The sequence below is a fragment of the Cupressus sempervirens genome, chromosome 8 (genome assembly GCF_028749045.1).
Source record: "Cupressus sempervirens isolate cs-2001-9-10 chromosome 8, ASM2874904v1, whole genome shotgun sequence".
Taxonomy (NCBI): Eukaryota; Viridiplantae; Streptophyta; class Pinopsida; order Cupressales; family Cupressaceae; genus Cupressus; species Cupressus sempervirens.
The window spans coordinates 467341-539429 of NC_143125.1; the positions used below are offsets into that span (position 1 = coordinate 467341).

The 72089-nt window shown below is 35.8% G+C and overlaps 1 protein-coding gene across 1 annotated transcript; it reads right to left on the bottom strand.

Moving 5' to 3' along the window:
- Window positions 1–7778: 7778 nt before the first annotated feature.
- LOC149541262 (uncharacterized) lies at window positions 7779–33574 on the bottom strand. The gene is made up of 8 exons (XM_089796565.1): window positions 32571–33574; window positions 9845–9928; window positions 9600–9729; window positions 9316–9429; window positions 8915–9113; window positions 8771–8816; window positions 8418–8493; window positions 7779–8291 (listed from the first exon to the last, which is right to left on the bottom strand). The coding sequence occupies exons 2-8, from the start codon at window positions 9899–9901 to the stop codon at window positions 7987–7989; spliced, it is 927 nt and encodes a 308-aa protein (XP_089652691.1). The 5' UTR covers window positions 9902–9928; window positions 32571–33574; the 3' UTR covers window positions 7779–7986.
- Between the last annotated feature and the right edge of the window lie 38515 nt (window positions 33575–72089).

Genomic DNA, 72089 nt, shown 5'->3' on the forward strand with positions numbered 1-72089 from the left:
TAAGTGATGTTTCATCTCATTGTAATTCATTGAATTCTTCTTTTTAACTTCTCTCTACTTTACCATGTGTATGGGTTGAGCCACACTCTCACTAAAGTAGGGGCTAAATGTGTCATCTCAAATTGAAAGCACCTTAATTTAATGATGGTTTAGCACCCATTTAATATGAGAACATTATATCCTTGCATCTCTCTTATTTTCTTCCCCTTTCTTCTCCTTTCTACTAGGTGGAATTAGGTAAGACCTAATTGATCCTATGTAAAGCTCTTATTTTCATGGTGTAAAGATTGAGGTAGGAGATAACCACCTAGGTCCTCCCTCTCCTTCATCCAATCACTCAAAATCTCTTATCCACATTGAAACATCTATATATTGAGTTTTGCACCTATATTTTGGGATTTGCAACCATTTTTGGGACCCTAAGAGAATCCTTAAGGTTTTGGACTCTAGTTGGAAAGGACCCAATGTTAGAAAGGAAAGTTCACCAAGATAATTGAGAGAAGGAGGTGGGGGTGAATCAGTTATGTGCTTAAAATAACTTTTAATAATTTTATCAAATATGAAACATGTAATCAAAAGATGCAACAACCATATAAAGATAACCATAGACAATAATACCAGTTTTGTTATCTAGAGAAACCCTTGATCAAAGGGAAAACCCCAGTGGGGATGGTACCCAAAACATGATGTACTAATATATAAAGTTCCTTGCAAAATGGTGTGACCCTATTAGGTGTCAAATGAACTACAATTAGTAGATATGAGTCCCTATTAGAAGACTTTGAATCCATGTTAAGAGATTCCAACCCTATTAGGAGTTTTGTCAATCCTTTTAGGAGTTGGAAGGAAGAAAATTGATTCCACTATCCAAATTGCTTCAAGATTTTCTTCACTAAACAATATTTAGCGTAAAATATTCAAGTACATGAACTAACTAAACATCTCCTTTATTAATACAGTTTAGGTTTGAATTTCATAATACATCCTTAACATCAACATGATGAACTATCTTCATAGAATGAAAATCTAACTCGAACACATCAACCAAGGCATCGTGAACATGTCTTCTACCATAATTCAATCATGGTGAATGATCTTCATCCTCACCAAAAAGATATAGTACAATTACTTGTACTCGCTTCCTAGAAACTTGCTCTGAGAATAGTCTTCACAAAAGCTTGTGTAACTCATACAAATTTGCATGTCTCTTTCTACGAACATAGACACAACATCATGATATGTTCCTGAATTATCCTCTAAGTATGTAGAACATAAATCTTTGACCATGAACCTCATCAAATGAATCTTCCTCTGCAACTCTAAATGAACTATGAATAGAAAATTGATATGTTGACATTAATGACAAACACAATCATAAATGCAACACATAAGCACTAAATAATCTTTCTGACATACTAAAAATCTCCTCCATACACCAACATCAAACATTCATGCTTAATAGTATCCCACTTTGGTATTGATGGAAACATATGAAAAAATACATCTAAGTACCATAAATACCAAAATATATTTCTTCCTCATCTACCTTTACTCCCCCATTCATGTTTCCCATGAATGTATAAGAATACCTCTCTTTCTTATAAACAAGTTGCAAATATTTTTTCATATTATAATCTCTCCCAAAATTGTATATCTCTCCCACATTATCTCTCAAAGGCATTTTTTATGTTTTGCTCTCCCTCATTGACATCAATGACAAAGGATGTCATTAAGCCAATTCTCTAAATCATCTTTGATCCAATCCACAAAAGATGAGAATACCTTTACCAAGAGTCTTTATGACTCAACTCAAACACAAGTACTCCCTCATAGGAGAAGCATCAAGTATATAGTCTAGACAAAAGAATAGTGCTATGATTTATACTAGACTGATGCAATCTCTGCATCAACTACTCTGAAGAAGGTTGGAGCAGAACCCCAAGAATTCCTCTCAAATATTGAAATGTATCCTTAGCCAATTGTTTTATAAATATGTATGCTATCTTCTCCTTTGTGCTACCATACTCCAATTTGATCTCTTTGTTTGCTAGTTTTTCTCTCGAAATGTGCTTTGTCCCTAAATGTAACACTAGGTTCTTTAACATGCTAATTGTACTAATGTGATAACAATGTATGATAATATTCTTACTAAGCTCAATTCCAATATCCTTCAACATTTTCTTCATCCAAATTATCCAATTACAATTGTTTGTTGTGGCTACATATTCTAGCTCTATTATACTTTGTGAAATATAATCTTGTTTCTTTCTAGTCAAGAAACCAATCTTCCTCCCAAGAAAGATGATCCACCACTGGTGCTCTTTATGTCATCTACACTTCCTATCCAGTCCTCATTAATGCATTCACAAATATCTAAAAATTATATCCACTACTGCAAGATGTGTCTCTTTATGATTTTCTTGAAATCTTGCCACAATTCCAACAGCATTAGCTATATCTGGTCTAGTATGTGCCAAATATTGCAATCTTCCAATCATAGATCTGTAGCTTATTTTTTATGCACTACGATATTCATCTTTTTTTGATAAATTACATCATGTCACCGTAGGTGTTCTAAAAGGTTTACAATTTTCCAATCCAAATCTTTTCAACACATCCTTAAGATAATTAGTTTGTGATAAGAAAATGACATCCTTATCCTAAGCAAGTTGTAATCCCAAGAAATATTTCATCTCACAAATCATACTCATCTCAAGTTATTTCTTCATTTCTTCTGAAAATATCTCACTAGCTTTATTATTACCTCCAAAAAATGATGTCATCTACAAATACTACAATAATGAGTAAGCCATCTTCATTCTTCCATAAATACAAATTATTGTCTGAATTACCTTTCACAAATCCCAAAGAGCTCAAATGTTAGTCAGACCTCACATACCAAGCTCTAGATGCTTATTTTCAATCCATATATTGATTTCTTCAATATGAAAACCATATCCTTTTCTTTTGTCAAAGGAAATTCACCAAGTTGTTCAATGTATACCTCTTCTTCAATTCAATCATTAAGAAAGGTTGAGTTAACATCCATTCGATAAACCTTGAAATTCTTGCTAGTTGTATATGCCAAAAACATTCTAACTTCTTCCAATCTAGCAACAGGTGCAAAAAAATCTTAAAATCAATTCCTTCTTGTTGTGAATAACCTTTTCATGCTAACCTTGCTTTGTTTCTAACTATTCCACCTTTATCATTCATCTTATTTCTTAATAACTCGTTTCCAATAACATTATTGTCTTTAGGTCTAGGAATTGATTCCCAAATTTTGTTCTTTTTTATTTGCCCAAGTTCTTCTTTCATAGCTTTTATCCAAATATCATCATTACAAGATCCATCAACACTCTTAGGTTCAACTAGTGATATTAAACATAATTCTTCACTTACCTTGTTTCTTATTATAAATCATTTGTTTACACTCCCAATTATTTGATTCATGGGGTGATTCTTTGCAATGTTTATGTTAGGTGTTCCCTACTCAATTTTGATTTGTACACTTGGTTCCGATCTTGGTTTAATTCTTGTTTATGTTAGAGTAAATAGTTAATTTACTAATTATTTATTCTATTTACTTAAGCTTACTTAGGTTAATGCATTTTATTTATTAGTTGTAGTCTAGGAGTTTGTCATAAGTTGTTGACAATATGGGAGTTTTTTCTCTTCTATGTCATACTTATCCTCTCACTTTGTTCGAGGACTTTCCACCTAATGTGGATGTATGCTTAGTTGTCACACTTATCTCCTAGCATCTTCTAGCTTGTTCTAGGAGATTCCATGAGGCCTTTATAAGCAGCCTCTCCCTCATTGTATTTTTAACAAGACATTTTAGCACATTGTAAATACATATTTTCTTGTGTTTGCATATTTTCTCTCTCATGTCCGTTTAGGGTTTTTCCCTTGCTCCTCGCTCTTCCTTCCTTGGCTTCCCTTTGACAAGTTTTCGCATGTAGGTGATCTTGGGCATCTTCGGAGTTGGATTTCATCAACTCCAACAGTTTATCCTCTTTGTTCTTCTCTTTGTAATTCAAATGCAAATTAGTGCTAGTTTCATAAATTAGTTCCTACTCAACATTATGATAGTTAATCCTTTGATTAGTTTCTCCTTCAATATCATATTCAAGTATCCTCTCTTGAATTCTAAGTTGTTCGTCAACTTTCACATTAGCACTCTCAATAATAGCCTTCAATCGCTTATTAGAATATCCATATTATTTACTCTTTAATGAATATCCAAAAAAAAATCCTTTATCACTTCTAGAATCGAACTTCTTAATATCATCGTCCATTTTCATGTAGCACTTACTTACAAAGATTCTAAAGTATTTCACAATAGATGTATGTCTAAACCAAAGTTCAAAAGGTGTCTTAGCAATGCCTTGTCTAATCCAAACTTTGTTCATTGTGTATACTTTGGTCTTCACTACCTCTCTCCAAAATATATGTGATAAATTATTCTCAAACATCATTTCTCTAGTTGCTTCAATTAGTGGTCTATTTCTTATTTCTATTATCACATTCTATTGTGGTGTCTTAGGTGTTGAAAGTTATCTCTTTAAACCATTATCCTCACAAAAGAGCTTATATTCATTTGAAATAAATTCTCCACCTATATCTAATCTCAAACACTTAATCTTCAAACTAGACTCATTCTCAACTCTACTCTTAAATATCTTGAATTTATGAAAATTTTCATACTTTTCTCTCATAAATGCTAGCCATGTCATTCTAGTAAAATCATCAAAAAGAAGCATAAAGTACCTTTCACCTTCAAATGCTCTTATTCTTGTAAATCTATGTGCACAATTTCCAACTTTGCTATAGTAGTAAATATTTTCCTTGGGAATGAACTTTTCTTCTGCTTTGCCATCACATATTCTTTGCAAATAATGTTAGAAGGTTTCATAATCTTAGGCAAATCTCTAACCACAAGTTTTGCAATGATCTTCATAATGTTATGAAATTAATGTGACAAAATCTTTTTCCATAACGAACTATCATCCACTTTAACAATCAAACATGTCATCTCAATGGAATTGAACTGAACAACATTACCTTTAGGGCTTGTAACAATCTCTCTCTCTCTCTCTCTCTCTCTCTCTCTCTCTCTCTCTTTGTGTGTGTGTGTGTGCACGTGCACACATGTATGTCAAACAAACTTCACGATCCAATTAATGCTATATCTTTAATACGTAAGATTGAGACTTTACAAAAAACTTGTTGTATCGCACCTTTACACTATAGGTAATATAATTTTTAATATCTTTTAGTTGCATTTTTATTTTTCCATTTGTGTCTCATGTAGTCTTGTGTTTGCAAAATGCTCTATTTATTTCTATCATTATTATTGAATAGATTGGTCAAAACTCTTTTTATCACATGTTTGAGTTATTTTATTCCAACATATCAACAATTTGCAATAAGTATACATAAACCCCAACAACAACAAAAAAGTGTGCACAAGAGTATACATATCTTTTAGAAGACAGTAGCTCTACTAGTTAGAGATATCATGTCAAAGGATATAATGGAATATATGGTTTGTTCTTCAAACATCCAAAAATAGTAAGTACTTGTGGAAAACTTAATCATATTGATGAGGTGTGGTCTCAACCTATGTGTGTAATGCATGGGAAAGCGGTAGCTATATTTCACATAACCATAAATAGAAGAAGCTTACCAAGTTTAAAGCATCAATCTTGAATCATGTAATGAAGTTCACGCTTTAAAAGGGGTTACACACTCTAAGAGGCAAAAGAAAAGTATTGTAATGCAATATTACTATTTGAATACTTATTCAATTTTGTTTATAAAAACAAACCTATTTGAATAGAATATTAAATGTCTTTTAACAATAACATATAGTTTTCTTATTTAGCTATTTCTTTACAAAGGATTCATAACATTTACCATTAGAGCTCTTTCCAAGGCAATATGTGCAAAATTTTCTCAAAATATTATAATAACAAAAATCTGACAAAGTTATATGTGGATGTTGCAAATTTCCATGTGATCATATAGTATAAGAAAATACTTGCATTTGGTTGTAAAATATTTGCATACAATCGCATACTACAACAATAAGCTTGCATTAGGTTACATTTGGTAAGAGAGTATTTGTACATCCACACTATAAGAAAAAAACTTATATTCTTACGGTTGTAGATAAAGTTGTATATGATCGTCCATTATAATAGAAGGCTTATATGTACAAGATTTAAATGTCATCACAAACAGCTTGCATCTTGTAAGAGTAATTTAAAAGCACTCGTAGAACTAATGAAGTTGATTAAGGACGAGCAAATCCATTTACACGATTTCCATAAATTTAAGAGTACTTTGGTTTAATCTTATCTTTGATTAATATGTAAAAGTAGAATATAAAGACTAAATAGGTGCATGACTAGATTTGAATGATAATGTAAAAAGTGATACAAAGCTTTCTATTGGTTAAATTAAAAATATTATGAATTCTTAGAATGTAGTCACAACCCTATACAATATTGTTTACCCAATAGAAAAGCATGTTCTTCTGAAAGAAATTCCTTTATGTTTCAACATAGTGGAATATTATCAGAACTTAGGGAGAAAAAATGGTAAGATTAAAAAATAAGTAGATGACCTTCAATTTAATCTCAAAATTTGAAGATCATAAGTTATTATGTGATGTAAATAAAATATTATAAATCCTAATTTTGTCATATTTTATATAAGTATAGATTTATTTCCATATTTGAAAAACAAAATATGCTTTATTTCCATATTTGGAAAACAAAACATGTGACATAATTTACCAAATATATGATATTATGAAATCCCACTAGTAAATGCTATGAAACCTTATCAACCCTCAAAAACAACAGGCCATATATTGTATATTCTGATTTAACTATTTAAAAACGTATAATTTCTCTATTTCAATTATTTGACCAATATCTTAGAAAAAGGATCATGACAGAATTATTTGATAAAGTAGCGTTCCTCGTTATTCTGTCTTACATGTTAGCATGTCTTTTCCATTATTTCTTTCCTCAATCTGCAAGTTTATCCTCTAAACCGATTCAAATGCTTACTTTCCTTTGTCTTGCTTCATAACTGCCTCGTAAGTTTCCTAGGGCTGATTCAATGAAGTGAAGAGATCCAAAAAAACATTTAAGGTGGGAAAATATGTTAATGCCCCACTACTAAGGATGCTGGAACTTTTACAAGAAATTATACAAAAACTAAAAACTCTTTACTGACAAGAAAAACCTGTATCTTTTACTTATATATTCAACTATGGTCATCCTTCTCGACTATTTCATCATGCTCCAAAACAATTCATCACATGTATGTGCCTCACACAGACCTCACAGACATTCAATTGCTCCAACAAACACAAAAGCTGTCTCATATCACTAATCAATCCAGATACCTACTGCTTAACTAAACTTGACATTTCAAACTGCAACCATGAAGCATTACCAATAGCTAGTAAATAGCTGCAAAAAAGACTTCTACACATCTGTTCCCTATTGAAATTTTAAAAAATCTATTCCAGGTAGGTGGCAAAAGAACACTCGAACAAAGAAAATATGGTAGCGGCAACATTTTTCTCGAATTTTCTCATCTTCTTTAAATATTTGCATCCACTATCTTGTCCAAGAGCTCAAATATTCAGGAGACAAGATTCAATTTCAAACTTTCTAGAACTGACTCTGGCACATGTTACCCTTTTAACCGTAAAACAAATTGAAAAAAGAATGCTAATAAACGTACATGCGGGCTAAAAATGGGGGAACACTGAAAACACTCATGTATACATCATCATATGGTACATGATTGCCTTTAAATTTCTTTAGCAAAGTACATTTAACTCTTGCACCTTTTGCTCATATTTTCTTTACATTTCAACTCCCTTATTTTAGTGTTTTACTATTTTCGAAACTGAGATGAGATTTATTGCATAAAACGAAATCTCCAAATATGACCCTTTTAATCTTCAGACAAGAGCTCATCTAATTCTTGAACAAAATCATCAGCAATTTTCTTTGTTTGTGTTTCATCTAGCCTATTTTCTACATTAAATGGCTGTTGTTCAGACAAGAACTCATCTAGTTCTTGAACAAAATCATCAGAAACATTGTTTGCATGGGTTTCATCCAGCCTATTTTCCACATAAAATGACTCTCGATGTTGATTCCAAATTTCAGCAATCCTCTCTAGATCCTCCCCAACTTTTGCTCCATTTTCTTTTGCAACATCTAATCGTTCATCTACACCTTCCATGGCAGTAGTCTCTGTCAAGTAACAAACATCATGTTAAAAGTCCCTAACAAAAAACTAAGCCCAATAGCTTTTAACTTTCCAAATGAGCTTCAAAATGGCCTATTATCTAAAAAGCAACAATCATTTTGAAAATATACCCTGAATAACTGATTCTTTCGCCTTTGAGTACTCAGAAGCAAGTTTCCTAAGTTCGTCGAGTCTTAGATCCACCCCCTGCCATTGCAAACATAAATCTTGAGCTTCAACATGAATAGTTAAAGACACATAGATCAGTGTCTCTGCTGGAAAAGAGCCTATTCCTGCACAAATTTCAGGCTCCTACCTAATTGTAAAATTAAATTATTTTACACTTTTCCTAAACCTCTGTTCCTTGATATTCGAATTTGGCAAAAGTTTATAATTCTTCCATAACTTTATATAATATAAATTTATAACCATAAAAAATCTTCAGCAATCTTTGACAACGGTCATGAAATCTGATGGCACTTACAAGATTCATGTGAATATGGTTTTGTATTGGAAGGTTTGATAACAGCCTGATTCCGAAAAAGACAGATCAGTCAGCAATTTCCACATTTACGAGCACAAGAAACAAAACCGAGCTATAAAAGAAATAAGCCTCTTCATTTGTTACTTCTTGGAGGCAACTTGGAGATGCGCATGTTGCTGTTTTGCCATAGCATTAACTGTTTTAAAAACCAACTCCTCATCAACTTCAACAAAACCAAAAAGAAACATATTTTTGTTCAGCATCATCTTTATTGTCACAATAGCAACTCCAACACCATTCTGCTTTGCATCAATCACAAGTACATTTAGCTTCTTCAAGTCCTCTGTATTTAAATAAATTCATAAAAAAACATCGCCATTAGATCAGATATGAGGAAAGAAAAGTACAAGACACAGCTAGAAAGTTAAAAATTCTGAGTACAAAGCTCTCTTCAAACAGTAGGTGGATAACTAGTAAATTTTGAATCTACAGAATTAATTCTGAATCCAGATTAAAAAAGAAAAAAAATTCAATCGTGAGCATACTTAGCGATAAATAAATTTTGAATGGTTGTTCAAACAGTTGTGTTTCATAGAGACAATATAAGGTATATAATCCTGCCAGTCTCTTTGAAAGTGATTCTCCAGAGACCATATGACCTGTGTACATTAGTTTCTGTTGGTATCAGTGGGTCCAAAACAATGCTTCCAAACTTGTTGAGCAGATATAAACAGCATTTCAGAATAAATGAAATGACACTAATATGATAGGGAAATGTCTTAACTAAACAGATGTGTATCATTTAATTAGATAATGAATGGCTGCTTACTAATTGCACGGTCATATAATGTCTGCATGAAGAATGCCGAATCCTTATCAGTGGGCCTGGCCTCGTGGATGAATGAAAATTTCCTGTTGCGCCATATAACTTTCATTTGTGCAAGAGTTGTTGCTTCAATCTACAATCCAACAAGACTTTGAGTTTATAAAATTTAAACATATAATAATCAGGTTCTGTCAAAAATAAACTGGAATAGACAAAGTAAAACATTGATCCACAAAGATAAAAACCACCTCTGTAAATTCAGCTACAAGCTCGTCAATATCCAACTTAAAAGGAGTCATATCCATGGCCAAAGTGATGAGTCGTCTGGTTAGCTGACACATGACAAACCAAAGGGTTATGACAAAACATGCTACTCAAAACCACCTTAAAGCAGCTACCAAAGTAATAATATTTCTTGATGAAAAGCACACACACATCAGAACAAAACAAAAGAAAGAAAGAAATTATGCTAATGTCTAGAGAAGAACTTTTGGCTATGGAAGTAAACCAAACCATAGTTCAAGCTAAATATTCACAAGAGAAAATCAGAGTAAAGTTTTCCGTACAATTTGATGCAGGGTTTTTTGAGTCTTTCCAAAAAGTCATAAAGATGTGAAATGTGTTTTCCTCTTCTTGTATGGAAGAGAACTTCAATGGGCTACTAGGTCAGTAGCTAAGGTGTGATTTGAGACTGCTACAAAGGAATTCAAGGATGCAATTGAGTTTTTGTGGTAATATAGTGTGCATGGTTTCGAACTTTCAAACTTACATTCAGCCTTTCCAGAATGTACATTTCAAAATGAGAAATAAAAAAATATAAGTTCAAACTTTGAATTTTCATATTTTTCCCTCATTGTGCTTGTCATTGTTTAATTTTTTTTGGGTATCATATAGTCCATGACAATGAGTTTTTCAAACTTTAGCAACTGTCATGGGCTGTAATGTAATAAAAAAAACTTAAGAGACTGCAAAACTCGGCTGACCCAAGAATTATAAGACGTGGAACTTGACCAAATAAACTAAGTTTAAAAATCCGCACCTCGCCAAATTTATTCAGCATTTTAAAATACATTTTTTCCTAAAATACTCTTCAAAAACACAAATATTACTAAAATTGTTGAGCATATCACTAACTTGCATCATATATAAATCAAAATTAGAGTTTAATGCTAAGTTGGTAGTACAGATATAGGAACAAGTACAAGAATGAGAACCAGGTGTGCTGGTATAGGAAAAAAATTGCCCTTGGGTAAAATATGTTTGGTTATGTTTATATATATGCAAAAGAACTCAAAGAGGAATACACAAATGTAAAACAAAATACATTTGATAGTACAATGCTTCATTAGTGATCAATGACAAAATGGTACTGATAAAGATAAATATTAAATGTCAATTGATAAATAAATATTTAATAGTAAAACAAAATACATTTGATATTACAATACTTCATTATTGATCAATGAAAAAATGGTACTGATAAAGATAAATATTAAATGAAAATTCATAAATAAATATTTAATATTTATCTTTATTAATTGGCATTTAATAGTGATACTTTCAATTGTCTAAGTTCTTGATTCTGGTCTTCACTCGAAGACCCCCTCATTGCAATCAAATTTCTGTTCTGAAAAGAGATTCCAATAACTAGTGGGGATTTGGAGTGGAGACCCTAATGGGTTTGACGGGCAGCAATGATGAGCTGCACTAGGTGTTAGATTCAAAAAAACCCAATGATAGATGAAAATAAGAAAAGAGGGAGTGAAGATCATTACCAATGAAAAATGTGTTTTTTAACTACATGCAAGAAAAACAATATTATATGAATTTGAAAGATTTTTTCAAGGAAAAAACGTGATTTTTTTTGCATTTACTCACGCATTTTTCAAGAAAAAATTGCTGTGAATTTTACAGAAACTTGTCGGTGGGTTATTGGGTGAGTGCCTCATCTAGAGTTTTGGGAGTATATGGCAAGTTTTGCAGGTTTAGTTTTAAGGCAAAAGTTAGCAATGAAAAGGACATTTCACATTACAAATGGTCTCAAAGCAACAATCCTGCCAGCCTGCGGTGCAAAGCTAAAATCATGGATGCAATATAATCAAAGAGATTTGAAAGCCTATGAAAGGAAGAGAGCACGGATCCTATAAAAAATTATTGTACAAACTTGAGGCCCCAAAATTATCAACAAGTACTGAAGGTCGTCAAATGATTTCAATGTAGTGTTCCTCTTGATGAATAAAAGTAGGCACTCGGGAACGATTATACCTAAAAAGAGATATATATGGATACATAAGAAAAAGGGACCAAGAAGGAGGAGCACACTCCAAAAGAATCATTAGAAGATAAGTCAAAATTAGAACCATGGGAAGTTGCTAAACCGAAGGAGAAAAAAAGTCGATACAATGTGTTAAAGACGTATCCATGATGACAGATATAACCAAAGAAAATTCACCCAATTTTCTAGTATGGACAAAGTTGAACCATATAACAATGATTTTCCATATATGGAAACTATTGGGCCATATGATAATATTGTGAAGCTACAATTGACCCCCATGACAAGGAGTTGCAAGATTATGAAAACAACTCCATAATGATACACATTGACTACATGGATGTTGACTAGGGAACATTTGAACTCCCTTGTTCTAATGAGTCTGTTGATGGATTCAATTGTAATCATGAGGAGACCTCTAGTTTGCACACGGCAAATCTAGGAGAAGCCAATACAAACACCATGCAACAATGGATGCATTCACCAAGTTGTCACTTCATCATGCTTAAAGAACATATGGAGATAGTAACCTTGTATTTGAAGCCTGATGAAGAGAAGCATTCCAATCATTCATACCAGTACGATTCAAAGCATGAAAAGGATGATAACTGTGGGGATTTACTTTTTGTTATATAATTTCAACATTTTTGTTATCATAGAAAGTACTCTAGGCATAGAGAAAAAGTGAAAAGTGTGACCCGCAGTAAACCACACCTAGATCCTTTTACACAAAATCAAAATAATGTTTGCAAAAAGGAGTGGGATCTTAATATTTTCATCATGATTAGAGGATACAACATTTTCCTATCATTCTAAATTTTGACAATGGCAATCGAGAGTTTGTATTCATTGTCAACAATAATTGGTAAAAATGAAATGACAGAGCAGAAGATCATGATATTGTAAGGCCTTATTCAACATGATCAAGACAATCTTTCTTATTCTTTTTCAGGTCCAGAATTTTAATGCTAAAAATATATTCAGCATAATTTTTATAGTACTTGGGTCGATCAGAGCATATTGTTTCGTAACAAACACCAATTACAACTGATGAAATTATTGTCATTGATGTCAAATGTATGAAGAAGAAATTGTCATTGATAACAATGTTGTTAGATCTTGTCACAGACATGAGATGATGAGATGCATGGTAAAATATAGTTAAGGCCCAATAACAGTAAGTCTGCGTATGAGTACATTAATAGTGATGTATGTGAGAGATGGTAAGTTAAATAAAGTGTGAAAGAAGTACATGTAGACTAAACAAAAATCTTTGGCACTAGAGAAAGAAAGAGTATAAAGATTCAATAAAAAGAAACTAATAAGAAGAAAAATTTCAAGGAGATTATTTCATACTATTTCTGACTTGTGAAGAGTGTCATATTTTGTAAGATAAATATTAGAGAAACACAAACAAATGACAAGTTCAATCAGCAGTAAGTGACTATTACGATAATAGATAATCATCTATTATTATTTAATGGCAATCTATTGTAAATATCTAGTTAGCTTTAGTTAGCTTTCGCTTTTTGAGCTTTCTCTGTTAGAATAGAATGTTTCTATTCTTTACGATCGTTTCCTAAAGAAACATCATTTTATTCTTTTGTATATAATGACCTTTCAGTCTCTATTAATAACAAGCAAGTATTTTACCATTTACTTTGTAATATGGTATAAGAGACAATACTTCAAATTTTTTTGAAAATTTTATAATTTCTTTCAAAATTATCTACTCTAAATTTTCGAAATTATTTCCAAGTTTTTTTCTTTACAACCTACCAAGGGTTTTCTGCCTTGAGAAATTCCTTTTTGATTGCTGTTTTAGGGTTCCGTTTTTTTGTTGGAAGATCAGAAAATCACAAGCAAGAGAAAAATAGCAATTTTGGGCATGACTGAAAATCGCAGCTCCAAGTCTGCAAACTTGGGTTACTCTCTTCAGGTCATCACAATTTTTGAATATCGGAACACCGATCAACTTGTCATGGGTATCACAAAGCGTTCGACTTTTCCTAGTCCTGATCAAGATACATGGGATCTGAATAATCAAGAGGCAGTGATGCTTCTCAAATTATCTGTGGCTAATGATCAGCTTTCTCAGATGCCATCCGGCAAGATAGCTGCCAAGATCTAGACACATCTCAAAGGTCTTCATGAGACATCTGACAAAAGCAGAGCTTTCTTTCTGAAGAACACTATATTTTCTATTGTCATGGATGAGCACACCTCACTCCAGGTACACCTGAATCAGATTCAGGAAATTCATGATCAATTACTTGCTATCGGCCGCAAGATGGAGGAAGAGGATATTGTGGTTATCACTCTTCAGAGTTTACCAAAGTCCTATGAGCATTTTATCGAGACTCTAACATCACGTCTTCTGGTGTTGATTTGAAGTTCACTAATCTCTGCACACTTCTACTTCCGCAAGATTGGTGGAAACAATAGTTCGGTAGCAGCTCCACCTCCACCTCCACAGAGCAAGCCTTTGCTACAAAATCCTTTTAGAAGGATAAAGGCAAGTTTCAGCAGCCATCTCAGCGGAATTTTTTTGCTCTAGCATCAGAAGGTTCCCGAATGAAAAACATTCAATGGAACTACTACCACAAGTTTGGACACATGAAGGTTGAATGTCGGAAACGCATAGCTGCACAATCTAAGCAATCAAGTTCGCAGCCCAAAGAGAACAGTGCAAAGCACATTAAGCAGATGGAGTTTGCCTTTTACACCTTCATGGCTAAAAGACCTGCAGATCATGTGAAGTTGTCTGCTTGGTACATTGATTCAGGTGCCTCTCGTCATTTCACTCACCGTAGAGACTAGTTTACTAACTACTAACCTTATTTAGACTCTTTTATTTTTGGTGGCGGAGAAGAGTACACAATTGTCGGCAATAGCAACATTCAGATTCAGTCTGCTGGGAGGAATCTCATATTCCTCGATGTGTACTATGTTCTAGGGATGGAACTAAATCTACTCTCAGGCAGTCAGTTGCTGCGACATTCTCCACACTTGGATGTCACCTTCAGTTCACATCAATGCACCATCACTGATCGGGTGACTCAGTCTACTGTTGCAGTGAGTCTTGAGGATCATAGTCTTTTCAGACCTACTGATTCTAGTGATTCTCAAGACTTAGCTATGGCTGCTCGATGGTCTTCTGTCAGCATACTTTGGCATCAGCGATATGGGCACTTAAATGTGCATTATCTCTCACAGCTTGCTCGGGATGAGATTGTTCTTGGATTGCCAGAGATTCAGACTCAACAGCTTGGAATTTGTGATGCATGTCACGCTGGGAAGCAACATTGCACACATTTCACCAGTGACAATTCATAGTGAGCTTCTCAGGTACTTCAGCTTGTTCATGTTGATATCCGCGGCCCTATGGCCACTCCTTCTATTCTTCATTCCAGGTATTTTTTTGTTGTTTGTTGATGATTTCAGTAGAAAAATGTGGGTGTATTTCCTTAAAAAGAAATCAGATGCATTTCATGTATTTCAGAAGTTTAAACCTTTAGTTGAAAAAGAGTCTGGGAAATCAATTATTACTCTTAAATCAGACAATGGGGGAGAATTTTGTTCTAATGTTTTCTCTAGTTTCTTGGATACACATGGCATCAAACGCCAGTTAACCACACGCCACAATAGAACAGTGTAGTTGAACATCAGAATCGGACAATCACCGAGATGACTCAATCCATGCTCGAACACAGACATGTTCTAAAGAAGTTTTGAGCAGAACCAATTAACACTGTAGCTTATCTGTTGAACCGGTCACCCATAGTGGTGGTCAAAGGTAAAACTCCAGAAGAGGCCCAGTCAGGTCGCAAGCCCAAAATCAGTCACCTGAAGGTTTTTGGCTCCCTTGCTTTTGTTTGGATCCCTAATGCATCATGCACCAAGTTGGATGCCAAGAGTCAGAAACTCATGCTTGTTGGATACAGTAGTCTTCACAAAGCCTACTGCCTAATCGATGTTGAGACATCTTGTCTCATCTACAGTCGTGATGTAATCTTTGATAAGCAACGATGACCATTCATGCCTGTTTCTCCTATTCCTGATCCAGCAGACCAGCCTATGAAGGCTCATGATTTGGGAGTTCAGCTTCCATTAGGTCCACCTGATGGAAGGGCTACAGTAGCTCCAGTTATACCGGTGATCCCTGTACAAACACCTCCGGCTTCTCCTGCAAGATCACCTCAATTTGTAGGTGCTTCGCCTGAGTTTGATCCAGATTCTTCTGATGAGGAACCTGATCACCAAGCATCTCCTGATACTAATGTTGGTCATTCTCCTCTCTGGCATAGTGGTGGGCTAAGACACTTGCTGATCTTTGTGATGATGAGCTCATTGATGGAGAATTGCTCGGAAAAGAAGTATTGTCATCAATGGCAAAGGGAGAGATTGATGAAATTATTGTAATTGATGCCAAAGGTACGAAGAAGTTCATTGATACAGACATGAGATGATGAGATGCATAGTAAAATATAGTAAAGGCCTAATAAAAATAAATCTGTGTATGCATCCATTAAAAGAGATGTATGTGAGGGATGTTAAGTTAAATAAAGTGTGAAAGAAGTACATATAGACTAAACAAAATTCTTAGGGACTAAAGAAAGGAAGAGTATACAGATTCAATAAGAAGAAAGTAATGAGAAGAAAAAATTTCATCGAGATTATTTCAGACTATTTCACACTTGTGAAGAGCATCATATTTTGTAATACAAATAAGTCTATCAAATATCCTATTTGAGAAAGACAACACTGAGAAGTTCAATCAGCAGTAAGTGACTACTAGTACATATTGAAGTAACAAAGATATAAATGTGAAGCAGTCTTAACAAAAGTATCACCATTTGGATAAATAAACAGTTGACATATTGTCACAAGCAAAGAGCTATGAAGACCAAAGTAGTGATTTAATAAAGTATTATAATATAAATCACTTTCAAAGTATACAACAAACATAGTACAATGAAGATGACAGTTTGAAAGATTCAAAAATGATGAAGAAGAGACTAATTTGCAGTGTTACCCCAGCGCGGGGGTGCAGCGGTGCGGAGGGACATCGGGACGAGTTTCGGGTGCGGGAAAAAAAAAGCCTCAATTTGGGGATGGCGGGGGGATGGCGGGGGTGCGGCGATGGGGGAGCGGAGGGGGGGTGGGGGGGTAGGGGAGGAGGGGGAGTGGAGGGAGGGAGTTGCATAGTATATATATAATATATATGACTGAAAATGCTAATTATGAAATGATACTTCAATATATTATATAACATTAACATACCAAATATAGTTGAATACAATGAAAAGAGAAAATTGAAATGTGATTCACAAACCATAAGTTCAAACTTGAAACTTGAAACTTCATAACCATTACTAATGACCATTTAACAAATCAACTTAGTTCAAGATGCAAGATTCAAAATTCATTCTTCAAATATGATTCTATGAATATCATATATCATAAAGATGCTCATGATGACAATGAGCTGAATAGCATGAAACAATGAAATAATAATAATGTATCATAGCCATATCAAAGTGAGTACCCATGAAGCACCCGGGAAGCACCCAAGAAGCACCCCGCAAGCACCCAGGAAGCACCCTGCAAGCACTCGAGAAGCACCCAGGAAGCACCTCACGAGCACCCAGGAAGCATCCGCGCACCCAAGCACCCTGGAAGTACCCAAGCACTGCGTCCCCCCCGGGTGCTTGACCGGTGCAGCGGGGGTGCGGCAGCAGAAAAACTCCCGGTGGGGGTACTCGGGTGCGTGACGCACCTGCACCGGGTGCGCCGAGGTTTTGACTAATTTGTGATAGTGACAAAATAAGACTAAGCATGTACATGTATATTGAACAAATGATTTTAAACAGCAATTATAATTCCAAATTAAATGAAAGCTATCCAAACTGCTGTCGGAGGATACAAGTTTGTTAATTTCTTTGTAAGTCGAACCATGGAAACAAAATGACAACAGCAAACTTCAGACACCGATAAAACCATGTCATAAGCAAGAAGGCAATATCCTTTCATGAAGACGGCATCTTTAAGAAGCTGCGATGGAGTATATAACAAATAGTTTGCATTATCAGAGCATACAACTAAATTAACTTTGTAGACAGCTAAGTCTACAGCGATAATGATTATTTTATTTGAAGCAAAACATTAAAAACAGGGGACATGAATCACATATAGTAAGAAGATGATGAATTGTATTTGGCAAACAACAATTGGAAGTTTGAAGTCAATATAAGAAAGAAATGCACCAAGATTTGTATCGCACATATATATATTTTCAAGAAAGATGTATATCACATGAGTTTGAAGAGTGCATTGCAGCTGCTTATTCATTGAATTTGCTGAGTCATCAATGTCTTGACCAAGAATGTGATGATACAGCGATTTCAGATATTCATTAAAAAAGGGGAAGAAAGCCCGATTCATAAAACAACAGTTATATGTATTTGGATTATAGAAGGATATCATTTTATCAACAACTCAGATTGAACCGGAAGTCATCTGAATACATGTGTACCAAGCTATGATTGTGAGATATGCTTAGAAAGGGGCTCATCAGATATCTATGCACAGATGGCGTCAGACGTTTTAAAGTCAACATATATAAACAAAATCTAAGGAGACTGCACAAAGAAAATAATCATTTTTAATGGAAATTATAACAAAGTTATACTATCAAAAAGTGCGATTGAAACCCCAATATATTGAAACATTATAAGATGGAAACTCACAATAACAGCAAAGTTGCAAACACATCACAGAAGTAGCAACAGCAAAATGGAATTCATATCATAAATATCAAGAGCATTCACTAATCAAAAGCCCAATTGATTAAAGGAAATTCATGGCAAATATAGATATAAAAAGAGGCAACTTTATGAAGAAAGGCAAAACAATACAAACATATATTTTGTTTAAAAGAAGAATCAGTGTATTAAGTGCTGCGATTTATCTTACTAAGCATAAAAGATTTGTTTAGAAATGAAAGGGTGTCGTTCAGTTAAGAGTTATGCTTATTTGAAAGGATGCCACTTTCATAGAAAGCAAGTAGATATAAGAAGAAATGAGAAATGAGTTATGATGATTGTTGAGAAAAGTATATCAGAGGTATGCACCAGCTCTAGAAGGCTATATAAAAGAGAGATTATTTCAGATTTAATTTAGAGAATGTTGGAATGAGTATATGGGAAACAAGATACTGAGAGGGGGGGATGAGAGGGGGGGATGAATCAGGATCTTAAACTTTTCGTCTCCAAAAACAATTTCATAAATCCACACCTAATCCTCTTGTAATAGATCTACCATTAAAATTGAAATGTTGATACATAAATGAAATACATCACATCCATAAAAAGTTCAACACATAACACAATGATTTAGTCACCCAGAAACACTTCAAGATGAAGGTAAAACTGGGGTGGGGATGAAACCCACAAATCTTCAATGTTTCAACAATAAAGTTAACCTGTTAAGGTTACAATGCTTGATCATAAGATATGATCTACCCTGTGAGGGGCCTGCCCTGTTAAAGGCTTAAGAGACTATTAGGTCTCACCTTGTTAAAGGATTTTACACTCACAATGAAGTAAGGACTATGTTAGGAGGTTTACATAGATTTGTTAAGACTCCTCTCTTAAGAGATTTACCCTGTCTCAATTAACAATAACTGATTGAATACCTGACCCTCGGTTTGCTCTATAAGCTGATCTTGGGTCTCCTCTTTGTTTTACCTCTGATCTAATCTCCTAATCTAATAACTCTGTTCAGTCCTTCATTGCTTTGATTGCTCTATGTTTGCTCTGCTTTCAAACTTGGTCTTTTTCCTTCACATGCACATAAGGATACTTGTCCTTCTCTCCATACACACAATTCTAGGGTTAGAATCCTCCTTAAATAGATGTTTTGTGAAGGTCCTAGATTTGGATCAATGGCTTACACTTCATCATCTTTTTCCATTTCTATCCCATTTTCTGATTGGTTGAATTGCATGCCTTGGGATCATTACCTTTTGAAATGGTGCGTGATCAACTCCTTAGCTAGCTCTACAAATATTAAATAATATAGAAAAGTCGGCCAAAATGGTTTACTTATGTGTTTCTGCCATTACAAACTTATATGTCAAGACTGAACTACTTGGCACTTGAATGCTCTGACACTCAATCATGTTTATTTCTCCATGTTGTTACTTAGCTTCCATAATCCTATTTGCTCAACATTTAATAACTTGTCAACATGCTCGGTCTCAACTATATTGCTCAACTCCAACTATATTGTTCAACTCGTACGTCTTCTTGATCGCTACCAAATTCTCGGCAATCACTATCCTACTCGATATAAGCATTGTATGCTTGGCCTTTACTAGATAACTCGGTCGCAGTGATGACCTTGTAATCTTGCCTAGTAAATGACTAAGTGTTTGGACACTAATCGACAACATAGACTTAGAGATCAACAGAGAATATAAGTTTTATAGCAAATCTCCCAAAGGAGTTTAAAATCATATTCATGGAAGATTTGAGGAGAGTATAATCCAAATAGTGAAAGATATATGAACAAAGATGTGAAAGAAAGAAGTTAGTAAGTGAAGAAAACAGGTAGTGAATGTGCAATAAAAAAAATATATATATATATATCAGAAAAAGTATAAGTTAGAAATAAAAGGAAGAGAATTTGATGCGCAGAAGAAGAGTATCTATAAATTGATGCGCAGAAGAAGAGTATCTATAAATTTGATGCACAGAAGAAATGTACATGATCATAGAAAAGGCGTTGGCCCATAGCAAGTGTTGAGAGTTCTATAATGACGACAATCTTTGAAAAAGATTGTCCACTCCTTATTGTGTACTAGTCTCTTTACAGTCAAGTGTACCAGGGATCCGAACACTTCCAATGGTGATCTCAGCCTTTCTTGGGGTTCAACAGAAATAACTGGGAAAGAAATTCCAATTTAATTTTGTAGGACCAAATGTAGAAAAAAACTTCCCCATCAAATTTTTGATAAACCAAATGGGTCTAATTATTTTTCCAAAACCCAATTCCGAATTATATATCCAGAATCTGACAAATTCCAAATATGAAACCAATGCTATAATTGCAAATTCCAACGGCCAAACAGGCCCTTAGTGACTCTCAACAATACTTAGCTAGTGCATATGAGTTCGTACAAAAGAGGGAAATTGTTTTATTGGATCATAATAAGAACATATTCCTACCACATACTATAAAAGGACTCTATTGGGAGTGAAAATATTTTTTGTTATTTTGGGAGAGGAGAAGAGATTAGCATTCATCACTATTCCAAGGCAAATGATACCATTCATAGTGTAAAGTGTAATGCTCCTATGTTCTACATTTTGATCAAGAGGGGAGGAAGGCAAGAATTGGTAGAAAATATCATATTGGCTTTTAGTATTTACACAATCGGTAGCTGATCTGAAATTTGCCTACCACATTGTTTGGGTAATGAATATTAAATGGTAAATTATGATGTAATAAAAATCAAATGGAAGCCATACTTCACACAAATTTGATCATGATTAAACAATATCATAAGGCTGAAGAATAAGGCATAGTAACACCAAGCAAAATTAGGGAAAGTGAATAAGATTTTCTCATACAAAGTAAAGGAACCATGAAAAGCACCATCGCAATTCTAAAGAATTAATTTATTCGATTAAGAGTATTGAGTGAGAACCATGAGAAGTTATGTATTCAAGTAAAAGATGAAAAGACGAAGGAATGCAACAATATGGTTGAAGAATAACAACAAAAGATGGATATAGATGGATGCTCATGGGATGCTTGTAAGACAGATATACATGAAGAAATGTACACAAAGCTAAGACCAGAACAAAATGACTTGAAAAATACATTGAACGAGGGTAAGGATATAAGAAAGGAATTACAAGAAAAGTTTATTGACAATGACCTTTTGTTTGATGCTTGTAAGGTGAAGTTGGAAGAATTGGGTTTCAAGATGTCTTTTGGTTTCTTTCCTTTAAGGAGAGAAAATTTATCTTAATGGGCCAACACTTGGAATGTTGATGAGTGTCACTAAGAAATACATGTTCATGAGCTAGAAAAATAAAGGACAATAAACTGTCCTCATACTTCAGAGAATAGTATCAACTATATGACATTGAAGGACTATATTGGTAGTCTGGTAGACACAGGTATACTGACAACTACTTTCCAGGAACATCAGTTTAGTACAGAGCCAAACATTACCAAGTGAACAAGAGAAGCACCACTTGGTGTAGAGTTTTCCGTTCCTAATTACATGAAGTAGCGCAACAAAAATTGAATAGTGAAATAGAGATTCATTAAGCACAATTCGTCGGAAAGTTAGAAATTACTCGGACAAAACCTTTATCTGGGCTGGGTATGACTCGAGAATTTTTGCAAAGCGAAAAAAGGTGGTCAAGAAAAACTATTTAAAGACAAGAAAGGCAAACTTGTTCAGTAAGAGAAAAAAAATAGCCAGTTAAAGAAATACACTGCAAGATTCATTGTATTTCCAAGATTGATTTGGGATCCTAGTAGCTCCTGGTGCATCCTAAGCAATCTTTGGAAACCCCCACACGCCAAATTTCTACCAGTCACAGCTACATAGCTGCCCATTTTACAACAGCTATGAGATTTATTAACCATGTATCCTAACAGCAACTCGAGATTGCACCGACTGCTTCCTTTCTTTTTTCCCTTTAACATCTAGAATCTGTGCTAGTCGGATTAGCTTGTATCTTGGAGCTCCCTTAACTTTTGATTAATCAAAATGGTTTAGCTTATTAGCATGCAAGGTCTCTGCTTCACAGCTTCAAATTGTTAAGAAAATAGAGTTGTGATCTTTTACAAATGAACAGAACAGTCTGAAAGCTGTTTGAACTAGTGTTTATAACTTTATAACTAAAAGATAGTCTTTCCCTTAATTTGGAATGACATCACAACACTTGAAATTTCAAATCTTAATTGCCCCACTCCTTTTACTCTTCTTAGATTTGATTTGGAACCAACATTTGGTGTTTTGACTGTTAATTGTAACATGATGGGAAATAACCAAACTTATGATGACAGTTATCTGCCACATTTTCCCTTTTAGTATAATTTCCCCTTTATGGCTCCTTTACCCTATTAAATGTAAAAATCTAGTAAGAGAAAAAAAATAGCCAGTTAATGAAATACACTGCAAGATTCATTGTATTTCCAAGATTGATTTGGGATCCTAGTAGCTCCTGGTGCATCCTAACTCTGATTTTTTGAGGACAAGCAATCTTTGGAAACCCCTGCCCGCCAGATTTCTACCAGTCACAGCTACATAGCTGCCCATTTTACAACAGTTATGAGATTTATTAACCATGTATCCTAACAGCAATTCAAGAGATTGCACCAACTGCTTCCTTTCTTTTTTTCCCTTTGACATCTAGATTCTGTGCTAGTCGGATTAGCTTGTATCTTGGAGCTCCCTTGACTTTTGATTAATCAAAATGGTTTAGCTTATTAACATGCAAGGTCTCTGCTTCATGGCTTCAAATTGTTAAGAAAATAGAGTTGTGGTCTTTTACAAATGAACAGAATAGTCTGAAAGCTGTTTGAACTAGTGCTTATAACTTTATAACTAAAAGATAGTCTTTCCCTTGATTTGGAATGACATCACAACACTTGAAATTTCAAATCTTAATTGCCCCACTCCTTTTACTCTTTTCAGATTTGATTTGAAACAAACATTTGGTGTTTTGACTGTTAACTGTAACATAATGGGAAAGAACCAAACTTATAATGACAGTTATCTGCCACATTTTCCCTTTTAGTATAATTTCCCCTTTACGGCTCCTTTACCCTATTAAATGCATAAATCCAACATTTAGGATTCAACAGTCACTGACTCGGTGATTACTATAATTTTCCATCACATATGCCACTGACACTTTAAGGACATGCACCAAACTTTGATCTTCAAAGAATTGACGATGTGAACCACAAGATAGCTTTCTGGGTTGAATAGAACTTTTGAAAGCATACAAAAATCTAAAACACTATATAATTAGTCTTTTAATCATAGAATCTGAGAGCTTTCAGCTTTTATACATCTAAAATTTCCTGTCACAAGCATATTCAAAATTTAAACACTGCAGCGGCCTCAAAGAACATGCCCCCAAGATCACAAGCACAAAACTTATTTTACAAGCCTCATAAATAGATAACAAACAACATAAGAAAAAGATATGATATTCATGTAAGGACCATCCTATCCTTAAATATAAAATAACAGATAACCAAAGAAAATCAATCATATCATTTGGCTCAAAATGCAAAGGTAATTTTTAGGCAAGAGCCTACAACATAACGGTAAATTGTGAGCTTCTTATCTGGGAGGTCTTGAGTTTGAGTCTACTCGATCTCAACAAATAATAATCACAACACATAACAATAATAATAATAATTAATCTTGCTTCGACCTCTTACCGATCAAAAAAAATGCATAAGTTTTTTTTTTGTTCTCTCTTTTGAAGCTAGTCATTGATTACAGAGGAAATATATTTAAGATAGTCCATCCGGGACAATATTAAAATTTAGCCATCTAGGCTCTTTTGTCCTAGGCAAATAAAAGGGGTGATCCAAACCCAACCTCTATCCATACAGGACAGAACACATAGTAACAAATCCTTCCGGTATGGGTTCTCCTAGGAACAAAAAGTACTTAACACTTTGATCAGAGACTTACACTCTCTACGATCCTCTGGGTCTAGAGTGACTTGCCAGAAATTTCAGTCTACCCAAGATTATGCCAAGGTTCTTAGCAAGTTAAAAATAAAATCTGCACTCTTAGCAAGTTAAAAGTAAGTTCTACACCCTTCCTTGGATTTTGGGCTTACGGCCAAATGTAGACTACCAAGAGTATCTGTAAGTCCTATACCTCCTCTCAGCTTTCAGGCATCCAGTCGAGTATAGGTGTCTCCTAAGAATCATTCACTTACTAAGTTTAGTAATTTTATAATGTGATGATAAATGAATGATTGCCACATAACTATGTCCAAGGCAACCGCACACTGGAGGTATCCTTCACCTTCCAAGTTGCCGACATACGTCTATCCACTGGATCAAGGCCCTTGAACCACTCTCACTAACGATATGTAGTTCTATTTTCTAATTTGTTTGCTGTAACTAACACAAAACCTTGTGGGTTACCATCGTCCCAAACAGTTCTTCGTTGTCATACACTCGCCTGAGCAAATCAGGTGACATTCCTGAATATCCACTATAACATCAAGAAAATTAAGTTCAAGGTTATACTTTAACCATGTGTAATGTTTACATATACGCATGTACCCCTATTTCTTCACCTATGATACTAGGCGTATCAAGTTCTCTTGAAGTTATCGTTATATTGTTTATTTGTTTTCTTTTCCATGTGCGATGCTTAACAAAAGACAATTTGTTAAAACAATTTAATTTGTACAGTCAAACAATTATAAGATAACATGTACAACAAAATAATTAACAAGACAGTTGTTTTGATGCAGGAGCATCTTGCATCCAAAATAAGGGGGGTGGCATGTTGAATGTAAAATTTATTTTTTTTATTTTTTTTAAATTATGGAGGAGAGAGAAAGTGACAAAATTAGAGGAGAAATAATTAAAAAAAGAGAAAATGGGAAAAAAGGGAGAAAAGAGAAATTTCTATTTTCAAGGTGCATAGGTGGCACAAATAGAAAAATTAAAAAAATAGTTGTCATTCCATTAATCGAGGTGTGTAGGTGAATCTTAGAAGCTTTTGGAAAGTTCCTTAAATCGTGCATTTAATATTTGTTGTGATCCATAAAGGAAATGTAATTTTCTAATTGGGCCACGTGGTGGTGCTTAGTTGTATTTAGGTGAAATTCTAGAAAGTTGTGGATATTGTAGAAGGTTGTGGATATTGTGTAGGTAGAATTCTAGAAGGTTGTGGATATATTGGTAAGTGCCTATTTAAGCAATGCATATGAGCATTTCTAATCAAGCTAGAAGGTGCGAAGACTTCAAGGTGTGAAAGCTCTAAAGGTGTAGCTCTTCAAGTAGAAGTTCTTGGTGAAGCTCTTGGTGTGAAGACTCTTATTTGGGATTTCTCTTATGTTGAAGAATTTGTAAACTTCTTTTTGAAGAAGTCATATCTATGATATCATCTTGTGGGTGTTGTAAGGATTTTCAAGTATAATAAAATTTCTTGGGAAGTATTTTATCTCTCTTGCCTCCATATTGTTGCATTCTTCGTTATGAGTTGGTAAGGGTGGTGTGGCCCTTCATCAAGTGGTATCAAAGCGGGAGTTCCTGAGTGTGTGGACAGATCGTTGAACGTGAGGCAGTTTACACCAGGATTTGCAAAGAAGGTTGATCTTGTGGCTAATTGATCTTTCAGATTGGTGGATTTATTGCTTAGGGTTTGCTAAAATTTTTGGAAGATGCCTCCAAGAAGATTGGACCCTAAGGAAAATGATGACCTTAGTGAAGCTATGGAAGAAAGGATCTTAGAAAAGATAAGAGCAAAGCTCAAATTAGAGATTGCATTGATGAAGAGTGACATGATTGCTGAAATTGTAAGTGCTTTGGGTGGTGTACCTAGGCATGTGGGTACTGAAGGCAGTTATGATGAAGTTGCCGAAGACTTTGAAGCTGCTAGTGAGGATAGAAGTGATCGTGAGGAGAGACCTAATGGAATTAAGGCTAGTCAGTTTGCTCAACCTGGATCTCAGTTGAAGCTGAAGCATAAGATGGAGGTTTCTAATTTTTCAAGTACTTTGAATCCTAAAGACCTGATTGATTGGATTGGTGAATTAGAGGACTACTTTGAGCTTGAGGGTATTGAAGATCCACTGAGAGTAAGGTTGGCACAAACTAAGTTGAAGGGGCATGCTGCTCTTTGGTGGAAGGAACTGCAAAGAGACAGAGAAGAGGAAGGTGAAATGAAGATCACTAGATGGAAATTGATGGTGACTAAGTTGAAGGCTAAGTTCATTCCTCTTGATTATGAACTTGAATTGTTTAAGAGGTTGCAGAATCTGAAACAAAAGGATATGACTGTGAAGGATTAGACCGAGGAGTTCTACAAGTTGACTATTCGGTCTGGCATAGAGAATTATCAAAGGAGAAGGTAGCACAGTACATTAATGGTTTGAGATTCAATATTCAGGATGAGGTTGGTATGTTGCATATTTCCTCAGTTGAGGATGCTTATCAGTATGCTTTGAGAGCAAAGGAGAAGCTAAAGAGGAAGAATCAAGGTAGTTCCCGAGGGAAGGAGAAGCGGGATAGTTCGGTACAAGCTAAACCAAAAGCAGAAGGTGAACCAAAACCTATTGAATAAAGAAGAAGGATAGGTGGAGGTGTATTCAGAGGTAATTGTTTCAAGTGTGGTCAAGAAGGGCATAGATCTTTTGAATGTTCTACTGGTAGGACAGCTACTGTTGTGAATGAGGTTGAAGTCCAGGAAAGTCAGCCTAAGGAAGGAGAAAGTTTGTTGGCTCGGCGAGTACTAATGGGTAAGAGGACATTGGATTCTTGTCAAAAGACTAATTTGTTCAAAACTTGTTGTAAGTCTAGTGGAAAAATCTGCAAGGTGATTATAGATGGTGGTAGTACTGATAACCTTGTTGCTGAGGAGATGGTTCAAAAACTTGGTTTGAAGAGATTGAGACATCCTTGTCCTTATAGGATTGGCTGGTTGCAAGGTGAGCATGCTTTGGAAGTGAGGGAGCAATGCCTTGTTGATTTCCAAATTGGGCAGTATAAGGATCAAGTATTGTGTGATATTGTAGATATGAATAGTTGTCATGTGTTACTTGGTAGACCTTGGCAGTATGATTGCAGAGCTATGCATGATTGTGTTAGGAATGTGTTTACTATTGAGAAAGGTGGTAGGAAGTTTTCCTTGATTCCTTTGTAGAATGAAGCGCTCGGTAGGAGAAACCTGAGTATTGGCAGTCGAGTTGAGTTGGCAGATTTTGAGAAGATTGGAAATCAGCATGGGAAGCAGACCTATGGAACACCTGTGGTGGATGTGAAGGAGAAGAAGAAAAACAAGGGAAAGAGTGTGCAAGTCGAAGATTTGGAGGACATATATGTGAAGAACCAGTTTGGGATTTATGTGTTGAATCCCGAAAGATGTTCTTCCAATTATTAGAACATCTTTTCGGACCTAGGGAGTCTAATGCAGGAGCATCTTGCATCCAAAATAAAGGGGGGGCATGTTGAATGTAAAAATTTTAAAATTAAATAAAAAATTTATGGAGGAGAGAGAAAGTGACGAAATTAGAGGAGAAATAATTTTAAAAAGAGAAAATGGAAAAAAAGGGAGAAAAGAGAAATTTCTATTTTCAAGGTGCATAGGTGGCACAAATAGAAAAATAAGAAAAATAGTTGTCATTCCATTAATCGAGGTGTGTAGGTGTGGTGGGGGAACACCTCGTCTCTCCAAATTTATGACAAGATGAATGATATTGTAATAGCTAAGTCGTTAAGATTTGGTATGATCATTGTATTAAAATGGGTCCATGTAACAAAATGGTTACAAGTGCTTACAATTGGCATGATAAATGTATTAAAGACAAGAAATGTAGATTTGCATTGTAATGCTTAAAGAGGCATTGAATATCGGGTAGATGGGTAGTTAAAATAACTACCTACAATCTCTCATTAGAGGCAGAGAGGATCGATAAGGGATTGAGAGGATAGTGGAAAAGAGAGAGTGAATTGAAAAGGAATTCACATGGCTCTCTAGCGGCAGCCAGAGAGCCATACTTTTGTAGTCTGCAGCATGTAATAGAAATCTGTGTTTTTGTTAATAAAGTCTCAGCTTTGCTCTCCTTATTGATTCTTGATTAGTGTGCTGACTGATATTCTTGATTAGTTTTTGATTCTTTGATTCTTGTTTTTGTCAAGCACGGCATTCAATTTTCCAAACTAGCCAATAACAGCTCTTGGTGATATGAAGGGCCACACTATGGTTAGTAACAAAGCAGTCCAAGCTTCAATGGAGAAGAAGCCGGGTTTCTTAACAGCTGATAGCCAGTAGATGAAACGTGACCCACTGTGTTGGAAAAAGATGGGACCCTGGTTCTCTTTAGAAGAGATCAGTATTCAATAAGGGGAGATTGGGTATTGTTTGAGAGGGCCTGATCGTTGAAATGTGATCTATTTTTGTTAGTAGAAGCTAAAAGAAACTGATACATAATCGGTGCTTATTGTTTTAATCAAGCAAAAAAGCCGATAACATGGTGATTTGGGGAGTCGGTTTAATGGAACAGTTGAGAGGCATAAGAATCATTAAGAATCAGTTTTCTTAAGTCTTTAAAGCCTTGATTGATTGGCTAGGTCTTGACCTAGCCAATAGTCAAAAGTAGCTAAGTTTTGCATGGAAGCCGATATCAACAGAATGTGTTACCCATGATAGGCAGAGCGGGGTGAAAGGAAGCCGAAGCATTTATGATATTGCTCGGTGTGTGTGTGAATATGGCTTGGTCTTATCAATGAGAAAAGGATGGTCATTAATCATCAGGTTTTAATACGGTGTTTGGAGATGGCAAAAAGGTGGTGAAGGAGTACGATAATGGGTACAGAGGTTGTGGTTTTGGAGGATTGAAACTGAGGTGTAATAGCAATGAGTGGGTGTTTATTAATCATTTACATCAAGGTGAATCTTAGAAGCTTTTGGAAAGTTCCTTAAATCATGCATTTAATATTTGTTGTGATCCATAAAGGAAATGTAATTTTCTAATTGGGCCACGTGGTGGTGCTTAGTTGTATTTAGGTGGAATTCTAGAAAGTTGTGGATATTGTAGAAGGTTGTGGATATTGTGTAGGTAGAATTCTAGAAGGTTGTGGATAAATTAGTAAGTGCCTATTTAAGCAATGCATATGAGCATTTCTAATCAAGCTGGAAGGTGCGAAGACTTCAAGGTGTGAAAGCTCTAAAGATGTTAGCTCTTCAAGTAGAAGTTCTTGGTGAAGCTCTTGGTGTGAAGACTCTTATTTGGGATTTCTCTTATGTTGAAGAATTTGTAAACTTCTTTTTGAAGAAGTCATATCTGTGATATCATCTTGTGGGTGTTGTAAGGATTTTCAAGTATAATAAAATTTCTTGGGAAACATTTTATCTCTCTTGCCTCCATATTGTTGCATTCTTGGTTATGAGTTGGTAAGGGTGGTGTGGCCCTTCATCACGTTTTCAAAACCATTCACTGATTAAAATATAGGACAAAACTATTCTATGATATGGAAAGTGTTTAATATTAGTACAGAATGCATATAATGACTATAATCTATCTAAAAGCATTGCAACTTCAGTACAGCCAGGTAAAATGACTAAAAACGTATTGATGCACGAATATTACCTTGTGATACTAAGGTGTGGTTTTTTCACAATATCCTATCAACAGGGAAGTGTGTCAAGTTTTACTGCAGCAGCCAAAATGTCTGATTGTATCAGTTGGGCTTTGTATAAACAAGAAAATATCAATGGTAAGTGTGTCCAGTTTTACTCCAACAGCCAAGATGTCTGATTGTATCAATTGAGCTTTGTATAAACAAGTGCATATTACTCATACCATTTTTTGAGATGGAATGCTATAAGGGCTAGCACTGAAGATAACTAGTTTTCCTTCTTTTCATAAATTTGAACAAATTACTCTAAAAATAAGCACAGGTCAGAGCCCATCTTAGTCTAAGTCAATATAGAAGCATCCAGTTAATGCCAACTGGCATGCCAGAATTGTAGCATAACAGTACTGAAATCTGAAGGTGGAAGGGAACTATTAGCAACAGGGCGGTTAGCTCACCTTTCCTATGAGAGAACATTCATGAAAGTTTGGAAACACGCGGCCTACTTTTGCAACTCACCAAGCTGCCTAATTTGATGGTTTTTAAGTTATTAACCTCTATTTATGAGTCGCATTGAAATATTGTAAGATTATAGACCTTCCGTGTGCTGAAAAAAGTCGTGCTCTAGACATTATCATACTGTATCTGTTAAATGCAGTGGCAACCATTTTGGCGTGAAATCCCATTGGATAGTATAATAGTGCTGGCATATTTTGTGATTGCTATCATTTGTTCTGAGTAAACCTATAGGCTAATATATTTAGGTTATGTACGGTAAATAATGTAATTGACATGTCTCATTCCACTTCTACAAGGCTCAGCTAAATAAGGTAGATACAATTGTTTTATCCCTTTCCTAGTTTCAATTATTGGAGAGAGAGTATGAATAAGGCTAACTAATGTGCACAAATAAACAATATAACGATTTTGATTTCTTTAAAATTTGTCTTGGAGAAGGATATAATGACATTCCAGGTTACATCATAATAATATTTAAACATTTTGTTGAGCAGCCATTGATTACTGAGTAATCCACAAACAAGTGGTGTAAAGGATAACATATTCAATGTGTCATGTACGTTCAGAAATTATAAAAGCAAGAAGACCTGACTCCGCTAAAATCTTTTTGAGTGGAGGCACATACACTGTACACCCCTTTAAAATTATAATAAAGGAACTTCAATTGAATGTTTAACATTTACTTCAGAGTTATAAGTAACCCATCAAGTTTGTTTTCAGTATAAGGTTCTTAAAAGAACATGCTACAACAGACTGCAGAAAAAAACCAGATTTGGACAAAAAATAGAACTGATATATCAAAATAGTACTTTTCAAGGCGAATAACTAATTTTCAAAATATACTTGTTAAGGAAACCTAACAGCGATTCGGTACCACTGTAATCCACCTAAATAGTTCATCATCGTAGTTCTTAGCTATAAGTATTCCTATATATTCTATTCTACATATACGTTTAATTTAGATAAGCCATCTTTCATTCTCGGAACACATCAGAAACCATCCAGCTTGAACTCATTTAATCATGACATTAGGAGATTTTTGAGGCAACTGGAATTTTTTTTTTTATAAAAAGGACTAGACATTATGTTCCTACAGAATATCTCTGAGTTTGACATTTACTTAAATCTATATTAAATACTGCTAACGTTCTTCACAAATAAAAGCATCCTCATAGCCATTTTAACTATGAAGAATCCTCACAGGAATGTCTAGCGATTTCATTTTAATTTTTATACAAAATTGAAAGAAGCTAAGATACCAAGTCCCTCCCAAAAACCCAGGGTGCTGATGCTGGTGCCTTAGGAATCAGGATGCGCCGGTGCTTTTGCATGCTGCACCTATGCTCTCAGGAAGCACACCCAGCATCTGTGGATGCGTTCAGGATGCTTCCAAGAGCACCTAGACAACATCCGGGTGCACCCGTGACTTTTTCAACACCCAGTTACTTAGGGATTTAAAAAGCATGTGTTAATTGATTTTTATAATTCTATTTTTGCTTCTTTTTGCTCCTAAACTTGCTCATCTTCTCATTTTGTTTGCTTGCTCATCTTCTCATTTCGCTTGCAGTTGGACTCTCTCCTTATTTCAATTTGAACTATCAATGGTGAAGTATCATGCTACGGAATGGTTTTTTTTTAATATTTCTTGCATTTCTTTATATATATATATATATATATATGATGCACCCAAACGCATCCAAAATTCCCAAAAAAAATTGTGCATCGATGCATCAGCATTCCCCAGCCGCATCCGCATCAACATCAGAGCCAGCATCGGTAACTTAGGAAAGAAGAAATAAGAAATGTGTACATACCTGACAATTTTCTACCAATAGTAAGCACTCACAAGGAAACTTAATATAACTGGATCTTCTACAGGTTAGACCGCTGCCTCTGTCAATTTACAAATCAATGGTTTTCAAACCATAGGTAATCACTTCCAGTCACTTCTTCTGTGCCTTGTTAAAATGATAAGAACCTTGGCCTGAGGATTTGAAGTAGAGTTCTCAAAGGAAGCATTTAAATATGAAGGTTGTGAGAACGATTCTTTTACAGTTGGAAGTTACATCAACAATAGGTCCAGAAATAACCCGCAAGTCTATTGCCCCAATTTCCTTAGTTTGTGGAGGTAGAGATTAGGGTAGATTGCAAGAGCATTTCATAATCCACCCGAGGATGACACTCACTATATCAGAGTAAAGAAATATTGCTGCTGATACATTCTTTACACTCTCGATCTTTTTTATGTTGTCACATCCTTTCCACTCTCAATCTTACTGCTGCTGTCACATCATTTCCACTCTGAATCTATTGAATTTCGTTGCTACTCCAAACTTACGAGCTATTAGCTGGCTTCCAGCGGCTACCCTCTTCTATAACCTGATTTTTTGTATTAAATCCCTATGTTTCCTTTGAAAGAAAATCACATACCAGAACTAGAAAGAAGCATATACATCAATGATGGATATTGGGTTGGCATTGAAACAAGCATAATCGTAATTCCCTGCATTGGATGGGGGCGCGACCAATCAACCAAACCACTCGCGATTAAAGGAGAGATTCATGTTGATTCATGCACTCCCTTGTTCAATTTCTCTCCCGCCCAACTAAAGTTCTCCCCGAATTCTGGAACTACCTTCCGGTAGGATGAATCCTGAACACGTTATCGGGTGGTTCTTCCCCGGGATAGATATGCTCGAGGGAATAGGGATTGATTTTAATCAGATTCCCGTGTTTGAGGCTCCATGTCTGATTATTACGCCCGTGTTCCCATTCCATGCTGGCCAGGTTTCCTGTTTGCATTTCCTCTCCTCCTATCACTAGACGCGTCCCTTTCTCCATGTCGTGTTCTGGATTATTTGCACCTTTTCAAAAATTCAATAACCCCGAACATATTATAACAATTGAATTTCTTTGAGAGGTAAGGCATCGTTAATTTAACCAACTCTCCCAAATTCTACAATAATAATAATAATAGCTAGAGCTCTAAAGACTTTTTGATGAATAGTCATTTTCTATTTATAAATAATATATTTAGTTACAATTCACAAAAAAAAAAAGTTGAGGGATACAAGATCATCTTGTACAAGTTCACCGGCCGAAGTTAGAATCAACAACTATTCATCAAAAAAAAATTTATAAGAAGCAACCCTCATGCAACCAAAGCAATGCCAGCTAAGAGGGGTGGTTCATCTTGATCATGATATCCCCAGTCATCCCTGGGATTGGCAAGCGTGCTAGGAACAGTCCAACCGTCAGCAACATCATCGAAGACCTGGTATGCATCTTTGGTATTAGCCCGCGAGGGTGAAATAGCCAATTCCAGACGAAAGGGCCATTTACCAAACACAACACGTCGAGCACCAGGAGGGGGAGCCGCCAAGCCTGGGCACCATTCTGTGCCACTATGAAGCAGAGAAGCCGAGCGACAACACCAACCACCATTGCCACCATTGGGAGAGTGGTGGTGGGAAGCTTGCGAGCATGGCATATGTGAGCGGCGGCCAAAAGAATTGTGCCCCCGACGGCGGCCCTTGGGTGACATAGTATCAACCGAAGCATCAAGAGGTACTCTAGCAATCGTACAAGGAGCATTACCGCAATGATTGAGAAGCCCCTGAAGTGGACCACCTCCAAAGTCATCTTATTGGCTTACACTTGAATCTGCATCATTACATTATTACAAATGCATGCTTTGGTGTACATAGCAATATTTATGTCAAGAAAACTATGAGTGAAAAGAACAACATTTCTATCTTTCCATAGAGTAAAAAAAATCTCCATCCTTAAAGTATGCCAGATCTAGGTAAATTTACTAAGAAACCTTGGAGAATCACCTAAGACAACCATATGCCAAGAAAAAGGTTCAGGTCGAAACGACTTAAAGAAATCATGAATCCAATGCCAATAGTTTTGAGCACATCTGCAAAACCAAAAAATATGCAAAAAAGACTCCGGCACTCCACAAAATGGACATTGAGGATTCGAAACCCCAATATGCTTGAGCCAAGGCCCAAGGGGGAAGACCTTGAAAAACCAGGCACCAAGCAAAATGAGCAATCTTGGGTTCAGTTTTGGCACTCCAAATAGTGTTGAAATGTTTTTTCCAGTGAAAAAGGGAAGACTGCAAATGCCAACGCTGGTTGAGAGTATCCACCATCGGCAAATGGGGAGAAAGCCATCGATACCCCAAGTTTGGCTTGTAGCTGGTAAAGCGAGTGGCAAGATACCACTTCCAGTCTGTCCACCAAGGTCGAACAGACTAAATACCCACCTTGTGAATTAAGTGATCTGGAATTGCAAAAAGCAATAGATCAAAAGTTTGTTGATCTGAATTGGCAAGATAGAACTAGACTTGCATGTCTTCCCACGATCTAAGATTCATAGAGACCCTAGAAAAGAGGTCCTTAGAAGTCTTGATGACATTTGAAAAAATGCAGAGCACTAGCACCTTGAGTCTTGGCCAGAGGAATACCCTGAATGGAAAACAAAGGAGACCACCAAATGTTTTGTCGATTCAAAGAGAGTCCATCACAGAACCCATCACCAAACCATCAAAGCCAAAGTTTGACAGCTTCCCAAGCTTCCATATGCTTTTAATAAAAAAAGAGCCTTGCATGTGGACTAGTTCCCACATTATGAGAAGAGTTTGAAAGCCAATCCCCTTCCATGTAGGCCTATTAACAAGGAACCCACAAGAAAATACAATGCCAAACCAGAACTTTCCAAGCTTCATCTCCAGTAATGGCACTTCTAATCCATTTGACACAAAGAGTGAGGCCTTGCTTCTATGTGGAGAGAAGGCCAAGGCCTCCAAACTCTTTGGGGAGACAACAAAAATTTCAAGCAACTTTGTGAAAGCCATGATGGTCGAAACCAAAAGCCCAAAGAAAATCACGAAGCAATCGCTCCAATTTCAGATAAGAGGCTTTGGAAGGAGCCCAACAAAAAGAATAGTAAACATGCATAGTGGCCAGGACCTTGGAGAAAATTTGAAATTTTTTTCGCAAGAGAAAGGGGTTTGGTAAGCCAATAGTCAAGCTTCTTTACAATCTTGACAAGCACAGTGTTCCAAAATCAACTGGTGAAGCGTGAAAGGCAAAGGGAATGCCCATAAAGTAGAAAATCTCCCCATGCGTGACCCATTTCCATTCAAATTGCTCAAGCCAAGCTAAGCTGGCAAAAAGATTGCCGATAACAGAGCATTTTGTGTCATTGAATAGCAGAGCCAAAGGCTTGACAAAAGGTGTCAAGAAATTGCAAAGCATTAGTGATGTTTTCCTCATCCTCCAAAAGAGTGAGAAAGGAATCATCAGCAAAGTGTTCATTGACCAACCCATGAACCAAACCATGAACCAAACCAAAAGAAATGGAGTGGGCTAGCAAGTAGCCAAACCCTCTAGCAGCAAGAACATATAAAGTTAGAGCTAGAAGGCAACCCTGCCGAATGGAGCGAAAGAGCCCAAAGGCTTCAAATTGAGAGCTATTGATAGTAATACAAGCATTAGCATCTCCAAAAAGCATCTCCACAAATTGAAGAAAATTGGAACCGAAACCAAGAGCTTGGAACATAGCCAAAATGAAAGGCCATTCAATCCATTCGTAGGCTTTGGCAAAATCAATTTTCAAAAACACAGACGGCTGATTGGACTTGCAAGCCCACTCCATACCTTCCCTGTCAAGAATATACCTAGACTTAATAAAGCTAGTTTGATCTGGCCGCACAATTTAAAGGTAGGAGATGGTGAATTTTAAGAGAATTTGTCCTAGTAATAATCTTGTAAGACACATTAAGTAGGGTAATGGGCTGCTAGTTAAAAATATCCTTAGAATCACCAACTTTAGGTATGAATTTTATGTTTCCTTTATTGATAATAGCTCCTAGACTCTTAGAATGATAGGCTTCAAGATAAACTTTGTGCAGGTCGGGATCAATATACTCCTAGAGGTGTTTGTAAAATTCACAAGGAAACCCATCACACCCGGGTGACTTGTCATCAACCATGGAGAAAACTACCTCCTTGAGGTCTCGGATGGTGAGAAGTTGTTTATAGAAAGCACATTGCTCAACCACTAGGTAGTTTGGAGTAACAAAAATACACTTTCTGAGGGCTTCCTCCCGAGCAACCGAATTTTCTTGCAAAGCAAACACATTTTTGTAATGGTGAACAAAAGCTTGTAGGATGTTAAGGAGACTGGAGAGAACAAAAGTGCCATGTTTGATTTTTTAATCCCAAGATTGGTATGATGGGCTCTAAGAGCCTGAAAATTCCTTCGAAGCCTTATTGCCAATCTCCAACCAATGGAAGCGAGCTATTATCTGCAACTTGTTTGTCATGACGAAGCTTGGCAAGCTGGATTTGAAAATCAACATCAAAACGGTTAAGGGTGAGAGCCTCAGAAGCTTTCTTGAGAGTCATGGTAGTAGATTCATAAGACTATCATCTGAAAAATGCCAACTGTCACCCATAGATGCGCAAAAATCTAGCAGTTCTGGTAACAACATCATTCCACCACTGAATACACCCTATCTGAGAATGTGGATGTGGCTCTAAATTTTAGACATGTAAGATATGAACAGTAGTGGAAGCATGCATCATCACTGATGTATTGAGGAATAACTAAGTCCTAACAACCCGCTAGACAGCTATGTGCCACAAGATGGAAAAATAAATGGGATAGTGGTCTGATAATGCCACATCTAGCAGAGGAATGAAAGGTAAATCTTAATCTTTAGAAAAGGAGAAAAAATATTGTGCAGTAATCATGGCATGATCGAGACATTTTAAAATGTGATAAGAGCCAGCTCGAAAGTTGGACCAAATATGTCATACCCCACTATGCTGGCAACGATTAGTATTGGGATCAAAAAGGCCCAATTTATTATGCATGTAGTAGCAAGCTTCCCTTTCCCCAGCTATCTAGTAAAAAGGAAAAATGTCATCTTTGTCAGATGCCAGCTTAACCATATTGAAGTTGTATATGCATAAATGTGGCCTATGCTTCACACACACACTTCAACATGGTCCTTGTATGTGGATTCATCTTGGAATGAACATGAGATTGTTCATCGAAGAGATCCAACAAGTCGACCTATTGCCTTCTATCTAGAAGGATTTTACATGTTTATGCTCTCAGAGTTGAGATGCAGGCAACTAGACCATTCTAGAACAAAAGGTTTTGAATGCAATTAAGACAATGTGATAATGCAATTACTCTATATGAAAGATGCAAGTAATCTAATAACCTGTAAAACAAATTAGACTATATGTATGCATATTAAAACTATATGATATTTAAATCTAAGAAATGGAAAGCTTATGCTAATAATGAGTGAGTGAGTGCACAATTCAGCAAAGATTCGATATCAATTCAATTCAACCTTTGTAATGAGGAATAATGAGCCCCTTAAATAGAATCTAGAAATGGATCAACAATCAGGATTAGATAGAAGATTTAGTTAGATGGAAACTTCCTTGTGCAGGCGAAGTGAACTGTTTTGGATTTGAGTGTGATAAGTAGTTAACTAAACTTGTCACAAGTGAGAGAACAAGTTAACTAGATTAATTCCAATTCGAGAGATAGTTCACTTAGAGTTTCCATTTCAGAACTGAAGAGAAGATTTTGAAGATATTATTTAATTTAATAAAGTGATATATGATCTCATAAATGCCTTTTCTATTTAATTGAATAATTACATTCAATTAATTAAAATAAGCATAGTTATTAAATTAAATATTTTTATTCCCTAGTACATTAGCCTTAGGAGATAATTTAATTTAATTAAAGTATAAATACTTCAAATTAAATTAAATCTTAATCAGTAGGTTTAATGTGACTAATATGAGTCAATACTTTAGGAATTAAATAAAGAGTATGATGAATGCAGATTTAGGGTTTTCTGCATTTGACAATTAAGTCAAGTAGCGAGTAGCAGAATAAGAATTGCTTAGTGACATAGGACTTCATAATTGACCAAAATAAACCAGAATTGGTTGTCATGGCAATGAGCCAATTTTGGGGTATTACATTTTGGCCCTCTTTGAATGAATGTGCGAGCAACATGTTTGATTCAAAAAAAATCAGAAAGCATGATGCGAGGATCAAGAAATGAGATTGGTTCCAAAATTGATGATATAGAGACCAATTGATAAACTTTTAAGGACCATCTCCAAAACGGAGCTTAATCCTAATGAATCCAAGTAGAGCACCTAGATACCTGAATTGATAAGCATTCTAAAGGTTTCCTTCAGAATGAAGTTTAACCTTTAAGGATCCAGACAGAACATCTAGATACTTGAGATTGATAGCATTTAAAAGATTGTTCCAGAACAGAGCTTAACTTTTAAGGATCCAAATAGAACATCTAGATACCTGAGATTAATAGCATTTAAAAGATTGTCTCCAGAACAAAGCTTGGCCTTTAAGGATCCAGATTGAACATCTAGATACCTGAGATTGATAGCATTTAAAAGATTGTCTCCAGAACGGAGCTTAACTTTTAAAGAACTAGATAGAACATCTAGATACCTAAAATTGATAGCATTTAAAAGATTATCTCTAGAACAGAGCTTAACTTTTAAGGATCTAGATAGAACATCTAGATACCTAAAATTGATAGAAGACAACAAGATCAAATTATGGTTCATAGAATCATCCTCAGAACGAGGCTTGATCCTCAGGAGTCGAGGTTTAGATTGTCCCGATACCTATCCATAGGATTCTTTATAAGATGCGATGGATGATAAAGATGCTAGAAAAGAGGAGAATAAGATGCCTCAAGTGATGAGATGCCCCGAGTGATGAAGATTTAGATTGATTTGAAATTCAAGTTCAATGATGTAATCATATTGCCCCATCGGGAGCGAAATCGAAAGATGACACACCAGAAATATGATATAAAGCATTATGTTGAGAGATGTAGAAGAAATACGAGATGTAACAGATGTGCAGAAGAGATCAGAATGATCAAAAGAAAATTCAAAGTCAATTCAACATGATTTCGAGGTCCAGAAGACCAAGTTTAACCAAGATTTGACCAGAATTGACCACAGTTGATTTGAGTGGACTTTTTCCAAAATAAATTTTGAAAACATGAAGAATTTTGAGTTTAAAAGATTCCAAGAATCACAAAGTATCAAAAAAATTTGGACTGCACAAGCATTCGATCGCGTCGGTCCCAAAATTTTAAAATGCGTTCTTGAGTTGTTAAAGTGTGTCAGATTTCAAATTCAATCTCGAAAATGATTTCAAAGCAGCCAAAATAGCCAAGAGGGTGATTAATCGATCATTTGCGTAGTCATTGAGAAACATGATACTTTTAAGAAGCTGACAATCCCTCATCACAAAGAATGCAAGTAGATTTGTAATTGAACCATGTGCTCATGCAGTGTAACCCTATGCTAGATGCAACCTTAAACTAGATGTAACCCCAGGTTTGGTTACCAAGCCTCGACAATTATCATCATTGAGCATGTAACAAAACCTCAAATGTTGTACATGTACACACCTAAATTCGATTACACTGCTTTGGTAATCTAATTTAGCCATCTCTAAAGGCATCGTTAATTAAATTCTTATTTAATTAATCCTTTGGCATCCCCTAGTTGATTAATTTAATTAATCATCTATAGTCCTAATTGATAAATCAAATAACCTATCATTTATCAATTAAATCCTATTCTCCTATCTAATTCCAAAATCCCCATTTATTAAATAAATCTATTTGATAAATAAATCCCTCAAATCTAAAAGCCCCTAACTTATCCCTCATCCTCCATTTAGCCTAATCCACCCCATCCACCCATACTAACCAAGCTTAGCCACTAACTCACCCAACCTCATTAATACCATCCACTTGCACATCTCTAACATCCCTAATCTAATCCTAAACCCAAGCCTAATCCACCCCCTAATGTTGTCACATTCCCTAAACAAGTTTAAGACTTTCCTAAACCAAACCAAAGTCTCCCCTCAAAATATCCCAACCACAAACTTGATGAAGCCCACAAACCCTTAAATGCTCTTACAAGCTCACTGATGACTCTTACACCTCTCCCACTCATGACTCTTACATCCCTCTTACATACTCAACCTCCCTCATCAAGCTTTTAACCAACCCCTTATCCTATCCTCTCACACTCATCCTCCTTGTGACAAGTGTCACCTTCCCATTGGTGCTAAACAAGTACAATCCATGTGCTCTCCTTTGAGTGCATCCTAGCCCTCCTTAATCTTTCATCTCTCCTTGCATCTAAGCCATCCATCCCTCTACCCCTTGGCCTATAAATTGAATCCCCTCCCAAGCCATTTCATCACAATCCTTTTAGTAAAGTCATAATGCTATTTTGAAAGCCAAATCCATACCCATACCCTTATAATGTCAAATTGAGAGCTCACAAAGCTACCAATTTTCCATTACCCATCTCCATCCATTGAAGCCATCTTGAGCATTTGAGCACACATACCAAATCTAAGCAAATAGACTCATCCCCAAAATAAGAAAGGCATTCATTAAGAGAACCTCGTAATGGTTCATATTCTCAATTGAGGGCTTATCTTAGTCTCTCTTATATGTTATGGTGGTTTAATGTGTGAATGCTTTTGTTTTCATTAAATTAGTGTTTTTAGCATATTAGATTAGTGTATACAGTACAATTCCCACTGACATTGCAATCATAGGAATATGAATATGACATTTGTTCTAGTTTTTTTGGGATTAAATGTAAGCATTCAAGGCACAAGAAGCCAAAATGACTAGAACATTTGTCCCTTTTAATGTAGCAAGTTAGCATAAGCATCAGAGCATAAACGCTAGGATGACCAGAATGTTTCTTGCATGGCAGACACACCAAACACACAAGAGGTCCATCTGATGCTAAGTATTCAGTAAGTATTCTATCCACAACGACCCTTACATTTGTAACCTGACAAAAAAGTGTGCTAGATATGTAAGGAAACTTAGGTGTGGAAACAACTTCCTACACTAATCTCTTAAGAGAAGTATGGTGCAAATCTTATTAAAATCTTTTCACTTACAGATTCAATATCATGTAAACAACAATATTTCAGCCAAGCAAGCATAAAGAAAATAGACAGAGAAAGAAACACATAACACAAAGATTTGTCGGTGGTGAAAAACCTTTCGATAAAACAACCCCACCCCTCCAGAACCTGCACAATGTATTATCTTCAACACAAGGTTACAATACACTTGCAATGCAAGTTCAACAGCGACAACAGAAGACTCCAGTAGCAACTCACAGTACCAATAATACACTTTTGTGCATACACATCTTCGCAACCCTAAAAATGCTTATAACATGCGCTTCACTTTTAGGGCTACTCCCAAAGGTAACCATATTAGGGTTTTACCATTCTCTGAGAAAATAGGAACCCCAAAAAAAAATTTGGGCCGATGCCCCAAACCCCACTATTTGGGTAGAGTGTACAGTACTCAAATTTATCAGTTGCCACATGTCTTCACCTATCATTGAATCTTCCTAACATAGCTCTTACGTGTCATAGGAATCCGTCATAACCATTTTAGCTATGATCCCTTTATACACAATTCAAGATGCCGACACATCAACATTATTTGCAAGAAATACATTATACAAAACAAATAATAAGAATAGGAATTATCCAAGGTTGAGACACCTTATTCCTAACATTCTCCCACTTGTCGAACACCTTGTAAGAGCAACAACAACATAACAGGAACTAACCACTATAGGCCAAAAGGCCCATAGACTCCGAACACCATCTAAACTTCTCAGTGCCCACTGGTTTTGCTAATGCATCTGCAACATTCTTCACAATATCTACCTTCTCCAAATTTACCTTTCCATCTTCCACCATATCTCTCACAAAGTGAAACTGCACATCAATGCGCTTCGCTCTGGCATGGAAAGTTGGATTCTTCGCAAGGCAAATATCACTCTGACTGTCACACCAAATAGTAATCTATTCTGCATCAACACCAACATCAAAACACAATATCTTAAGCCAAATGGCTTCCTTACAAGCATGAGTAGTAGCCATGTACTCAGCTTCTATAGTGGACAAAGCAACCACAGGTTGTCGCTTGCTTATCCAACTGATGGCACCACCAAACATAGTGAACACATAAGCACTGGTGGATCTCCTGCGATCAATATCACCTACCCAATCTGAATCCACAAACCCATGAATACGAACTGAATGCGAAGATCCAGAAGAGTTACCATGATAACATATGGAGTAATCTGATGTACCCCTCAAATATCTAAATACTTGCTTAATTGCATCCCAATGTACTCATCCAGGATTAGCCATAAACTAACTCAAGACTCCCACTGCTTGGGCAATGACAGGTCTAGTACAGACCATAGCATACATAAGACTGCCAACTACACTAGCATAAGGTACTCTACTCATGTCCTCCATCTCACATATGATGAACTCGCCATCTCAATCTGCAAATTAGATTTAGGATGCTCTGCACAAGACTCCCACTCAACTTGAGATTAGCTCAAAAAACCCTACCCAACAACTAGGATCAAAAGTTGATCAGGCTCTAATACCACTTGTAAGGAAACTCAGGTGCGGAAACAACTTCCTACACTAATCTCTTAAGAGAAGTATGGTGCAAATCTTATTAAAATCTTTTCACTTACAGATTCAATATCATGTAAACAACAATATTTTAGCCAAGCAAGCATAAAAAAAATAGACAGAGAAAGAAATACATAACACAAAGATTTGTCGATGGGGAAAAACCTTTCGATAAAACAACCCCACCCCTCCAGAACCTGCACAATGTATTATCTTCAACACAAGGTTACAATACACTTGCAATGCAAGTTCAACAGCGACAACAGAAGACCCCATAGCAACTCACAATACAAGCAATACAATTTTTCGCATACACATCTTTGCAACCCTAAAAATGCTTATAACATGCGCTTCACTTTTAGGGCTACTCCCAAAGGTAACCGTATTAGGGTTTTACCATTCTTCAAAAAAATAGGAACCCCAAAAAAATTTTGGGCCGATGCCCCGAATCCCACTATTTGGGTAGAGTGTACAGTACTCAAATTTATCAGTTGCCACATGTCTTCACCTATCATTGAATCTTCCTAACATAGCTCTTACGTGTCATAGGAATTTGTCATAACCGTTTTAGCTATGATCTCCTTATACACAATTCAAGATGCCAACACATCAACATTATTTGCAAGAAATATATTTTACAAAACAAATAATAAGAATAGGAATTATCCAAGGTTGAGACACCTTATTTCTAACAAGATATACTCGTAGTGACCCATACATTCACTTACCAAGATGAGTATCAGTATGTATTATAGCATGAAGAGTTCACTCCACCAGACAAGGAGAAGAACCAACATTATTGATGTATCTGTATAAAAGGAGTCGAGGTACACCCGACCATCCAATACGAGATGGAGGCTCTTATAGTGGACACTCCTCTTATATAAATATGTCAACTTATTGGGACTAAACTGCAAATAGAAAGCAAAGAAAAGATCATGCCCCCAGTCATTACTTCTCTAGCTAGAAATGACATCATCAAGTTGCTCAAGGAGACATGAAGAAAGCAAAAGCAAAACAAACAAAGAAAATGCTCAGCATATCCAAACAAGTATTTCATTTTGAGTTCAATATTTGTCATGGGATTGATGTCAAGTGTCAGTGTCCAAAACATTGATGAAAGGAATCTCTTCAGTAGGGTGATAATAGTAGGTAGACGCAGCTAGAATAACTGGTGACTAAGGTCAAGGAGGAATCTTTGAGGTGAAGATCCTAAGAGGACCAAGCAACAATAGGCAGACACTAGTACATTTGAGACCATTTTTTGACCATTATTGGTCAAAATTTTGACCCAATTTTTTACCAAACTTCGACTAGATTCGACCAACCCATTGGTCAAAAAAATTTCGGTCAAAATTTTGACCAACCTTCTGGTTGGTCAAAATTTCGACCAATATGTTGGTCGAAAAACCTCCATAGCAATGGTGCAAGTTCTGCCAGGAATTGGTCAAAATTTCGACCAATGAAGGTAGAAAATTTTGACCAATAAAGGTAGAAATTTCGACCAATGAAGGAAAAAATTTTGACCAATAAAGTTAGAAATTTTGACCAATGAAGGTAAAAAATTTTGACCAATAAAGGTAGAAATTTTGACCAATGAAGAACAAAAAATTTGACCAATGAAGGTAGAAATTTTGACCAATGAAGGTAGAAATTTTGATCAATGAAGGTCAAAAATTTTGACCAATGAAGGTAGAAATTTTTACCAACAGTTAGGTGTAAATTTTTTTTCAGGCATTCTATAAAACAATTACATGCCTTGCGTATGATATGACATTTTGCATGCATCCTGCACTCTCTCATCCGACTGATTATGGATTACGGAGAGTGATCTAAAACCATGATGCTAAAAAACACACAATCAAATCCAAAACAAACTTGCATTATAAATGGATTGTGGAAATCTGATATTGTTAATTTTGCATGCATGTCTACCAGGACAAATACATGTTTAAGTTGTGATTGTCCTGGTAGACATGCATGCAATTTTACCAATATCAGATTTCCACAATCCATTTGTAGTGCAAGTTCATTTTGGATTTCATTGTGTGTTTTTTAGCATCATGGTTTTAGATCACTCTACGTAATCCATCATTAGTCGGATGAGAGAGAGTGCAGGATGCATGCAAAATGTCATATCATATGTAAGGCATGTGAACTATTTTATAGAATGCTTGAAAAACACTAACAGTAACTAATATGAAAAATATATAATTAGTTATATGATTGAGACAAATCATGTACCAGTGAGTTGGTCAAAATTTTGACCAATTGGTTGGTCGAATTTGGTCAAAATTTTGATCAATGAAGGTTGAAAAATGAACCCAAATGCACTAGTGCAAGTATGCTCACCAAGTTGACTCTTTGAGTTTGGTCATCAAGTCACCCCACCAAAGTGCCTCATCAAGGTCAGTCTTTAGGTCCGCTCATCGAGCTTGTTCACCAAGTTAGCTCACCATGTTAGATCACCAGGTCAACTCCCCAAGTTAGCTCGCCAAGCTGACAATTGAAGTACACTCACCAAGTCAACTCTCTAAGTTCACTCACCAAGTTCGCCCCCTAGGCCAACTCTCCAAGTTAGCTCACCAAGTCACCCCCACCCAGTCACCTCAACGAGTTGACTCATTAAGTCAACTCACGAAGTTGACTCACACAGTGGTTTTACCACCTTGCCCCAACAAGTGGGCTCATTCAGTGTGCTTATGAAGTTGCCCCATAGAGTTGCTTCTCTAAGCTTGCTCACCATGTAAACTCACTTGGTCGGCATGCCAAGTTGACACTTTAAGTTTTCTCATCAAGTCACCAAACCAAAGCACCTCATCAAGGTCAGTCTTTGAGTACACTTAGTAGGTCGGCTCACCAAGTCGCTTCACGAAGTCACCTCACCAAGTGGCCTCGATAAGTCAGCTCACCAACTTGCACCACCAAGTCGCCACTTTAAGTCGACTTGCCATCTCAGCTTGCCAAGCTGACTCCCATAGTCAACTCGACAAGCTGACAATTCAAGTACACTCACCAAGTCAACTTTTTAAGTTTTCTCACCAAGTCCACCCCCTAGGTCAACTCTCTAGGTCAGCCCACCAAGTCACCCTCACTGAGTCACCTCAATGAGTTGACTCTTTAAGTCAGCTCACTAAGTCTACTATTCAAGTATGCACGCCAGGTCAGCTCGCCAAGCCCACTAAGTCATGTCACCAAGTTGATTGTTCAAGTACACTCACAAAGCTGTCTCTTTAAGGTTAGCTCGCCAAGCCAGCCCACCAATTCATGTCACCAAGTCGGCTCGCCCACATGTCCCACCAAGTCCCCAAGTTTGCTCGCCAAGCTGACAATTCAAGTGCGCTCACCAAGTCGACTCTTTAAGTTTTCTCACCAAGCCCATCCCGTAGGTCAACTCTCCAGGTCAGCTCGCCAAGTCACTCCCACCTAGTCACCTCAATAAGTTGACTCTTTCAGTCAGCTCACCAAGTCTATTGTTCAAGTATGCATGCTAGGTCAGCTCGCCAAGCCAGCCCACCAAGTCATGTCACTAAGTCGATTGTTTGAGTATGCTCACAAAGTTGACTCTTTAAGTTCGTTCATCAAGTCACCCCACCAAAGCACCTCATCAAGGTCAGTCTTTAAGTCCGCTCACCAAGTCAGCTCGCCAAGTCACTGCACCAAGTTGACTCACCTCTTGCCTCACCAAGTGGACTCGCTAAGTTGGCTCGCCAACTTGCCTCACCAAGTCGACTGTTCAAGTATGCTCGCCAAGTTGACTCTTTGAGTTCGGTCATCAAGTCACCCCACCAAAGTGCCTCATCAAGGTCAATCTTTAGATCCACTCATCGAGCTTGCTCACCAAGTCAGCTCGCCATGTCGCATCTCTAAGTGGCCTTGCTAAGTTGGCTCACCAACTTGCCCCACCAAGTTGCCACTTTAAGCCCACTCACCATGTTAGATCGCTAGGGTGGCTCTCTAAGTCAACTCGCCAAGCTGACAATTGAAGTACACTCACGAAGTCGACTCTCTAAGTTTGCTCACCAAGTTTTCCCTCTAGGCCAACTCTCTAAGTTAGCTCACTAAGTCACCCCCACTTGCCCCACCAACTCACCATTTTAAGTCGACTCGCCATGTCAGCTCGCTAGGTGGACTCCCCTAGTCAGTTCACCAAGCTGACAATTCAAGTATGCTCACCAAGTGGACTCTTTATGTTCACTCACCAAGTCCACCCCCTAGGTCAACTCACCAAGTCACCCCCACCCAGTGCTTATTGTGAACAAACCAATTTGGATCATAAGAGAAGTGATTAGAGATTATTATGAAAGGGTGAGACTGAAAATAGATATAACTCACATCATTTAAAACATGACTAATCATTTCTAATGAAAGCTATAAAAAGGTAGTTCTATCATTCAACTCAGGATGATTGGAAGAACTTATTATATTTTGTATCTCACAATGATCACTCTGTAAGAGAGCATATTGCCTTTGGCACCCATTCAGTGCAGGCATATAAAGTCTACCATCAGAAATGACATCATCTTTGAGTATATTTATATTGTCATATCAGACAACTTATCCCAATATTTAGAGCATAAATATAAAGTTATATCAGAGACAACCCGCATATTTGCAAATTCTTACTTGTATATCAGACACAACGAATAGTACAAGGTACTGAGAATTTCCTCAGTCATTGCATGTAATTTCCTGTATATCAGAAATAGCAAATATGTATATCATCTTGATTGTTATGCAATCATAATTATTTTGATCTGAACCATACTGTATATGCATTTGGAATTAAGAATCATTCAAATATTACTTTAATACAAGAAATTGTTTCTATATTCATTGAATTGTGAAGAATTCAAGTAGTATCTCGTAATCAGAAACATAAGGAAATTATAACCACCAAATTATGTGATCGAGAAGTGAGTTTGTAGAGTCTGCAGTTGCTCATTTTACTATAGACAACATTTTCCTAAGAAGCTTTACCCCAGTCAGGAATTGATACTCCAATGACACATACTCACAACCACTAGTTTTCTGTCCACTAGGGTCCCTGCCAATATTTGAGGGTTGCATATGATGCATGACTACTACTAGGATTTTCTCCACAAAAAGAAATTCATGTTGTCATAAAAGCTATTGTCTAGTAACATCCTGGCAAATCTCATGCCTCTAAATTTCTAATGATGTCTGTATATGTCAGATCCCAAATAACACATTACATATCTTCCTAGAATGTTCTTGATAGGAAGAGATCCCCTGTTTTAAAATAAGACAAATCAAGAGTCAGTCCATTTAAAAGTTAGATATACAAATATAGGTGGCACACAGTCTATTAGAAACTTAAGCTTCCACTCTACTTACCAAACATGAGAGTCACAGTTGTTGTTCCGGTTATCGCCCATCACAAAAACACAACCATGAGACACATGCTGCAAATGGATATAACATGAAATGTAGAGATTATAGTTAACTTGTTTATTGATCATGTAATCAATGAATAACAAAAGGATATGTGATGTGTGAAACCTCTATCTTTATGGATATTGTAACTTTAATTCCCATATGAGTATTGTTTCTAGTGTATCAAATTATGTTAATTTATCAGGATTCAACTACGTGGAGGGTTTGAGTCAAAACTTATACATTTAGCATATTTTCAATTTTTTGCTTTAGAATGTTTGAAAATAAGAATAAGGTCATGGACATCATCAAAAATGAAAATACCAATCAGTTTTTAAAAATACAATTTCAACTACACCCCATAGAGTCATTTCAAATGAGGAACTAACTTAACTGTAAACAATTAGCAAAGTGTACTTAATTTTTTAATAATATTTGTTTTAAAAAACATGCATTCAGGCATGACAAAAACAAAAAAGGAGTTGTGTAAATAAATAAGAGTTGTCAACGAATACTTTTTGACAATTGAACCAGTAGTAGCACACATAAATAGATGCTTTGATATCTATTAGTATTTGAACAACAAAATGCTTCACTCTTGAGGAACAAACTCAAATAATCTACATATGCAAACAATTCAATGCATGCAACTATGAGAGTGATACTTCAAAAGCATCAAATGCCTGCTGAATAGACATGGCATTCTGCCTAGGATTTTTGAAAATCCAAAGATAAAAACAACTTGAAGCAAACTAGTATGTTAATTAGCATTATCCTCATTGCAAAGAGATTAAGCAATCTACCTTTTGTACAGTATCCTCTTCAGACTCTTCACTGTCTGATTCTTTAGAACTTGTGTCTTTCTTTGGGGGACCTTTCACCTGGATAGAAGCATTATCTAAATGAAAAATATAGTAAAATTGTTATACAAAATATATTAACAAGCAACTTGAATTTCATACAAGAGAAACCGGTTAATATTCTCACATAGAGAATGGACTTCATTAGAAACAACATCAAGAAAAAAGTGGCATTTTAGTTTAAAAAGAGATTTTAGGCACACCATAAACCCTAAACAGTAGAAGATTGTAATCAACAAAAATACTAAAAAGTATGGTCACAACTCCCACACAAGTAGCAATATTAAAACTCATAGACCAGAATAATACCTTGTCATCTCTTAGCAATGCATGGCAACCTAAATGTTCCTTCTCCAACAGTTGACTCTCATACTGAGATAGTAATTCATTTTGTACTTAAGACCTTTTTCTCTGCAGGAATTATGCAGGAGAGTCATCGTAAAAATAGAGTTAAAATAAAACAAAGCACACTGAAATAACAAAGACAGTCATCAAATCTGCTATAGCATAATTACATTGATTCAATATATAAAAATACAAACATGGAACTATGTAGATACGCACAATTATTACAAGGAATGCCTTACATTGAAATCACTTTTGTCCTGTGATGAAACTGATCCAAACCAGGCATTGCAGTCTACTGAGATATCTATTTCCAAAGGGACACATTCATAGAATCAGCAAGGTTGGATTTTTAATCAGTTCAATGTTTGGTTTGATATGAAATTTCAAAGCCTGGAAGGAATTACTCTGGTAAGAAGCAGAATTCTGATTTGCTTGAGAACATCCACAATCAGAATCAGAACTACAAGGTTCTAGTGATGAATCTTTTGGTCCATCCAAGCTATATGGTGAAAGACTTGTATTTTTGTTCAATGTATGGCGAATAAGGGCTAACCATTTTGCAGCGGGACCATTGTCTTCTACACCCAATATGTTCCTAGCATTCAATGGCACAATTTCCTAAAATCTGTAAAGAAAAGAAAGAAAACCAAATGTTTAATGTTTACAACTATGAACACTTCAAAGAAATATAATAACATGTCAATGCCCCTTATTTGTGAGAATTCATCTGGTAGATTAATTACCACTCTGAGCGTGGATGAAAATGCTGATTTGAATGTTTATGTACACTTATTAAGTTTTAGTTTAAAGACCTTATTCATGCCAAAATTTAAATGAAAATTGATTAGGATAGAAGGAATTTAATGAGTTCTAGACTAAGGAAAAAGACATTGGTACAGGGAGAGCCATCTTGCACCTTCTGAGACATGTTTTGAAGATGAACACATCTCTGGTATGAGATATGTCTCCATTAATTTTTAGAAATTGAAGAATTTTGCAATACAAGTTAAAAGCAAAAAAGAGCAAATAAATAAAACAAGAATATATAATGTTTCAAGCTAATAATTTGAATGATATAGAAATCCATGTAAAGTTATAGCGATCAGGTATACACCTTTTAAGAGGGACATAAACAATTGTATGACTAATCCTTTGTTAGAGAGAAGCTTCACTATTAGCATTCTTGTATGACTAATATACTATTCTTATTTTCAAAGTTCTATACCATGGAATTTTCAAAAATTGTTAATTTTTAAAAAAAAATACCTCCAAGTCTATGGAAAAGAAATTTAAAAATAAATAAACCCTCCAAACAATATTTTTCTTTAAATAGCTTCCATCTCTGAGATTTGAATATTGATTATTAGATAGGTTGAAGAGATACTAACTAGTGTTAGATGCCAAATAGACGATCGCCATAGCAACATCCCATTTTTCTCCTTCTTTATAAAGAGGTTGGTTTTTCTGAAGATCACCTAGGAATTCCTTGGGTGAAAGTATGTCCATTCTAGGAATACCTTCAATTGGACCAGATGCAATACCATTTACACGTATTCCATAATCTGTCCCCCACTCTAAAGCCATAGATCTTGTAAGACTATCAACAACTGCATATAAACAAAACAAAACTTTGCTAAATAACTTGTTTAAATTATTATGTAAGTAAAATGACTCTCATGTTTATGCTAAAACATTTAAATTTATTAAATAGTTAATTCAAATCTTAATCCAAGAAGAATATAATGATTAAAAATGAACCTTTGCAGCAGAGACATGAATTTGATACCAAAAAGCTGAGGTACTGTATTGTAGCATTTAAGTTTAAAATAACACCAGCCTCTGAAGGAGGCTTTCCAATTCCACCTTCCCTCAAATACTTCAATGTTGCTTGAATCATTGTAAATGTGCCAACAACATCAATATCCAGTACTGCAACCACATGTAATTTATCTAACTTCATGCCATAGTTAGGGAGAAAAGCTAAAACATCTGAAAAGCGTTGACAAAAACTTAACACTTCCTCCATTGACATACGTCATAATGAACTAAAAAGTATGAGTCATCTACACCCTTCAAAAACAAGTCCTTAAGAAATTATGCTTCAACAGAGAGATCAATTCAAACATCCAAGTGACTTGGCACTATTCCGCAAAACATCAATGTCAAAGAAACTTCAATAAATCACTCAACCTCATTAGGAAACCAGTTTGAATTTCTTTCCCCATCATTTGCCACAACATAGCCAATCAACAACATGCGTGCTTAGGCAATGGAAAATACTCAAGTTGTAGTTTCCCTATGTGTGCTCCTACGAAGCACTCAGTCATTTCTCATCCCTAGGTTTCAATATCCTCACTAGATCATCCACGTTCGAGACAATAATTGTGAAAGACTATAATGCACAATAATTAATAAATATTGTACAAATTATGGAAAAACTTAATAAATTTCTTGTGCTACTCTTTGTTTGAAGGAATTACATCAAGGGAGTGCTCATAAAGATGAAGCACCACGACTTGGTCAAAGGCTCAACCATTCCAGTACTACTCCAGCTCAAGAAGGCTTAACTATGGAGTTTCCTCCATGGTTTAAACCACTCTACTTGGAATCCCATTTGCAAAGCCTACAACAAGTGTTGTGCCTTATGAACCATTCATCAGAAAGCCCCTTGAGCTCATGAATAGATAAGCCTAAGATATTTTCCACGGCAAGTCAAATTGTGATATTGCTATCACGATTCAACTGCACATTTTTTGAGTCAAACCCATTGACCCATGAATATAATATATGACCCAAGAAAGAGGGTGAAATTGTAAATGTAATGGATTATACATCCTTTCCTCCGACTACTAGATGACTAAAGGTGCTTGTGTGCTAATTGTACCCCCTTTTCTTATAGTTATTTGCAATTCGTACCATCCGATCAGTATAGAAATTCATCTACAATTTTCAGGTCTTGTCCTCAAAAATTGACATATTTAATAAAGAACAAATAACTCTCGTAGTAAGAAGCAAAAAGTAATCTACATGATACTTCAACATAACAGCTCCCACTGTACATTAATGACAAATAAATATGCCGAATTTGTGTTTCTTCTATATAGGAATATGTCATAGCCTACAACATAATTCAGCATTTGTTACCTATTACTGCCAAGCAGTAACAACTAAAACAATTTACTGGCATCTTCATGGTAGCTTGAGATTGAAGTAGATATAATAACCTTAAAAAGGCACTAACATATAAACTATTTCACAACATTAATAAATCATATAGTATTAGTGAATAATTTAAGCCAAATGTTCAGAGGAGCATAAAGACATACTTTGCTGGTGAATACAATATATAAAATAACAAAAAAATCAGTCAAAATCAAATTTGACAAAAGAATCCAAATAGGAAAGCTTCTCTGCAAAAAATACACAGAACTAAACCAAAAGAACTTTCATTGTAACTTCAATCAGTTTGATAGGGACTAATTTAGCCTCACATTATTGAAATTTTGTCATATCAAAAGAAGTAGTATGCTGATCATTTCTTTGGTAGTACATATTTTGAGTTTTTTATAGTTGGTAGTTTACTTGGAGTTAAATTTGTTTAGACCTCTTAACAAATTTTAATGTCTAACTCCTTAGAAATCTTCTCCTACATTATCTTCCTATTATTCCAAAGCTATGTCAAGTGGAGTTGAAGGCAAATGACCCAGATATGCTTCAAAAGGTGACTAATTTGTTCCGTAGCATGCTTCTGTAATAGTCTGCATGAACAAGGGTGCAACTTGCTAGTGAAGCCACTTTAGCAGCTTTGTGGCAGATCACAATATAACAGATAGGTTGTTGTACAACAACATCCAGGTCGTGGCATTTACGAGGTAGCCATGTGGCATGAAATAAAATTCACATGGTTCTAATAACACATGTTGACTTAGAATTCCTATTGGCTGGCTCTGACTTCAATCTTAGACATTCCATTTGTTGCTAGTGTGGTATACTTTATTTGGATCAATTAGAAATTATAGATATTACTAAAAATCTCAGATCCAGAAGCTAGGACGTTATATTTACTATTAGAGTGCTCTACTAATTCATTTCCTAGCCCTTCAATGGAGCAGCGTAGTAGTTAAGTGTAATGTTGTTACATAGGTTTAGGACCCTTTTTCTACCTCTTTACTACAATTCACATGGATCAACCAAAAGTTGAAGCCATGGTTCAAGCTGTGACACAGAATTTAACTCTACCAACTCAGATTGTCTCCCTTCTATGGCTAAACTTTCATCACTTGCATGTCTACAAACTTTGCTTCTAGCCCTTCTATGACTTAACTTATCATCTACACAATGTGACTTATTCGAAATGGACATGCTTAAGACATATTATAGGTAATTAGGTCTCTTACATGGTTCTAACAGCAAATGATGAGCTAGAAACAAAGTGAATCAGATAGCACTTGACGCTAGGAGCTTAGTATTAACTAGCTCCTCATTGATCTGGATGCAACTTTTGTTCACAATCATATTTCACCTAGCAATCTACTTATTTTGAATAAAAATGTTTTTATAGGAATTACTACATAGTTTCACAGATTCATTTGATTGACAAATGTGTAAGGCAGGAATGTTTAACATTTATACTAAATAATGTAATATTTTCTTTCACTACTAAGCAATATTCTTAAGCATTTGTTCTAATGTACAGCTTTGACAGAGATCTGAGGTGGCGGACGGGTGTAGAGATTGTGCCTATACATTGTTATATTAGTAGTATTGGATGTTTTGATGTTTGGATATATCCAAATGAACAACCCGAGCCGATTAGTTGGATTAGTCAATTGAGGAAACTCTCAAGGAGGTGTTTCGATTAAATTGAATTGGTCTTTGAACTCACCATAAATTATTAAAATAGTTTTTCTTTGATTTTTTGATGTCGCTTTGGGTAACCTTCTCGACTGGGCAACACCCCGACCATTATATCTTCCTCAAGACTTTCGATTTTGATTTTGCAAATAGACCAAAAAACATTGGAGTGGTAGCTGATATTCTACTGTACGATAGAAACAACATCACTATGTCTTCCCACTGGCCCTCAAATAAAAGCCTCATTGATGCCTTTGAATAAGGTCATTGTCTTCGCTGGGATAGTCCACACATGCTCTGTCTCTAGGTTAATGTTTCCTATGTGTGCGATATGCTTAGCAACACAACGTGACATTACTATGGAAAAGAAGACAAGGTAGAATCCACGCAATGCAATCAACTATTTAACCAAATGCTTGAGAAAATTTGGTCATTGCAATAGAAGAAGTGTGGGATTAGTTTAACACAATGTTATCGCCTGAGATATAATAATCATGGATATATGCATAACATGTTTTGTGAAGAGACATTAAACTTTCGAGACAATGCAACCAGTAGGTATGAAGCCATTCAAGAATAGTCATCCTCCAGTGCATGTGCCAATGTGGATACCTTCAAATAAAGTACAACCTCAATTCTGATTATTGTTATTGTACAGCCTCAAACTCTCCCATTATTGTTATTGTACAACCTTAAACTCATGTTTCTCAAACTGCCATTCTCAAGACTTTCAATTCTGATTTCTGATATTCTGTTGTATAATAGAAACGACATCACCATGTCTTCCCACTGGCCCTAAATATCTTCAAAAGTGGCAGCACTTCTGAGAACATTGAGTTAATCATGCCGTAGACGTGGGAGAGTTTCTTAATGTCTCCACTTCCAATATTATTGGACAGATTACATTAAAAAATATGAGGTGGTCATTTTAGCATTGGGGATTTCATTCTGGAGGTGGTCTTTTGAGAATCTGGTTCCATTTCATTTCCCCTTCCTTTGACCTACCACCTTCTAGACTTGCGTTGCTTAGAGAAATGTAACTCTGAACTTTGTTGTTACTCTCGTTAATTATCTGCATAATCATAATTCTTCAATAAAGCCCTGGACCTAATTAGGACTCTTTTTGAAGTCACAGACCATGAAGAAGCTACAGGAAACTGGCTAGTTCTTGCTGCATTACTCATGTTAATTATCTGCCCCTATTCCTTTGTAGGTTGGGTAGCATAGCCTTGGGAGGGACGCAATTTGTGTTGATTATCTGCCCCTATTCCTGTCTTAAATAATTCTGTTAAACTAACTGCCCCCTTTCTTGGTGTCTTCTTTTGTTTTTGCGAATGCTTGTCAAGTGAGGCTAGACATTGCTTTAATTGGCTATGTACACTATGTACTATGAACCTTCCTTTGAACCCTCCTTTGATGCTTGGTATGGAAGTATCTTCCCCTCTGTTTGGCTTCTTTTTCTCAAACTAGATCCTCAGAGGAACCTAAGATGCTTTTAAAGATTTTATACTAGTATAGAACCATATCCTTAAAGGAACCTGAGACAGAACCAGTTTTGGTCTCAAATTTTCATCAGATATATCCACCATTACAATTAATAGTATGATCCAAATGAACAGCCAGAGTTGATTATGGATGTTTTGATGTTTCTTCCATTTAGTCCTTCCCTGCTATCAGTTTCTGTAACCCTAGCCTTGGTTACTTGTTTTTACTTACTAGTGAACGAAGAAAAGGCAAAGCTTCTGCCAGACCCACGAGGGTAGCAGAGCCTTGTGAGGGATGCAATTTTTTGTTGATTATCTTCTTGATTCCGTTAAGCTTCTTGATGTCTTCTTTTGTTCTTGTGCATGCTTGTCAAGTGAGGCTAGACATTGCTTTAATTGACTCTATACACTACTGTCAGGTTCCTTTGAGGATCTAGTTCTATACTAGTATTATCCTTGGATTTTTGCTTCATTTGTTCTTTTGGGATGTTTTCACTTAAGACACAAGCACTGATTGGTCCTTCACAATGGGCAAGGACACCATAGGCATGAATGAGGAAAAACAAGAACCGTAAAGCATAGACAACCAAATAAATGCTATAAACAAAAAAATGTGTAATGGGATGATTGTGTACAGATACTTCCTTTTAGATAGTACTTAACAAGCTATACCACTGCTAATAGTGTTGTCCATATGAAAACAAATACCACAATGGAGTTTTGCATTCTGGTCCCCCTCTAGATAGTTCATAACAAGCTATACAACTATTAATAGTGTTGTCTGTATTAAGACAAATATCACAATGGAGTTTGGCATTCTGGCCGTCCTTAAGGGAGCGACCTTTTCTTTTATACTTCTAAAAAAGTTAATGGCCCACTGCTCATAACTGAAAACAAAAAAGAAATTAGATATTAAATTTTATATAGAATATAACAACTTCCATGACCAAGAGCAAAACGATAAATACACCAAGGCAGCTATGTAATGCACCTCTCATGTTTACATTATATTTGTGGAGCATAAGTATTGTGTGCCAATTTGTGTCCATCTACAAACTTTATCCATCAAAATCATCATGAGACATGTATCCAATAGCCACCTCAAATGAATAAATGCCTCCCAGTCATTCCATTTCAAATTTAAAGTAATTTGTGAAGATGAGAAAACTGGATACATCGGTTACACTAGAAGCAAAAAAGAAGTAGAAGCCTTCTTAAGGAGATACCACAGATTTAAAACTGAAAAAATGTCTTTATGGGTAATGTTAAAATGTTTCACACCATCAACATAACTCTAAAGGAGCACTTATATCAACCTCTCACATATGCAAGTTTAACACATATGTTTTGTCAATGTTCTGTTGATCAAAAAATAATCCCATGGTAACTGGTTTTGGGCTCCCTTCAAGTGTAGGATTATATGAGTGATATGGGTTATGCAGCATAACTTCCTCAAGTACCTAAATGACTTTTATAATAACTGCTAGATGTCAGAATGACACTCTTTGCAAACAAGAAGCTAAATGGGGATTTGAATTCCTCAGATATATGCAACTGGAGCAAAACCCTCCAGTACTGATTGGTCCTTCAAAATGGGCATAGACACCACAGGCAGGAATGAAGGTAAATAAGAACCATAAAGCATATACATATAAATAAATTCTATAAACAAAATAAATGTGTAATGGGGTCATTGTAGGGGGTAGGGGGAGAAGATTGGTTGGTGCCCTGAATGGAGGAAGGTTCCAACACCAATAGAAGGTGGATTCTCGTCGCATTAAATGAAACTTCCAAAAATTGATTTTGTTAAAGTAGTGAGCGTGCTTATGATGAACTTGCAATCCAAATTTTACTATTGAGTGTGCTTATGATGAACTTTCTTTACCTACTTCGTGGTCAAATCTTAGGCAACAAAGACTACGCAAGAAAGGTATAATCACTAGTACACAATGGCTACATACCAGAAAGAGTGGATACAAGCATAGACTATGACAAGCTAGATGATCATAAATGTCAATCCTTTAGGTTTCCCCATGAGCAATCAAACCCTAGATGAATATTTGTCAGAGTTGATAATTGATGTACTTTGTGCTTGCTTAATAAGGTATCCAAAATAATTTTGCATTCCTGTGGAACTATGTCCATCCTAGATCATATAACCATTTTAAATATTTTAGAAGAAAAAAATATAAAAAGGCAAGAAAGGACTGAACCACGTCATATTCATCAAGAAGCTCCTAATGTGGTTCATCCTTGAAAGACCAAGTGAGTTATCTCAGAAAAGGTTTCATAAATGAAGGCATATTACTGTAGTCCTTGAGTAAACTTCAATTCTATTTTGTATACCATCCTCTTGTTAGTTCTACTTTATGTTGCATTATTGCAAGCATGAATGATTGTATTTTGCACATGGTTCAGTAAATCGTTTAAGAGAAATATAAACACAAGTTAAGAAAAATGTTCAATTATGAAACTCATCATTCTTTAACACTGATCATAAACAACTCCCATGTTTTTTAAGACACAACTCGCAATAAAATAACTGGAGCAAAAAACCAAATGCATCAATAGGTAGTGCTTATCATGGCACAAAATATACCGCTTTATTGAAGATTGAGTTAGTAGCAACCATTAAGAAAAACAGGGTCTGAAATCCAACCAGAAACAAATCCTAGAGGAGGCTCCAATATGCAATTAAATACCACTGTAAATTAGTAAATTACACATGGATAAATTTAAGGGGATGTTGTGCAATCCATCAATGTGAAATTAAAAAATCTAGCATAGCTATGTACAATAGATTGAGGGAGATACCTATAATCCACTATACTAAAGAGTAAATACCAAGCAATTCCACATAATTTCTGCCCAGAGTCCATTAAAATACTCACCAGAGTCCATTAAAATACTCATGAAATGAATATAATGCCCAAAATTTCACATCAGACATGATGGAAAGGTAGGATATACATCAGTTGAATGCAAAATCAAAATCAAAATCAAGTTGAATGCAACAATTAGCTGAAATTCCACCAAAATTTTGGTATGACCATGCAATATTATTTGAAAATAATCCTTGAAGGTGCTGCTATTGGAAACAATAGGCCAAAACTAGGAATTCGAAATCCAAAGGCCATCTATAACATTCATACATGAAAATCATGTTGCGGTACCATGGATTTCAGAAAAAATTAGCTGTACCACAGATTTTCTCCAAAACTTGCATTGTGGCTTCAAATGGATCTTCAGGTCACAAGAAGGTCAAGCTTAGGAGTGAACTCAATTGGAGGGAGGGGGAAACCTTTGCACAAAGCCAGATCAAATCATTAGAATGAAATTGGAGTGATAGTTCATTACACAAAAAAAGGATAATTAGAGAACTGGGTTCAATTTTCCATAAATACATAAGTTTGGCAGTAGTGAAACTTGCACCCATTTTCCTCAAAATTTGTGATCAAGCACAAGATAGTAATAAATAAACAGACAATGCAAATATGGTGTTGATCATGTTATTGATAGTTATTGTCATTTTTAAAAGACAACTCAAATTTACAAATAGTAACAAACAGACAAACAATGCAGTTTTAGAACTGATTAAGTTCTTGAGTTATTGCCATTTTTTTAAGACAAAACTCAATTCAAAGATTTTTGACATTTGATTGTTATGCATGGTGAAGGATGGTTGGCATTGAAATGGCTAATGGGTTTGCAACACTTATCAACAACTTTGTAAGTTAAATGCAACCATATTACAACTAAACAAAAAAATGAAAACATTTAGAAGGCTTTCATTAATTTCATGCAGAATGTTGAAAGAATAATAACTAAAGCTAGAAAGAGTTTTTCAATAACTCTTGCTTTACTTTCATGTTTTTGATCAACATGATTGCTATAGAATTGTGTGAACACCAATTTACAAGAAGTAGAATAGTGGTGGAGACTTTTTAAGAAATATGAGATAGCAACATCATAGCACCTAAGGGATCTTTTGTAAAATCTAGGCAAGCAATGAAAAATGAGGAATACATGAAATATTTTCTTGTAATGTGGGGTTGTAAGGGTGCAGTGGTAGAAAGATGGATATTTTGTGTGTGAATGTAGAAGAATCCTTAGGCAAGCACAATCTTGATCACTCAAAACTAGATCTGTAACTTTCTATGTGCAAGCTTATCTTGTGCCTGCCTTGTGATAGTTTATCATATGTTTTCTTGATTGTGTGCTCTAGGAAGAGTTGGGTGGCTTTTGTTTTCCTATGCATGTTATTGTTTGATTGGTCAATTCTTGTGCATCTTTGCTCATGCAATATCTTTTGTGTCAAAAGTCCATTGTTGATTCTTAACACAACCTGTTCACTATTCATATACATTACAGTGGTCAGCTGAGTTCAGAATTATGGTGTTGATGATTTCATCAAAGTGATTAATTTGAATGGCTTGATAGATCTTCTGATAGAGTGTCAGTCAGAAGAATGCTAGTTTGAATTTATCAAGGAATAGCTAGATTATTTTCATATGACCAGCTTGCTGGCCAAGTAACCTTTCTAACTGCATGTTTATTTTAGTGACTAACTTCTATTACATGTGGTAACACTATTGCCATGCACTAAATAACGAGGATTGATCATATTCAAAGGGTGGAGGTTGTTTTGACTGAGTTGTTGAATTGCTGGATTCATGTAGAGCTTAGAGCTTGATTGTACTTGCAAAGGGTCTTTGCACATGTTTCTATGATTAGGTAGCATAACATGAGTTGGGTTTCACATATTGATGGCCCTTGTATTCTTTTCTTTTTCACAATTTCATTTTGTTTGCATCATTGGCTCATTGTTACTAACTAATTTCACTTATTTTTTGTGTGCTTGTTCGATAGTTGGTCATTTGTTCCCTCAAGTGATGTTCCACCAGTTTTGTATTAAGAGTTTTGTAAAATGCTAAAAGTTAATAGCAAAAGTTTTCTTAAGTTTACAAACTAATCTATTTTTTTAAAGTTTACTTGTTGCTATTCACATAGGAAAGATCAACGACGATAACTTTTTTGTAAAGAAATATGGTTTACTGACTGCTAACTAACTTCCCATCTTAACTGGAACAACAATTTTAACAAATCTAATATAAATATTTTACCTTTATGAGCAGGAAAGATACTTTGTCATTTCAATTAAAATAGAATAAAATAAAATACATCTACTATTTGCATTCTTCCTTTCTGTACAAATCTGTAAATAACATACAACTAATCAGAATAGAGAACTCACCAAATGTGCTTGAGAGATGATCTGACAGATTAGAAGTGGCAAACGAAAGGCACCATGTCTCTGGCTAGAATCTCTGTGTAAGGGAGAAGCCATCACTTAGGAATTTATCCACCCAACCATGGATCGTTAGCGATCCCTCCTAGGCTGCTCAAGGTCCAAGCAGACCTGGCCATTACTGAATGAGGAAATAGCAGCCTCCATGTCAACTTCTGATGGAAACAAAACAAATCCATAGCCACATGACTTTCTTGTTTGTGGTATGCAAATGAATTTTCCATCTAAAACATTCCCCTTCTCTGCAAATTTCTTTTTCAAGGTTTCAGTAGTTACAGTATTTTCCAAATTACCAATGTATATTTTATATGGGCTTTCAATGAATGGGACTTCTTCTATCAACTGATTTAAAGTGGATATATCCAAGGGTTTCTCATATAAGGTATCTAGAAAATCATCTCTATCTCCCACACCTCTATCTCCCCCTCTTTCTTCTTTTTCCCACTCCCCCACTCTCTCTCAACCCATCAATCAATAGTAAGACACTCTCCCCACTCAACTAATTCCTAGCATACAACCTATGGCTTTTTCCATCTACAAAACTTGCAGTAAATTTTGAATTAGTGAGATGGAGAGATGTAAGGGCTATAGATGGGCACAAGAGGATGCAGAGGGAAGAAGGATAGCGTACGAATTTGCCTGATCAACTAGATCGCTAATGGCAACTGTAGATGGTGTCATCTCCCCCTACTCTGGTGCAAACTCAGGCAGTTTATTCAATATCTGTTGCTTTAGAATGTATGCACAAGTCGAATGGGAAGGCCATAGCCATATGGTAATACATATCGAGACCTGGAGCAAGCAGAAAAACCTTTTACCTCAACCAATCGATGAGGTTCGGGTATAGATTATTGAGAGGAATCATTTCGCCAGATTTAGAGCCAAATGCGAGAGATGGAGAGTCCAGTGTTCCAGATGAGGAGCTCCATCTCCTTCACACAACAATGAAATCAAAAATGATATTTCATTTTAAAGTTAAGCCCATGTTGGTCAAAATTTTGACCAACACGGGCTTAGATTTTTTTTATTCCTTCTACAATCCGACCAACCTAAATGGGCTTAGGAATCTCAAAATGTGACTGAGAAACAGTAGGCAGACATAGCTGAAACAACTGGTGACTGTTGCGAAAGAGATTTTATGAGGATAATCTTGAAAGGAGTGACATTGGTGACAGTAGGCAGACATAGCTAGAATGACTGGTGACTACCACGCAAAAGATTCTGTGAGGAGAATCTTGACAAAGAGTGACACTAGTGAGAATAAGCAGATGCAACAAGGACCACTGGTGACTGTCACGCAAGATATTCTATGATATTGAAGAGGAATACCCCCAAGTTGTGACAAGACTCAATCCATGGATACATCAGTGGAAAGCGGGAAAAGCAAGAAAGCAACTGTACAAGAAGCTAGAAGATGTGTTGCAAGATGGAGGATTAGGAACAAGAGGCACCTATTTACCATGTTTTCACCTTCTTGGCAAAAATTTCTTTTTTTCTACCATGATGCTTGTTGTCAAGTTTTCACCGATGGAACTTTTCTTGTTTTTCAATTTTTTTTTGTATTTTTTGTATTTTTCAATTTTTTTGGTGTTACCAAGGTGCCTATTGCTAGGTTTTCAATAGGGTAACAATTTGTTTTTTCAAGACTTTTTTCTAATTTTTAGGAATTTTTAAGGATATTTTCAAAATTTTAGAACTTTTAAAAATATTATTAGCTCTCAAGAAGAATTACCTTGATTTTGTTCCAGTGTTTAGCAAGGTGTAGGATGAGATGTAGTACCAAGTTGGTGGATAAGTGGGGATGGATAGGCAAGGAGTATGAAGCGATGAATGTTACCCTCAAGGAAATTCTTCACAAGATTACTCAAGCTAGAGAAAAATATATAACAATATAAGCTCATGGTGTAATGAAGGGTGTCATGTAAGTTAATCCAAGAAAATGACCATGTCAAGAGATTGCTAAGAACTAAGCTTTATTGTTTCTTTTGTTGATCAAGACCAAAGGGTTAAGTGAATAGGATAGCAAAGTTTCTTATGGAGGTTATGAGTGAATAACTTTGGGAATGAGGACATTTGAAGGATAAGCAAGATCACGATAGGATGTCATGGATGGAAGAATAACACATGACGCCTGTTTACTAGGTTTTCATCATGGTATTTATCCAAGGTACCACAAGAAGTTGTTTTCACCATAGGATGGATTTATTTTTCTTTACTTTTGCTACCAAGGTGCCTATTTCCAGGTTTTCAACAAGGCACTTTTTTTTTTTTGGATTTTTAGAGTTTTTTGGAAAGAATTCAAGAATTTCTCAAGTTATATAGCATGCCCATAAGAAAGATAAGTTATGATAAGCCAAGACCATAGCAAAGTACACTCAAAGATGCTTATATGGTAATGGAAGGGAGATAGTAGAAAATATATATGGAGAATAAGGTTTTAGGCTATGGATGAGATAAATGGAATGGAAGGATAAAAGGTGGAGGATAGAAGGTGGAGTGGATAGGGTATTGAAAGGGATGTGCAAGGGTAGAAGAAAAAGTGGGCAAGATCAACATTGACACACACCTTGAAGGGTAGTGGAATGATGGAGGAAATATGGATGAAATAGTATGAGGTTTAGATGTATGAGGTGGCAAAGCCATTTTGAAGAGGGGTGGAGTAGAAGGTTTTGAAACCATTTAAGGAAGATGTTGGGAAGAAGATGGAGTGGAAGCCTTTGGAAGCTTGAATGTTAACTTTGATTTTTTTTCAATATTCAAATCCTTCAAAAGAGACTTGTGAATCCATATAGCTTTGGATTTTTCATTAGATGCTTTGGAACACATTTCTTCAATAATAGATTTAAGAACCCACAGTTTCCTTGGTTGAGCTCTTTGAATAGTGGACCTTTGCGGTCTCTTTTGAGTATTTTCCTTCTTGACATTCACATGTCGATTAGAGGAGACATAGTGAACTTTTGAGGATGGATTCATGCACTTGTGTTTGAGTTGATCATCTAAATTGCTTCCAAAGGACTTGGAAGTTGTGGATGAATGAGGCCAATATGACTAGTTTAGATGGAAAGGTGGATGTGAAGAGTTCAATTATGTGTATCTTTGTTGATCTTGGGGTAAGGTAGGAGGAACATATAATGAGCTAAGAGTGGAAGTAGGAGATAGAGGAACATAAGGTCCCAATATGGATGGAAGGTTTGAAGGTTTTAGCTTAGGTGGATAGGGACCAAGGATAGATTTAGAAAAGGTGAATGGACTATGAGTAGGGATATCGACATCTTTAGAGTGAGCAACATGATGAATTCCATCAATAGATTTATAAGTGTTATAGGATCAATTCTTTTCACAAGAGTATTTAAAGCTTGAGCATAGTTTGGAAGTGAATGTAGTAAGCTAGAACAAGAGGGTGAGGGAACACTTTTATCTTCAAAAGGAATTTTAGGCAGTATAGGAAATGTATCCTTCTCTTGGTCTTTAATAGTATCCTTAGGGATGGTGGAAGGAATATCTTGATCTTGCTTAGTAGAGGTGCATGATATGGAAGATGGAGGACTATGTGACTCTTGAGATGGAGGGATGAAATATTGAGGGATATGAGAGGGTTCTTGATCTTGATCTTTATATTTTTTTAAATCCTCTTGACATGGATCCACTTCTAAGGACAAGGTAGGATGTGGAGTTTTCATGGTAGGCTCTTGAAGAGATAGTAAAGGGATAGTTGGAGTGGGCGTAGTTGGCATAAAATCGCATGAAGGTTGAAGATATGTAATCTTAGTAATATGGAAGAGGTCTGCAGCCAAGTCAAGATTAGCTTGGGTTTCTTTTAGAGGCAGCCCTTGAGGGTACACATAGTTAATAGAAAAAGCATTAGGTGGTTTGTTTGGTGGAGGTATGTTGGAAAGCTTAGACGCTTTAGAAGGTGATGGCATGTTGGAAGAAGTAGAAGTTGCATTTGAACCATTACTAGACATGGTTTCATGAGGTTGATCCTTCTTGAGAGTATAATCTATAGCATATGAGAGCTTAGATTTTCAAATTATGTCATTGTCAAAGAGATCTTGGATCTTGTTTTTTAGCTCCTTACAATGTGAAGTTTTATGTAAATTATGTCTATGATAAGTACAATAGTTACTCATAAAGGAAACTCTCACCAAAGTGACCTTAGGTAACACAATGAGTTTCTTTTGAAGAAGTTCTTCCAAACTTTATTCATAAGATCTTCCCAAAGGGGTGAAATCACACTTTGGTTTAGGTTCCCAAGGTTTTTCTTCAAAGATATTTCTAGATTTCTTGGGTGTTTATGAAGTGTTCTTAGATATATTGGATTCAAGATCACAAGAATTTGATTTTTGGTTGTCATAGGAGGAAGGGAAATTTTCTCTCAAGGAGAATTTGTTTGATGATGTTTCATCTTCCTCCTTTAGTATTTGAAGTTGAGTGCTCATTGATTGGATTTGTTGCTTCATGTTTGCAACAAGTAGCTTTTCTTCCTCACTAGGAATATTGGATTTAGCACATTTATTGTTAGTCATTTTGATGTACTATGTTTCAAGTAGTGATAGCCAAGTTTTATAACATAAGTCAAGTTGCCATAGTCATAGACAATGATGAAAAGAAAAAGCTTAGACAAGGACCACACTAGAACATAGTCTCAACAGGACAAGATAAGAGTGTTGTATACTAAGGCACAAATACTTTGATTTGAAGGCTAGAACAACCAAATATTATGACTATTGTAACATGGAGTATGACAAGTAATAAAGAATGAGAATCAAGACAACTAAAAGACAAGACTAGTCAAAGTATGGGTCATGAATCTTGATCTAAGAAAAATGCCACTATTTGGGACTATTTTTAGATAGAGAAGCTGTAAACCAATGCAGGAAACAAACTTGGTACAGAGTGTAGATAGCTCTAACAGACTAACTTGACAGTTCAAACTCAAGATCTCACATGAAGATCCTTTAAGAGGCACACGAGAAAGTACACAAGGTTGTGCGAAGACTTAGAACAACAAGTAAACTTGCGCGAAGAGTTGCATAGAACCGCATGAAAACATGCTAGGACTTGCAAGAAAAATAGAATCTAGATAGCAGGACAAGACTACAAGATCTCACACAAAGATTTGCATAAGCTTGTGCAAAAACTTGGATAGGGTTGCACGAGGAAATGACAAGAAAAAAGCTACTCACACAAAATTTTGAAAACTGTGCACGAAAATGGAGACCAGATTAATAACTAAAACTAGATTTTGAAGGGACTTTGAAGATTTCAAATAGTTCTAGATAAATTGTTGGTTCATTTGGCAGATTTTAGATAGATAGCTAGGTTGATTTTCAAGTTTTTGAAATAACATTGGGTTTTAAACAAGACAAAGTGTTTTCAATAGGACATAAGAAGTAGGCAGTAGTCGAATTCAATCCACCTAAGGGAAAAGCAACTCAGAGGGATGAGGGAGTCTTGACTTTTAGTTTCTTTAAGTAGGTTTGGACATTATTAGGACTCAATAACAAACACACTTTAATCCTCGAAATAGAAAATGGTAGAGAAGGAAAAACATTTGTCCCACATCTTATGCGCATGCATGCACCTCACACAACCATGTTACCCCCTAGAGGGTGACTGTGTTTTTGGTGTATTCAAAGGATTCAATAGTATACGCTGAATGAGCACCCTTGTGGTAGGGGACAAGTGCTTATACCACCTTCCAATGTCCAGTAGCATGCTTATGGTGAGTTCTACAGGAGAGATTCTTCCCCCTCCTTGCACAAAGATTATGCCTCCTTTTGGAGGTGAACTGAGTAGCTTCTAACTAAAGGTTTTTACTTGGCTTCCATTCATATTAATCCCTGGTGGCTTTGCAAGTGGATTTGAGACTAGTAGCCCACACCAGCATCTGAGAGTGCACACACTTACTTAGCAAGACTAAGGCCAGTGCCGACCAATGCAATAGGAAAAGCTTTCCCTTGATAAGTGATATCAAGAATCAAGGGAAAGAAATTAATCTGGCTTTGGAGTCTTTTACTCTACAAAGAATCTTGATTATAGTGAGTTGAAATCTTCGGCAAAAGGAGTGTGCTCACTTGGGTCATTCCTGGGGGTTGGATCACTCCTATAGGCCCTCTAAAGGATTGACTTGGACTGGTGGTTTGATCATAAGGGTCAAAGTTTCTGATTTCCCTCAAGGGAAAAGGGCATCTCCTCTACCTTACTTTCTCACCCAAACACCTAGAATAAGTTAATTACTGACTTAGCTTAATCAATCTAGAATCATCCTTCCTAAAGATTTTGATTCCCTTGAAAGAAAACTATCATCTCATCATAGAAAAGGATTAGTACTAGAGAACCACTAAGCTACTTACCTCCCTTTGAATGTTGTCTTTCAGAAGTGTCAAGGTTTTTGATTCACCCTTGGTCATGACCTCCAAGTGGTGAAGAGCATAATCCCCTATTCTTCTATCTTGCATCTTAGGAAGTTCACAAGCCCTAATTAAACTATGTTTAGAAAGCGGGAAAGAAGCCACATTGTTTAGTGGGTTTTAAGATTTGATCTTTGAAAAACGTATCAACGTATCTTTGACAATCATCCTGCAAACGAATAGTCAGTTCATGTTTGGAGAGTTTGTATAAGTAGTCTTTGTCAAATGTCCTGCAGACAACTGTTAGGCTGCAGAGAACCAGAAAAACCAAAATAAAGATGCTTCAGAGAAAACATATTAGTCAAATGGAAGCTTAACTATGGGAAAACAAAATTTAACTTTTTTTTTTCTTTTTTATACCCATAAAATAGCTTAGAAAATGTCAAAACTTATGAAAACATCAAAATTCAAAATTTTTTTTATACTCTTTTTAAAATAAATAAAAATCTAGAAAATTGTATTTTGTATTACTGTTGCAAAATTCCATGCGAAATCATGCATAGACCCAAACAAAATCATGCACTAGACCCACACAAAATCATGTACAGATCTATGTGAAATCATGTATAGACCCACGTGAAATCATGCACATACCTGTGCAAAGAAATGGTGTACATTGCGTGAAATCATGCACAGGTCTGTGCAAGCTCTTTCACTAACTCGCACAAGAAAATGAGGTGCCACATGAGAATCTGTGCAATAGGGCACTTTTTCACGTGAGGAAGTGTCAGAAATAGGTGAAACCCTCAGATCTTTGTGTGAAAATTAGATTTTCCATCTGAGAATCTGGAATACTTTATGAATAGGTACAACAAAATGTTGAAAATGTCAGAAAATAAGCTAGATGAGGCCAAAAAAATTGTTTTTCTTAGCCCCATGGTGGGCACCATAAATTTATTGTTGGATACAATTGTTCAAATTGTGTGTTGTCTTTGATGTCACACAAATGTCATATCAGTCATCAGATAGTGTCTACCGAGCTCAGAAGGTTAGCAAGGCAAAGGACAGTGTCTACCGAGCTTAGAAGGTTAGCAAGGGAAAGGACAGTGTCTACCAAGCTCAGAGGGTCAACAAAGAAAAGGATAGTGTCTACCGAGCTCAGATGGTCAACGAGGCAAAAGGACATAATCTACCAAGCTCACTCGGTCATCAAAGGAAATGTAGCAGAAATAGTTCTTACCGAGCTCACTCGGTCATCAAAGGGAATGTGGCAGAAGCAGTTCTTACCGACCTCTCATGAAGGAATTCAATTCTTACTAAGTAAACTCGGCAGCCAAAGGATTTTATAGATATTGCAATATTAACCGAGTCAAGAAGGTTAACTTAGGAAATTTCTAGAAGTAGTATTTACCGAGCAAGGTCGGCCAGTAAAGGATTTCATTGTTTTATGAAATACCATTTATTTGTTTAGAGTAATATCTCTAGCCAACTGATGTATGGTTTATTGGTAAATGGGCTGACTTGATAGTATGAATGGTATAAGTAAGAGGTCAAGTTGTGAAGTGGAAGTGTGTGGAATTAATGTGATATGAAGACTAATTATTGTGGAAGTGAATTTGAAGGATGATCAGAGATCATTAAGGAGCAGCAGAGCCATATTTGATCAAGGAGGATCTAATGATGCTGAACAGAGACCTGTAGCCAGCAAATTTAGTTGCATCTTGTTCAGGTCAATTCATTGTTGCTTTCTAACCATTGTAGCAGTGATTTGAAATCTCTTAATAGAGTTGGTTTAACAGCCATTTTGTAAATCCTCTAACAAGGTGACAGTTCAGTTGAATTATTCTAAAGACCTCTAGCAAGGCCACTCCTAATAGGGTGATTAAATCCTCTAACAAGGTCACAACTAATAGTGTGTATTGTAACCTTTAACAGGGTTGGCTCCTAATAGGGCTCACTTTAGAAGAGTGAAAAATTGGTGACTAGTTACTTGGTGGTTTTTCCCATATTGGGTTTCCATGTTAAATCTGGTGTCTCTTGTGTTCATTTTATTTAACTTTTGCATGCATATTAATAACTATAAATACTAGATGATCAGTAACTAGTTAATCTACCAAGTTACAGTATTCCTATATTGTTTACCGAGTATCAATAATATATAAGTATTAAAGACATTTAAGGGATTGTTTGTAATGTTTTTGAGTAACTGATTCATCCCCCCCTTTCAGTTACTCCATCTATAATTCCAACATTTATATGTGTAAATGTGGCCTATGCTTCACACACACACTTCAACATGGTCCTTGTATGTGGATTCATCTTGGAATGAACATGAGATTGTTCATCCAAGAGATCAGGCAAGTCGACTTGTTACCTTCTATCTAGAAGGATTTTGCCTATTTATGCTCTTAGAGTTGAGATGCAGGCAACCAGACCATTCTAGAACAAAGGGTTTTGAATGCAATTAAGTCTATGTGATAATGCAATTACTCTATATGAAAGGTGCAAGCAATCTAATAACCTATAAAACAAATTAGACTATATGTATGCATATTAAAACTATATGATATTTAAATCTAAGAAATAGAAAGCTTATGCTAATAATGAGTGAGTGAGTGCACAATTCAATAGAGATTCGATATCAATTCAATTCAACCTCTATAATGGGGAATAATGAGCCCCTTAAATAGAATCTAGAAATTGATCAATGGTAAGGATTAGATAGAAGATTTAGTTAAGATGGGAACTTCCTTGTGCAGGTGAAGTGAATTGTTTTAGATCTGAGTGTGATGAGTAGTTAAGTGAACTTGTCATAAGTGAGAGAACAAGTTAACTAGATTAATTCCAATTTGAGAGATAGTTCACTCAGAGTTTCCATTTTAGAACTGAAGAGAAGATTTTGAAGATATTATTTAATTTAATAAAGTGAGATATGATCTCATAAATGCCTTTTCTATTTAATTGAATAATTACATTCAATTAATTAAAATAAGCATAGTTGTTAAATTAAATATTTTAATTCCCTAGTACATTAGCCTTAGGAGATAATTTAATTTAATTAAAGTATAAATACTTCAAATTAAATTAAATCTTAATTAGTAGGTTTAATGTGACTAATATGAGTCAATACTTTAGGAATTAAATAAAGAGTATGATGAATGCAGATTTAGGGTTTTCTGCATTTGACAATTAAGTCAAGTATCAAGTAGCAGAATAAGAATTCCCTAGTGACATAGGACTTCAAAATTGACCAGAATAGACAAGAATTAGTTGTCATGGAAATGAGCCAATTTTGGGGTATTACAGAAGTCACCACACATAACCCAAGTAACTGGAGGCAAGTTTTCAGCCATCTAGCCCCACAATTGAGATCTTTCCACAACATCATTGGAAGCATAAACATTAACTACTCTAAAAGAATGATTGTTGATAGAAAGAAAAAGCCATATTATTCTGTGCATGGGGTCAGAACCATGCAAAATAATAGCAGAATGAAGATGAGGTGACAAAAAAGTAACTACACCACCTCTACTAGATTCATGCTGAGAAGAAAACATAATGTCATCTAGCCAAATGACGCGACATGTAGCTAAAAGCATGAAACCAAAGATTTTAACTTCTTACATGCAAAGAAAATCTAAATTACCAAGTCTATGATGGGTATCCCTGACATAGTACTTTCTGGAGAGGTCTATAAGACCTCGCACATTCCATGATAAAAAGTTCATGAAAATTCTTCCATATCTTCCTTGTCCTCAAGAGAGGGGTAACTATTTTGCAAGAAAGTTGAAACTTGGTTAAAGCTAGAAAGAAAATCCTCTAGATTGATAGCCAGTCATTTCTCCTCTAGTTTCTCAGCATGTCCGGGAGGACTGCAAGAATGTTTTACATTCTGAGTCACTATGGAGGAAGCAACAAAAGGGGTGTGAATCACAACTGAGTTGTTTTTGATCCCCTATGAAACACTAAGGTTTGGTTCTAGCAAAACCATCATCAACCCTAAAATGGCTGGGGTTTGTGCTCTTGTTGAAATAGGAAGAACCAAAATGATATATGTATATGATTTCTTAGGAGCCGATGGAGCCTTGCCCTTGCACCCAATAATGGTCCATTCATCTTTTTGCTTTTGTTTTGT

Bases quoted from the DNA above. Each gene is read 5' to 3' on its own strand.
- LOC149541262 (XM_089796565.1), bottom strand. From the start codon at position 9,901: ATGGATATGACTCCTTTTAAGTTGGATATTGACGAGCTTGTAGCTGAA. The intron at 8,817-8,914 runs GTAACAAATGAA...TTTCGGAATCAG, and splicing joins CTCCAAGTTGCCTCCAAGAA to GCTGTTATCAAACCTTCCAA. The intron at 8,292-8,417 runs GTATATTTTCAA...GTTACTTGACAG, and splicing joins GAAAGAATCAGTTATTCAGG to AGACTACTGCCATGGAAGGT.